General features: G+C 42.0%; 1 protein-coding gene across 1 annotated transcript; it reads left to right on the top strand.

Moving 5' to 3' along the window:
• Positions 1–36,673: 36,673 nt before the first annotated feature.
• LOC133384170 (uncharacterized) lies at positions 36,674–53,069 on the top strand. The gene is made up of 6 exons (XM_061626093.1): positions 36,674–36,844; positions 38,598–38,726; positions 45,180–45,263; positions 45,408–45,521; positions 52,725–52,841; positions 53,049–53,069. The coding sequence occupies exons 1-6, from the start codon at positions 36,674–36,676 to the stop codon at positions 53,067–53,069; spliced, it is 636 nt and encodes a 211-aa protein (XP_061482077.1).
• The last annotated feature ends 19,020 nt before the right edge of the window (positions 53,070–72,089 follow it).

The raw sequence follows: 72,089 nt of genomic DNA, 5'->3' as shown, positions 1-72,089 counted from the left end.
GGACAGAGTGTAAAGATGTACAGTTGGGCAGAGTTCTTGGCCCCTTCTTGGCCACCCCAGACGGGTAGGGCCTTAAATGGCAGTGGGCAAATTACGCCTGATTCACAACCAGTCTTATTTAAGGGGTCAGGCAATAACGGATTCATACCTGATAGTCTAGGAGCGGTGCTCTATGCTTCATTTAACATGGTGCGCGCAGGTGGCACAGCATTGACTATGGACTGCTATATTTCTCGCATGGAGTGCTTCAGATCCTTCTGGTAGGAGGCAGTCAGGAGACAAGTGGACTCAGAAACAGTGGGGCACTATCGGTAGGGCGGATTTTGGGGTGCATGTTAGCACCTGAGGTCACAGCTTATAGTATGGATATGTAACTGGGGGTTCCCTTGAAAACTGGGAATATGGAGGATCCTGCCCCAGTGTTCACCTTTCTGGGTATCAAGATTGGCTCTGTGCCAGTGTTCACCTTCTGGGTATCAAGATTGACTCTGCGGCCCAGGGCTGCAAGCTGCACAGGGACATGCTTTAACTGTTGCAGATTAGGATCCTGGAGTTTTCAGGGGCCATGAAAGGTTTCCTTTTGGTCCTCCAGGTGTTAGGGGTCTTTTACAGGGGTTAAGATGCCATGGCAGGGCTTGCACAGCCTTACTACAGGTTCAGGGTTATGGCTGCCTTATGCGCCGACCTGGCTGTGCGGCCCTCTTTCCTGCGGCTGCAGGCCTGGATTAGGGAAGGGTTAACTATAATGTCACCTTTCATTCTTTCCCGGTGTGTTTAATGTCGACATGGGTAGAAGGGCTCATTGGCCATGGACCAGATTTCGTAACCCCCTTATATTTAAGAACACTGGGGTTAGGGCCGTGGATTCCATGGCCCCCAGCACGCTCGCCAGCTACCAGAGAGCAGGTAGGGAATCACCTGCTGAAATTCCTAATGGACGGCAGGAGAAGGGGCCTGTCAGTCTGAGCACTTCAAGGTAAGCTGCAGGGACTTTCCTTCCTAGCTAGGCTGGTGGTTTTTCCCTATCCCCATTGCCCTTTCTCACTGGACATAATCTGGGTGTGGTGGGCCAGTGGGAATACAGTAAGCTCCTCCAGTTATGAAGCCAGACTATTCCAGGCAGTAGCCCTTACGCTGTTTTATTTTATTTTTTATTTTATTTTTTGGAGCTTTTGGGATAGGTGAGGAGGTGGCTGGTTCCAAACCAGACCTGTCTCAACATGCCGTCCAGCTATCAGATGTCTTCATGGAGGGGTGTTGTGCCTGTATACAGTTGAGAAGGTCTAAGACAGACCACAGATGTATGAGGCAGACTGTACATTGGCCATGGGATCTGGAGAAGGATATTTATTCATGCAGGCAAGTGAGGATCCCCTCACAAAATGCCAGCTTTGGGTGCTCACAAAGCGGGCTTTTGCAGGGGCTATGGCATGATCCCTCAGATTTGGAATCCACTCTTTTGGAATTGGTGCTGCTTCTACGGCAGCAGGTCTCGGGTTTTCCCAGGCATAAGTGCAGGCCGTTGGACGCTGGTCCTCTGGTGCTTATAAGGGTTATTATTTATCTATTCAGCCATGCAAGTGAGGATCCCCTCACAAAATATCAGTTTGAGCTCTCATAAAGTGAGCCTTACAGGGGCTAGGACATGACCCCTCAGAGTTTGGAATCCACTCCTTGGAATTGGAGCTGCTTCTACGGCAGCAGGTCTTGGGTTTTTCCCAGGCAAAGGCTCTGGTCCTCGGGCGCTTATAAGGGTTATATGCATTTATTGGCCCTTGCAAGTGAGGATCCCCTCACAAAATACCAGTTTGAGCTCTCGCACAGTGGGCCTTACAGGGGCTGGGGCATGACCCCTCAGAGTTTGAAATCCACTCTTTTGACATTGGACCTGCTTCTACGGCAGTAGGTCTTGGGTTTTTTCCCAGGCTTAAGTGCAGGCCGTGGGACGCTGGTCCTCTGGTGCTTATAAGGGTTATATTTATCTATTCACCCATGCAAGTGAGGATCCCCTCACAAAATACCAGTTTGAGCTCTCGCAAAGTGGACCTTACAGGCAGAGGTACAGGCAGCTGGACGCTGGTCCTCTGGCTTACAGAGCTATATTCACCCCTTTTAGAGGGCCTGAGAGTTCAAAGCCTAACAATTTATAATTATCTTGACAGGTTGCTGGATAGGGACGGAGCAGACGTGCATCCTAATATGTGGCCACAGTATGGTCTTCTGGGCAGCCTGGGGGCTGCAAAATTGAGCATGGGCTCACAGTTGGGCCTCAGTCGATGGGCTGCAATACAGTGGCTTGGCAGGAGAGGAATACGTTGAGATGGGCTCCTACCCACTTTGTTCCAGCAAGGTTCATGTGGACGGTTCCGCATGTGGTGGTCATTCCCCTGGGTGGGAATGACGTCGGTTACTTGAGGCAAGGGCCCTCAAATGGCAGGCATGTAAGGACATGCAGGTGATAAGGCAATGGTGGCCTTCATACGTCTGCTGTGGTCAGACATGCTTCCACGCCAGGGGCATTGATTGGGCAAGGAAGAAGGTCAACCAGCAGATTCGGTTGGCTCTTCTTGGGCACGGGGATTTAGCCATTTCGCGTCCCCATATTCAGCATTCAGAGGTTGAACTATACTGGGCCGATGGCGTTCACCTGTCGGACGCAGGTAACGTCTTCTTCCTGACAGACCTGCAGAAGTGCCTGCGAGACGTCCTTCTCGGCATTGGGGTAAAGGGGGACTAAATAGAGATGTGTCCCCCTTTTGTGGCGGGAAGGTGCGGGAAAGGAAATAAGTAAGGACAGCTAGGTGGCCCCCTTAGGCACCTTTGGAGGTGATTGGCGGTTCCGGAGGCCTGTCTGTCAGAGCTTTTCTGGCTTGAGGGCAGGATATGGGCTGCCTCTGGGGCCAACTTATCTCATCTACCCAAGGTTTATCCGGCCCCGGGTGGGGATGACGTGGGAAGGCCCCCTACTCACCTACAAGGTGTGGCTGGGGTAAGGGGTAAGCACATGGGCTTGCCCTTGCCTCAGCAGGGGCTGGTCACCCAAGAGCTGTATGGCAAGATACTTGCTTATAGATAGTTCCCGCACCTAGGTTTCCTTCTGCAGGTCACTTTAAATTGGGTTTTGTTTTCTGTAATTTAATAAAGTGGCCCTTGTTCAACCCAAGCTGATGTCTCTGTGTTTTATTTCGCCCCTCAACTGCAAATGAAGCCTCGCTTGCCGCGCAGCAGACAAGTGAGACATAGTTGCGGATGGGGGCGAAGCTGCTGCCTCCATCTTTCAATGGGGCAATGTCACGTGTCACGACTATTACGCACATGTGATGTGCAGCATGGAGGGGAGGAGCTTATGGGCCTATTTAAGCCCAGCCTCCCCTCCTACCTTCCTCTTTGCTTGTGTGATGCCCATCCCGCCCTCCCTCTTTTATGGTGTGCCTAGGGGTCGCTTCGGGGCTGAGTAGGAATTTTTATCCTGCCCACCCTCGTTGGCGGGCAGGTTTTTCTCCTGCTCCACACTATGGGAGTGGGAGGGGATCGGGTTAGGGGGCGTTGTGATCAATAGGTGGTTTTGGCTAATCTGGCCAATTTGACATATTGAAAGTTTAATGCCCTAGTGGGCAGATCATTATAGCACTGGTGCGGGAAGGTGCGGGAAATGAAATAGGTAAGGACAGCTAGGTGGCCCCCTTAGGCACCTTTGGAGGTGATTGGCGGTTCTGGAGGCCTGTCTGTCAGAGCTTTTCTGGCTCGAGGGCAGGATATGGGCTGCCTCTGGGGCCAACTTATCTCATCTACCCAAGGGTTATCCGGCCCTGGGTGGGGATGACGTGGGAAGGCCCCCCTACTTACCTACAAGGTGTGGCTGGGGTAAGGGGTAAGCACATGGGCTTGCCCTTGCCTCAGCAGGGGCTGGTCGCCCAAGAGCTGTATGGCAAGATACTTGCTTATAGATAGTTCCCGCACCTAGGTTTCCTTCTGCAGGTCACTTTAAATTGGGTTTTGTTTTCTGTAATTTAATAAAGTGGCCCTTGTTCAACCCAAGCTGATGTCTCTGTGTTTTATTTCGCCCCTCAACTGCAACTGAAAAGTATATCTATTTCGTTGTGGTATAGTAAAGTCTGGCAATTAGCCTTAATATAGAAATTGTCGCAGAAGTTAAAGATGGCGAAAGGACAGAAATGTAAAAACTCTTTTGTGGCAGAGTGGGGGAATTTTATTACATATACTAATGTAGCAGACAATAAAAACAAGGTTCCCCAGTTGTTCCAAAATGTATGGAATCTATAAAGGTGACCAAATAATAATAACTGACTAATCGCTATTTAAGTGCAGGAAATCTTATTTTATATATATGTTGTTTACCCCTTACTCTCAATGGATGTATGACTTAATTTTTTTTAAAAAATTAAAACAAAAAACCAAAAAGAATATGTTGCTTTTGAAAGGACCTTTGGTTTCACAAGCAGTGTGCCACAATAAGGCATGTGGAGAGGAGGCTGCTGTTTGAGAAACTTAAGCTCAAACCCTCTTTTGGCATGCAGGACTAGTTGTGCTGTTCTTTGGATCCTGGCCATTATGTTGAGCAGAGGAAGATGAAGAAGAGAGATGCTAATCAAAGGATTATAACCCCACTGCATAAACATTTCAAGCAGTTCACGAAAACATTCAGGAAGCATTCAGGGAACTTTCACTTCTCAGTCCTCAGGGGAATCAAAATATCACATAACATGGATTCTGTTCAGTGTTTTTCACTCCAACAGACATTTTCTTTGTAGGTGTTTAGCAAGTAACTTACCAGTGGGAAAGAAATAGCTCTTTGAAGAGGACTTTGCTTACACAGTTACTTATTCACTTTCATTTCAACTCATCTTCCCACAAAAATAACAAAGATGGGAATGTACTGAGGTAGGCTGCTTTTTATCCCAGCTGGTGTTGGCAAAACAGAGGTATTTTCACCTGATTTCAACAAAATTTTATCTGCCATTTCACTGTTCATGTGGGTGCTCTATACTTTTGAGAATATGATGGACACCTAACTGGAAAAAAAAATCCGAGGAGCTTTAGTAGTTCCTTAAGAACAAGATGCTTTTTTGGGGGAAAAGTCCATATTATACCGTTAACTGTTGGTTGTATGCCAGGATATCATTGGAATCTCCAAGCATTTATGAATATACTGTAGAGTCCAGATCAACCCCTCCCTGAACAAAAACAAATCGAAAAAAACCTTGTAAATCCTAGGCAAACCACATCAGTGATGCCCTCACCACATCAAGACTTCACAAACATCTTTTAAACAACATGTGAACCACATTAATTATGCATGTGTAATATTAGATCTCTGAAGCATGCATCCTATTTCTTTTGCAGTGTGCCAGCCACGTTCATGGCATCCATAAACCACCTGCAGACCACATCAGCTAAAATTAATCATGCAACCAACATAGCTGTGGATTCCCAGCTGTAAGATACATTTTTGCCAAACAGCAGTTTATCAGTTTAGTTACTTTATGGCTATAGGTAACAAAAGGTAGAATTCAAATTGCTCATGGAAGCTTGCAGTCGATAATAAGAAGGTATGTCTAGAACAAGAATGTTTTTTTCTAGTAGCATAGCGGAATAACACAAAACAGAATTTTATATATAGTCGCAACTATATATATAGTTATATATATCTGGCAAACTTTTAAACCTCATATGCAGATTCAAAATGTGAAAATTTGAGAGATTATTTTTCAACAATATATTCATGTAACTTTTATTTATGTTACAAAGTACCTTAAAATAGTTTGGAGCAAAATTCGTTATTTGATATGTTTGCAAACCTATCTTGCACCATACATACAAATCATCAACATATCTTCAACCTATACAGGAAGGATTCAAAACATTACAGAAGTCTCTTCTTGTGAACATCTGGTTAATTAAGAGCATAGAAGTTTGATGCAGGAATTTCAACACTTTTTATCTGCAGAAATTTATGTTTTGCCATCAGATTGTTAAACATGAGTAGATGCATACCAAAAGCACTATTAGACAAAGATGTTAAGGGTTGTAGATCAGTGGAAGAGCATCTACTTCACACACAGAAAGTGCCAGGTTCAACTCCCAACATCTCCATAAAGGCCTGAAATCCTGGAGGGACAATACTGAGCTAGATGGACCAATAGTCTGACTCAGTATAAGGCAGTTTCCAATGTTCCTACGTCATGCCACAAGAGAAAAAGATTTTCTCTAAGGAAGTAAAATTTAAAAACAAATATTGTTTGTGCACCTTCACTGCCAGAGCCTGATTAACCTCAGAAGGACCTTTCTTATCAAATCACTACAGCTTTGGAACTGTTTGGCAAGGCAGCTTCCCTCCCCACTAATTTTGCACTGTAATATTAAACCAGAAGAGGAACAAGAATGTACCGAAAGAAAGAAAGAGATAGAGATGGCATATATTATGATGGTACTCACCGGTACAGAGTACCAGCACCTCTTTTTGGTTTTCCATGGCAACCATTGGGTGATGGTACCCACAGCACTTTTATCAAGGTATGAGTACCAACACCTCATTTTTTTAACCTGTAAAATAGTAGAGGGATTTCAAGCAACAGTTGCTATTTCAGACTGTTCATCCTTCACTGATTCTGCAGGCCCCGGTTCTGCCTGTTTGGACTAATAGGAATTAGTCTGGGCTGACTGTGATTTGTGAGTATTAGATGTGTCCAACCAGCATGCTTAACATTCAGAAAATGGCCGTCTGGAAACACACATAAATCACTAGGGTCACAGATAGTATACACATTAAGTGCCTCGCTGAACTCGTTTGGATAATATCAGACCACTGGACAACTAGTCCTTCCCTAAAATATCTTCCCGTTAAGGAAGTTTGTTTTGCTGTGGCTCCTGTCTTGCTCATTAAATGTTTTGGAAGGAGGTCTGATTTAGTACATTTTCACTGATGTGGTTTGCATGTGTTTTTCTAGTAAATTTTTCCAACTGTTTTCATTCAGCACTGGGCCCAATTTGAGTTCCTTTCCCTTTTTACCACAGTGATACTTAAAATGACTAAAAGACTGTAGTTAACAATTCGGCTGGTGAATTCAATTGCTTTCCACCCCTCATAGCTATCTAATCAGCAGACTGAGTGGCAAAACTTATTTATTTGAAAATTGTGGTACCATGCCCTTTAATCTGACTTCCATAGTTACTTATAATAGAAAATTAAAATGGTAACGATATTTTTAAAAAACCATCAAAACCAATAACAAACCATTGCAACATAACTGATCAACACATTTAAAAAGCCTTTTTTAGCAATTTGTGTCAAAAAAATTATAAGCTTAGTGCTAGTCCAAAGTTCCAGAGCCAAAGTGCTACCACAGAGAAGACCTTATCTTCAGTCATAACCTGCCTCACCTCCAGTGGTGAAGGGAGCTGGAGACAGGCAAATCTTCATCTCCCTAACCCTTTTTCAGCTTTATGGGTCTTGTACGCTACCTGGCTGTCTTCCATGTGGCACACACTTCTCTATCTGTGTCTGTTTCTCACAGGCACTTCTTTTTCTCTGTCTTTTGGTGGCCAGTTCTCTTCCAATATTTTTTATGTGAGCTCCCTTCTCTCTCCCCCCCCCCGATGTTCCATCCATCTCTCGCTCTCTCCTTCCTGTTCTTCTTCCAGTGTAATCTATGCACTGTTTGCAGTGAAGCTTCACCACCCCAAGCCCAGGAACTAAGCAATAATTTAGATGGGAGGGGGCTTGATAAGAATATGGAAAATATTAAGCTCCATTTTTGCAGATGAGCCACAGATATAATCTTCAAATCTGGCACAATACATTGTTAAGGAATCAATATTCCTTCATGTATGATGTGTTTTACAATTTTTTTTTTGCATGAAGGAGACAAGCTTCTCTCGATGGCCTATAGTATATGAGAAATTAATGTAGCCAGTGACATTTCTGGCTGTCTCAATTCATTGGGCATTCATTTCTTGTTGCTTTTGCTCAGGCGGCTTGTAATACTGTACATGCATTTCATTAGGTCAGTCAGCCCATGAATGTAATCAATTATTAGTGACAAATTCTTTCCCTGCACCTGAATAACCACATAGCCTGAGTTTCCTCTCTTCTTTTTGCAGAATCAGAAAGAGCTAAACTTCTTCTGATGATAAAGTTGTTCACAACAGTAATAGGTCTGAGGCCTTTGATAAATGTCAGTGTGCAGTATGGAAGAATGTCTTAGAATCATGGAGCAACCCTCACTATCTAGCCCAAATATTAAAAGGTCTTTGTAGAAACAAACAAAATATACGTATAATTACGATGTTCCTTCTATATTGCCAAAACTAATGTTTGAAACTGGAGTCTCATGTTCTTATACTGTCTTGCTCTAATCACCAAATGCTAACATTTACCACGCTGATAAATAAAGATTATGGGTTTTATGGATTATGGAAATAAGAAATATGGGATTATGTGCCACCTCCTGTGCTAAAACAGTGTCATATGCAATGATCTTACATGGCTACTATGATTAGATGTATTGGTCCAACTGTTTCATACTGGACTGAAAGCTGAAGATAAGGTTTTTCCCCCATTAAGCTATCAGTTTGTCTGCTATTACTGGAAGAAAATGAATGCTGGAAATTCATGTGTTGTAGCTGTCTGAACTTGGAATAAGGAGCCTCCTCTTTTATATGTCAGTGCTTGCCCAGTGTACTCTGCCGTATTCTATGTAGTATCTACTGTGGGAACTATTATGTTGGCCCAAATATTTCACATGCTTTACTAAGTTCTCAGATTTCACATTTGGTAGAACAGCATGGATAAAATATTTCTTTCAGTTTTTTACTACAGTTTAAAAGTATACTTTCCTTGTCTTTAGAAAAATAATACCTGTGCCAGGGTCCCAGCATGTCTCTTCCTACCTACCCAAAAAGTCTGAGCCCAGTTCTTTCTGGAGGATTTTTGTTGTTGTTGTTGTTGTTCTATACTGGTTTTAAAGAAGACATTTCAGCAGATTTTGAGACTCAGAAAATATAGTGTAAAAGCATAGTTTATAAAAATTCTGAGTAACTACACCTGCATCTACATCAGTTTTATCCCCAATACTGCTATTTTAAAATATGCATATATGATTTGCAAATATTAACATTTGCCCATCTTGACTGTTGGAGGAGTACTAGCTTCTCACAGTAACAATGCTTTTCTTCACTTTGGAGGGTGCTCTATGCTTTAAATGACAGCCCCCTCCTCTTATAGCCTAATTTCTTGATAGAAACCCATCTTGTCATCATGCTTTGTACATGGACACCCCATAATTAATTTAAAAGAAAAAGAGAGTGAACAAGAGATGGCTAGTTCTAGGCCTGTCTATATAAGAACATATCACTTATCTTAAATCTTTGACGCACCCCTGCTGCCAGAAGTGTGTGGGCTGTTGAGGGGAAAGTATTCAATATATGGTCAAAAGCCCTGTTCTTTTTATAGTTATTTACCCTGTGTTCCACGGTAGAGTCTTTGCATTCATAACATCCAGTGTCACTGAACCTGACTCAGGTCATATCCCTGATGTTCTGCACCTGCATACCTCTGAAAACAATTTGAGGTTCACCCTGCTATATGTCTCCATTGCAAAATCCAGTGCGAGGGTTTTTTTTGCAATATATATACTGTATATATTTCTTTCAAACTCATAAATGTCTAAAGCGTGGGTAGCCAACATGGTGTCCAGATGTTGTTAAACTATAACTCCCATCAGCCCCAGTTAGCATGGCCAATGGTCTTGGATGGTGGAAGCTGCACTCAAGCAGCATCTAGAGGCCTCCACATTGTATTCTCCTAATCTAAAGGATGAATAGTAATGTTTATTAATAGGAAAATATTGAACAGCATTGGAGCTAGTGCCCTTGCAAGGATCTGATTAGAACATTTTTATTATGATGCATATGACCAGCTCACTGCTGCTAAGCTTTGCCATGAGAAACCAATTAAAGAGAACTTTGTTTTTTAATGTCAGTTACCGTTTTTAGTTGTTTCCCACCAATAAATTTATTAGCACCATAATAGCGGAAGCATTTTGTGGTAAGGGAAGACTAAACATGAGAAGAAAGTTATGTGAAAATGAGCCAAAAAATTCTTTAGGATAGTTACTCATAAACTATTCACTCTACCTCCACCCACCAAATGCAACTGTTTGCAAAATTAGTGATTGTTCTTTCAAAGTTCTATTGAGCTGTAGAAAATGACAAAGTTGTTGCATTTGTTTTGAAGTCAATCAGAAGGAAAATGGGCTACTTATTGCTGCCATGTGTCTAAATCTAAGCCAAGTTTCAGTTTAAGCAATTGCCAGTTAAAAATTAACAGACGTTCTGCAAAACAGAGACTGGCCTTAAAATGTATACTAGAGTCCTGCATTGCTTGGGTTTAAGGCCATCTTCCTTCTTCAGTTCCTATGCACTTTAAAAATGTATAGTAGGTTGCATTCGCCAAAAGATCAGGTAATGGTGTAACAATGCGAGTGAAATTGAGAGGGCTATATCTGAGGTTCATGCAATCAGATAGGATGGATTAAGGCAGGTTTGACTCTATAAAAGAGCAAAATGTATCAAGAATAAAGTAATTTGTGCACATGACTTTGTAATTTGTAATTATTTCAGAATTCTGATCTGCTATCTAACAACAGAGGGCTGAGCTGCATGAAGATAGCATTTGGTGGTCTCAGTTTTGTATATTAACATGCAATCTGAATTGTAGAGAATATCCTAGGAGTCTTTTCTCTTGGGAGACCTATATACCAATCCTGGAAAGTTAGTTGCTAGCCACACATCAGGCTCTGACTGCCTTCATATTCAATTTGGATTGAAGGAGGATGAAACCCCACGCATATGTGGATCACGAGAATATGTGGAGCTGCATGAGTGCTCATCTGATCCCAGAAATAAACATAGTGTAGACATATCATCGGGGCATAAACTTTGCAGAGAGAGGGGGGGGACCCTGCCTGCCTGCTCACTCCACTCACCAACTCTCCATCCCTGCCAACCCTCCACTCCCCCTCCAACCCCCCGCCACCCTCCAGGCAACCCCACCCCTGGAGGTGAGAAATCCGCTCTGCTGGCCAGATCTTCCTTTGTTAGTCTAATAGAGTGGCCAGGTGAGTTAATGGGCCTATCAAGTGCCCATTAACTGGCAAATGATCCAGGGAGATCCTATTGTTATTGAAACTCTTCAGGAGAGCCCCCTCCTTCCTGAGGCCAAGGAGAGGCTTGTGTTTTGGGGCAGAGTCTGATAAAAGGCTGGGAACTGGAGGCAGGAGAGAGGTGGGCTCTCTGCACCATGGCTTTAGGGTGCCTCCTGTAAGCCTGATGGAAAATGCAAGATCTGTTGGACTGCTGATGCCTTGAACCGCTCCATCTTAAGCTCAGGTTGGAACGTGTGTAAATAAATAAACCATATTTCATAAAGACACCACAGTTTCCGCTGACCTTTCCAAGGAAACCCAACCCCTGGGTGAGTACAAGGACCCCTGGGAATCTCTCACCACTTGGAGATTGGGGTGGCATGCAACAATACTCTGAAGTTCAGGTAAACCTTGCTACACACCAAGATTCTGTTCTTTCTAGTGCCATGTTAAATACTCTAAACACAGAATACATCATTCCTATTTACTTGCTGATCTTCAATTTACTGATCAGCATAACCATAACTTTGGGTATTTTCAAGTACTTCAAATGTGGGGGGGGGACAGGAGTATAGTCTGGTGTTGGAAAGGGCTCTATGATAGCATTGCTTGCTTTTAAGTTAAATAGATAAGATTATTGACTGAACTCACAACATTGAAATATTGATTTCTATCTGTGTTACAGGTTGTAATGATATGTTCATTTCACATTTCCTAATTGTTGGTACAGACAATAATTATTGCTGTTAATTGATGATTTGTTGGCTTTTTGTTTTATACTGGATTTTTATACTGCTTCCCTGACGTTTTAATGTTTGTTTCTATTTTGTGTTTTTACTATGTTTTTATATTGATTGTGTATTTTTATTGTTTTTATTATGTTTGTAAGCTGGCCTGAGCTCTATTTTTAACAGTGGAAGGGCAGGATATAAATCCTCTTAGTAAATAAATAAATAAATATTCCATAGTGTTGGAAAGTCTAAGCATTTAAGGCTGATAGTGTAAGTTTTTTAAAAAGGATCCCTCACATCCTCCTCCAGTTTTTGGTGGTAATTACTAGCCACAAAAACAAAACAATGCAACCATTAACATGCTTAACTTGCATAATGAGCAAATAATTTCATAATATGCAGATTAGCATGCCCACGTTTGTGGAACTGGAATATGGCAACCCTAAAATAAGGACTTGAGCTCCCTGGATCATCCTCTAATGATTCCAGACATCCTGACATGGTCAGCTCCTAAAGTTCTACTAGTTTACAGCCCATCAGTATTTCAAATCAGCAGCCTCCAAAGATGAATTCAGAAACTGGGCACGGCCCATGCCCCCCTTGCTATGTTAAGGTGGTTCCTCCAATAACTGCCAGAGACTTCACCACCAACAAATCCTTTTGTACATTACAAGGAAAATCATTTTGTGTACCCACACACACACACACTCAAACTTATAGCTTAATGTATCTCCATTTTGCTGACACAGCATCCAGCATTCTCTGAAGGCCTAGTCTAAGGACAAAAGCACTATTGAAGCTCTTCAGACTTCTTGCTTCACTGACCCTTCTCTCAATGGATAATCTCATCATTTTGAGTCTGGGTGTGCATTTCTGATTTAGCAGAGCAGTTTGCTCACTATTTCAATGCTCTCCTCTAGTAATGCCACCCAGTATTCAGGTGAAAAATATGCCAGGAGGAAAGACAATTGTTTGTGTGTGTCCCCCCAACTGCAAAAGAATTTTTGGAATAAATGCAGTATTTAGTAACATATTAGAATTCAAATATTCACATTTTGCTTTTGAAATTCGCCTTTCAGTAATATTTTAAAATAATAATAAACCTAAATCTTAAATTAAATTAAAGGCAATGTATCCAATTGCTGAATTCAGCACTTTCATACCTTGTTTACCCTAAAACATCTATAATTACTGAGGAAAAGACATTTAGATCTCCCTCTCACAGCTGACACCAAATTTAGGCTGCAGTCCAGCCCATCCCTAGCGTGTACACAACTTGTTCTCTTGTATACAAAAAATGTGCACTTCACATTTGCTTGGGTGAGTTACTTCTGAGTAGACATGTATATGATTGCACTGTTAAATGTATATTCTTCTGGTTCTCCACAAAAGACTGCCTTAGCGCAATCGAAGTTTGTTTATGCCACCCTGGGCTTCTGCTGGGAGGAAGGGCGGGATACAAATCAAATAATAAATAAATAAATAAATAAATAAATATTTTATTAGATTTTTAGTAGGACTGAAGACAACCTTCATCTGGAAGGTCATCTATCAGACAGCTACACAACGTAGTATTCTGGTATGGGGCACTATAATGTTAGGCTACAGTAGTGGTTGCCTTGATCTAGACATGAAAGTTTCTGTGTCTCCATTCTGAGCAGTAACTCACCACTTCAAGTGATTTCAGGGCAGCTATAGTTGCTGCTAGAATAGGGTTTTAGTAAAGATTATTACATGTCCTTGGGTATAGCTTAGTTTATATATTCAGCAGCATCAAGCAATAATGCCTTTCTTGAACTGTATAAATTCAGGCTGAACATAAGAGGTTGCTTGTTGACACGCTGCCTCAGGGCCCAAGGAGACCCCTTCCTGCATGTTGAAAAATAATATGCCAAGGAGAAAGCTAGGCTGAATCCTTCTCCCTGACATACTTGTTTTCTATGTGCAGTGAACTTTTTTTTCAATGGGAAAGTATTGAGAAGATGGGATTTCCCACCTGTTGTTTAAATTGGTACAGCCTTGGAAATGATTTACAGCTTGATTCTGCTGCTTATATGAACTGGGCGTAAGATCAGAACTCAGAGGATTCTTTCTCTTGGATTTGGACAACCAACAAATGTAAAAGTGTGTCCCTTCCCCACAGGTGTGTGTACTAAGGATGTAAAGATCTGTTAATTCTGGTTTTCAGTTTCTTATTTTTCCAATCTTAAATTTAGTTCTCCGTATTTCTGCAGCAATTTGCTATTTATTTTTTAAAAACTCCTCATGAAATTAAAAAACACATTTTTGTAGGCAGTTTTGATTAATGTACACATTATTGCAATCAATTTCTTGTCATAATGCATTTTTGTATGTTATTTTCACTCATATATTCATTTATGCATCCTTTTCTGTAACGTATATATTTTTGTAAACATTGATTGGTTGGCAAACTGCATCTTGTGTATCTCATATTGTTTTGGAAAGTACAAATTTGATAGATTTGGCTTGAAATGCGAACTAAATCAAATTTCTTGTCCATCCCTAGTGTGTACACAACTTGTTATCCTGTATTCGGAAAATATGCACCTTGTATTTGCTTGGATGACTTAGTTAATGTAGAATAACGAACACTAGATGGAGATAGGTGCTACTTATTCATTGTGCATATTTCTTACTGTGAATTGACGTTTTCTATTAACTAAATAACTTGTGCTAATACTTTGAATCAGCAGGAGAATGTTACCTTTAGAAAGATTGTATTCCCTCCACATCATCTCAGATTTGAACTGCACATGTGTGTATTAGTTATCTGGAAGCAGATAATCTGAGAGCTGTTCCTAATCAAAGTTAAATCTTCCCCTCCTCACCCGCACAATTTGGCAGCTAGCTTAGAGGTTTTGATGATTAAGCGGTATATAAATTCTGTTAAATAAAATAAAATAAATAGTAAGGAAGTAGATCTGTTAGGCTGGTCATTGTTCACTGTTTGTCCCATTTTTTCTGCTGATTCATAGGCAACTAATGGCAATTTGATAGAAAACAGTGCAACTAAAGTACTGGAATCATAAGACAATGATTTCAGTAAATATTGTTAGTAAAGTTAGGGTGCTTTTTTCCCTCTTCTCAGTAGTGCTTACAGAAGACTAAGGTCCCCCCTCCCCATTCAAGCACTGCTTTTTAGTCTAAGTGGCTTTTAGCACATTGCTGCAAAGGCCCAAGTACAACGGCTGTAGCTTTCTAAAATCCAATCTTAACGTCTTCACACACATGGCTAATGCTGAGAATTTTCCAGCCATGCACCAAGGAAGCTGTATGACTAGGTCCCAGTGCCTGCTAGGGATGGGTGAGAAATTTGATTCAGTTCGCATTTCAAGCAGACTCTAACAAATTTGCATTTTCTGATACAATGTGAGAACACAAACACAGCCATCCTTATCTGAATTGTGCAATGCAGTTCACTAACCAACCAATGTTTACCAAAATGCATAAGTTAAGGGAAAGCGTGCATAAGAATGAATATATGAGTAAAAATAACACACAAACATGCATAATATGATGAGAAATGGCTTGCAAAAATGTGTAAATTAGTCAAAACTGCCTACAAAAATGTGTCTATTAGGAGAAATTCACATTAAAATGCTGGAGAATTTTCATGAGGATTTTTTTTAAAAAATGCAAATTGCTGCAGAAATGTGGAGAGCTGAATTTGAAGACTGGAAAAATTAGAAACTGAGAAAACCCAATTTGACAGATCTTTCCATCCCTACTGCCTGCACACAAAAGTGATGCTTCCCCCGACTGCAACAGTATAGGACCAAATTTACAAACTATTCTATACTATTTTTTCTAAAAGAGTTTTAAGGAGTCAAAACATGCTCAAGCCATCTTGCTACACCTTAACTCCACAGGACAAACTGAGGTATATTTGAGTGTGCAGTGCAGAGAGCAACACTTAGTTGATAGGCCTCATCATCACCTTCTCCAAAAACAAGGGTGTGGGATGGGCGCACTTTCTCAGCATGATTTTGGGTTCTCCTGCTGCAGAAATGGTAGAGCATGATAGTTGTCCCTCAGTACTGGGGGTTTGGGGGTTTGAGCTGTTGAGCTTTCTGTGGGGAATTTTTTTCTCCTAAATGCTCTGCATATAAACAAGAAGGCCCCAATGAGGAGTAACATGAGTCATTGAAAGCTGGAACCAGAACTTCAGGAAAACTATTTTGTTTTCTTAAGAAGGGATGTTTTTAAAAAAAGAAAGTACAATTACACACTTGAGCTGTTTGGCAGGTTTGTGGAGAAGGCCTGGCTTACAAAATAGAAAAGCTATTCCTCTCTACAGCAGTGTGCATTGCCTTGAGGAACTGTTATAGAAACAGTTTCTAAACCAGTCCTGTTTGCTAGCCATAGAAACTTTTTTAACATAAACATGCTGTTATCTGCAAACTGGTTATTAACTGACTTCTGATCCCTAAAACGATAAAAAGTATCTCATTGATGAAGTAATGCTAGTGGGTAAACAACAGATTATGAAGCTGTCGTAAAGAAACAGAAAACATGAATCTTTTTAGCATATGGTCACTTCAATCCTATATGAAGATGGACACTGAAGTGTAGTGCTTGTTAACTTTTTTAAAAAATCAACAAACAATAAAGTAGTTTATGATAAAAATAATTTAATTCTTATTATTATAAGCAGCATATAGATATATGTATTTTGCAGTTGCCTGTACTAATTATCTAAATCAGAAGAGGATTAACTAGTTTTGGGTCCTCCTCTTCGTTCCCCTTTTTACTGGAATTCCTGTTGTATATGAATGGATGAATCTGACAATTTCAGTTTCTTTTTTCTTCCAATTTTAAGTCCAGTTAGCCACATTTTTCCATCTGCAATTTAAAAAAAAAATCTTCATGAATCTTCATCATACTAGTGGTCATTTCTCCTATTATACACATTTTTGCTAGCAAGTTCCACTAATATATTACATTTTTGTATGTTATTTTCATTAATGTATCCATTTTTATGCACACTTTCCCCTAATATTTGCATTTTATATACATTTTTGTTGGATAATTGCATTGCAAAATTCAGAGCAGTGCGTATTTCAAAAGATAGCTGTGTTTAGGTTCACATATTGTTTTGGGAAGTGCAAATAAGGTAGGTTTCAATTTCTCCTGCATTCCTATCTGCAAATATGATTTAAATTGGCAAAGGAAGAGCACATCCTCAGGGTCTCTTGTTAGGAATAACTATTGGTGTTAAGTGCAGTAGTTGACCTTTGTTTTTACTATATTTTTTTACATGCTTTTTACTGAATGGTTTGGGTTTTTTTTGTAAACCACTTTGATTTTTAAAAAAAATTAAATAGTGCTATTCAAATATGTTTATAATAAATAAATAATAAAATCCTGAGTAGGCACTCTTACTTAAGAAATGCTGAATCAGGCATAAGAAGTGCCTTGCTGGGTCAGACCAAATAACTCAGCATCCTTTGAAATAATCTCAGTAACGACCAAATGTGGTCAACTAGGAACTGGCCAATGGTCCAGATTCTAGCTTTTACCCTCATCTACACTATTTGAAGAGTTAGGCACTAGTTTAACCAGCTAAAATCAAAATGCATAATGTTGATTCACCTTGCATATATTTATTTATTACATTTACACCTCGCCTTTCCTTCATCATAGAACCCAAAGGGGCATAATGTGGTTCCTAGGCAATATCTCATCCAGGCACTGACTAGACCCAGACTTGCAAGTTGGTGATCTTATGTGCCTTCAGACCATAGCCTGGGACTAGAATGTAGAACAGGGCACACAAGTTTCCATGGCACAGGAAACCTATGCTAAATTTTGTATATATTCTGTCATGTTGATACTTCATACATATATTCACTAATAGGCAAAAAACCTTGCAGTTTAAGAACATACCTATAGCCAAGAGATATTCTATCAAACTTTAAAAAGCAGGGAAATTGCGCAGCTATAGTGAATGCACCAGGGTAGCAGGAGACCTGACCTCCTCTCTGAGATATTGGACTGCCCTACAAATTTGTCAAAATGCAAACACCATTTGGGTTGGTCTTTCACAGTCCAATCCACTTGCTGTGTAGCTTGGAAGAATTTGGTAACATGTGCCTGTGAGCATATGGTGAGTGGTGGCAACACCTGCCATCTCCAAAGATAGAGAATTATATTTTTGTATGTTTGTTGGTGTTCTTACTTTGCTTCTTTCCTGTCTTAATAATGTTTCTGCAGAGGATCTAAACTAGAAAATTTTATTTCCCTCATTATTCATCCTAGAAATCTGTGTCAAATTTATTTTTATTAATTTCAATGCCTTTTTATCGGTCAATGTCATATGATGGTGAAGATAGCCTTTTGTATTTCAAATTGTTGGTTATGTTCTATTTCTATTTTGGGTGCATTAACAGTTGAATCTGAAACTGCAGTTTGATGTAAAATCAGACTGATTACAATATGTTGCTACTTCAGCAATTTAGCTGTTGGAAAAAAGAGGATGCATGTTTTCAGCCTGCTATGTTTAAACCACTTTATTTAAGGCAAGGTGGGCACGGTCAATTAAAAACATAGAGCACACCTAGAATTTTGCTAGAATATATTTCACCTCCCACTGTTTTATCTTGTGCAAATTGAGACATTCCTGAGGTCCACTGGAGACAATTCTGCAGAAGTCAGTGCCATTATCTGTTGTAAACCACCCAGAGAGCTTCGGCTATGGGGTGGTATACAAATGTAATAAATAAATAAATAATCCCACAATTATGTTTGGAGTCTTTTTAGTGTAAATTTTGCAAAGTGTTGCTGTACTTCACATCTTCACAGAAACAGAAACAAAAGAAAATGATTTCCTATAGGAAACTTCACTAAAATTGCAAAGTAAATCAGACATATTTAAAGTGACCATCTGAACGATATCAACTGTCTTAATAATGTTGCTTCCTCCCTGCTAAAACAAGATCAGCACAGCACATGTCTTCTTTTTATTATTTGGGCTGGTTGCAGGTGTTGCCACCACTCACCATATGCTCAGAGGCACATGTTACCAAATTCTTCCAAGCTACACAGCAAGTGGATTGGACTGTGAAAGACCAACCCAAATTGTACTTGCATTCTGACAAATTTGTAGGGCAGTCCAATATCTCAGAGAGGAGGTCAGGTCTCCTGCTCCCCTGGTGCATTCACTATAGCTGTGCAATTTCCCTGCTTTTTAAAGTTTGATAGAAATATCTCTTGGCTATAGGTATGTTCTTAAACCACAAGTTTTTTTGCCTATTGTTGAATTTCCCTGCTTTTTAATCTGGGAGGTAAGAAATGGGATCCTGTGCAAATTTGCTAAGAGTGGATTGATCATTTGCCTGCTTATTGAGTTCAGTGGGATTTACTCCCCTGCAATCATGCTTAAGATATGTGAAACTGACCCCAGGGGATGGGAAGGGGAGGAGGAGAAGGAGGAGGAGGGAGGGGAGGAAATGCAGAGGGGAGGACTGGGATGGAAGCAGCAGGAGGGGAAGGGGAGGAGGACAGGTTTGATCATTTGCATGTTTATTGAATTCAGTGTGATTTACTCCCGTGCAATCATGTTTAGGATAGGTAAAAGTGACCAGGGAGGAGGAGAAAGAAAGAAGAGGGGAGGGGAGGAGGAAGGGAGAGGAGAGGGGAATGAGGGGAAAAGCAGGTCTGATCATTTGCATGCTTATTGAGTTCAATGGGATTTACTCCTATGCAATCATGGTTAGGATAGGAAAAACTGACCATGCGGGAGGAGGAGGGGGAGGGGGAAGGAGCGTATTGGAGGGGGAGGGGAGGGCAGGTTTGATCATTTGCATGCTTATAGAGTTCAATGACAGTTGGTTCTTACTGAGCATGCCCGATGTTATAGGCATAGAGTTCCTACATTTAAATTTAAAATTTCTTAAATTAATTAAAAATCAGCCAGGCATTTTTTTAACGTTTAAACTGCAGAAAATGAAGGTCAGAATATGGGGCAAGGTCAGTATTACAATTACAGGTACTCTGTGAACATGGCTGATATTTAATGAATTTCAACAGATTATGAGAACTCTCAGAGAAAAAAGTCCAAAAGTGCTCTGGAGTTTCTCTCTCTCTTTTTTACACTTTGAATTGTCTATTCTCTCTGACTGTTTTGTGTAACACCATGAAAATTGAGAGTGTTGTTAAGCAAGCATTTCTGAGTTCAGGACTATAAGTTTTGTAAGGTTTTGTTTTGAAAGGAGCTCATGGGAAGCATCAGAATGGCATGGGGGGTATTTTCAATTTAACATTGTGGAATGTGAAAAATCCCCACCGGCTATAGTATACAGCTACTCTCGTGGCTGTATAATTGAATGTGGGTTGAAGAAGGATACAAGCCGTAGTAAGGAATCCATATCAAACTATTTACAAGGCCACCTAGAACATATCCAGATTAACTGAAAACACCAACCCATCAGAAGTGGCTTGCTGAGTGGAGCAGAGCCACTGTGCTCCATTTTCGGCAGGTGGGTTGCTGTTGCCTAATGGGAAGGAGAGGGGCAAAGCAACAGGGAGGTTGGTACAATCTTAACTAAACACTTTCCAGGCTTTAGATGTTACTTTCCTTTTAGCAATTATAAGTGAGAAGTAGATTGGTAAATACAGGAACACCTAGAAATCCTCCCCCCAACTGCATATTGTTTGTTTGTTTGTTTGCTGTTGTTTTATAAGGCACCTGTAATTTTCTAGGTGCATTATGGAGATTAAAAAACAAGACAGTTGTGGCCCATTGGGTTCACAATCTAATATGAAAAATGAAAATGAACTGCCTTCAAGTCGATCCCAACTGGTGGTGACCCTATGAATAGGGTTTTCATGGTAAGCGGTATTCAGAGGGAGTTTACCATTGCCTCCCTCTGAGGCTAGTCCTCCCCAGCTGTCTAGGGCCTGCTCAGCTTGCCACAGCTGCACAAGCCAGCCCCTTTCTTGTCCGCAACTGCCAGCTGGAGGGCCATTGGGCTCCTTGGGACAATGCAGCTTGCCCACGGCTGCACAGGTGGCAGGGCACATAGCCCCTGAGCCACTCACTGTGGGGTATTTTTTAGCTGGCCCTTGACACCCAGGAGACACGAGTGGGGATTTGAACTCACAGACTCTGGACTCCCAGCAAGTAAAAGGAATTATGAGGGAAGAGGAAAACAAAACAAATTTACAGTTACAAAAAACTTACATAATTGATCTTGTAGTAACCAGCTGGAATGGCTGCTGAGGAGACCATTTTGGAAGAGAAGCCAAATGGCAGCTGATCTCATTCAGCCCAGTTGTGGGGACTTTGCTATCTTTCCTTAGCCTCTGTGAGGAGAGACTCGTTTCAATAATACTATTGTAACCAACTGGATGGCATACCAAACCCAGACAACTTATATTATTTCTAGGATGCTTGAGCTGTTAAAAAAAAGGAGTTGAAAGGAGGCTTTTTGTTTTTAATTTAGGTGTTCTTTCTCTCCCCCCACCCCTAGCCATTCGTCTGGGTGGCTGTCTCACATTTAAGCCAAAATCCTAAGTACAGTATGTACTGTACATGAAGCTTCGCCTTTCCTATTAGTTCAAATATTTTACAGTACTAGTTCATTTTAGGCAGAAACCACTTGCCAGTTTGGAAAGGAAAGTAGGGAAAACAAAATATCCTTTTAAGGTGGGTGGCACCTGTATGCTGCATCTTATTGGGGCTTCTTAAAAGGCAACAGCAGTTGAGGTTGGTGGCGTCAGCAGTGTCTTTGCTGAGCATGTCATACAAGAGAGGGTTTTTTTATGTCCAGCATGCAATTAGGGTTAGGTAAAGGAAGTTGAGCAATCATGCAATGGTCACTGTTATATAACTCACTTCTGTGCCCAGGGAACAGACGTGTAACTTAATATTACCACAGCAAATGCACTGCCAGAGCCAAGGGTCAATAGCTGTTTCCATTATAAACCCTGTCTTGCAGTTAATTTATAAACCAGACATTTATATTATGTCAGGCAAAAAGTTGGCAAATACTTTCTTTGTTCAGGGTTGAAGGAGGCATACTTAAAAAAAAATACCTTTAGAGTTTTTTTTTTTTTTTAAAACCCTCTTCAATTTCTTAAATTAAATTCCAAAAAGCAAGAAGAACTTTGGTGGTTCATGACGTTCTCTTCTTAAATAACGCTGGGATTGTATTGCATTTTCTCAGCTGATTTTGCCCTGGAGAACTGAATATATGAGAATCAAATATTCCACTGGGGGCCACACCCTGATTTTAACTCTACAGTACTAAACGGCTGCCCAGTATAGTTAGTCTTCCACATCCCCAAGCAATGGTGTGAGCATAGTTGTGCAGAAGTTGCAAATGGTGTGGTCTATCGGGATAGTTCCACTTCAGGCTGCAGGTTTGGAACTGCATATTGAAATGCTTCATGTAAAAATATTATCTGCCAATGAAAAGCGGGCACTCCTGCCCCATGCAGGTGTTCTGCTCATGTGTAACACCTACACACAAGCAGGAAGAGTACAGACAAGCATGATAAGCTCTGCCGCCCCCCTTCTTGTTGCCTTCCAACTCACAGAGGATGAAGGTCTTCAGTACAGAATCTCCAGTTCTGGTGGAAGTCCCCTTCACTATTTTAAACTCCAATTATGCAAGCTAAATCATGCAGGGAGACTCCTTAAGTACAGGAGGCTCCCTGCTTCATACCTTTGCCCTTCAGGAGTTGGTGGGTAATGGAAGGTGGAGCTAGTCATGATCATCTCCACTGTCCCTGTTTGTGTGTTTGTGAGCAGAATGCCTGCATTGGGTTCTAGATATGCTATTTTTCTACTAGAGGGAAGATTTGGATAATCAAGGGACATTCAACATGTGATCCATCCACTGTCTGAAGTGATAGTGGCTGCTTTCACAGATGGGGCTAATTGCTTTAGTTTAATGGATTAAAAAAGTAGCGCTTCTGTCCCGATTTCTAAAATCCCTTTTACATTGCAGTACCTGTTGTGTTAAGGAACAGCAGTTTTTTCAGCCGATATACCGGCATGTCACACATCTATCTTTCACACAGCTTGTTTTCGTCCCTCACCCATTATACACTTGTGTACTGTACCCCACTGTGTAGGAGATCTAAGATCTCATCCCATTGCCATGCAAGCCGTCTCCCTTTAGGATCTGACTTTAAAAGTTATTTTCATTGTATCGACACAGGGGTGTGTGTAGGAAATGCTGCTGCTATCTGCGCCGATGCCGGAATACTGGTACAATTTTGTCAGGCAAAAAAACCCCCATGCAACTAAAGGGTAGGAATGCACTGCATGCTGGAATGCCTGTCATAGGAGTGGCTGCAGCTAGTGAAAAACTCCAGTGACCTTCCGGGTTCCCAGACTTGCTAACAGATTATTTCTGGTATCATTTATCACGGAAATTTGGCTAAACTTGCACTACATTCCACTAGAATTCTGGAGCTATCTTGTGCATCGTGTGAAAGATCAAATATAATGCACAAATTACCAGTTAAGAAATCATCAGAATAATGGAATAAAGTGCAGTGTGAAAGCAGCGACTGTCTAGGGAAGGCTGCACATTGTACTATTTCTGCATATTTAAATGGGCAGAGATCTGCATCCATTGCTGAAAATGACAGTCAATTTTCATTTTAAGTATTTATCCACAAACATAAGAACCTTGGAAGCTGCCTTATACTGAGTTAAACCATTGGTCCACCCAGCTTAGTATTGTCTATACTGACGGGCAGCAGCTCTCCAGGGTTTCAGACAGGAGACACTTGCAGCCCTAGCTGGAGGTGCCTGGGATCGAACCTTGAACCTTTTGCATGTAAATCAGATGCTCTACCACTGAGCTATGGCCCTTTTCAAAATTTCACACATTAATGTGTGGATATCATAATGAAGGAATTGCTACTCAGGTGTCTGTATTCTTCCTGATGCACATAATGGAAAGCAAAGTACCAAAATACATGGTCACATCTCTAATCTTATGACACCAAATTGTACAGACCTCCTTTGTTTATTTTATTTATGTAACAAAATGCATATACATAATGGGTTCCAGGCTATGGTCTGAAGGCACGTGAGGCCACCACCTTGCTGAAGCTAAGCAGGTCTGGGTCTGGTCAGTGCCTGGATGGGAGACCGCCTGGGAACCACATGTATGCCGCCTTGGGTTCCATGGTGAAAGAAAGGCGGGGTATAAATTTAACAAATAAATAAATAAATATACCACCAGATTGTAAGAAAACCTCTACAATTTACAAGAAAACCTTGTGTGATAATATGGGATATTATAGGTATACCATTCTGGAAACACACTCACATATACAATATAAAGTGTTAACATGTACATTCTTTCTCCTTGATTCATGTTTCTCCTTAATCCAGTCATGATGGTATCTTTGTTTCTGTTACTCAGTTGTTTGTCTGAGTAAACTCAGTTTACTACATCCGTGCATCATATATTATTCTGTGACCTTAGAACATGGAAAGAGAGAAATACTTAATAAAGTTGACTCTCAGATACTTGGGTGGTAACTGGCACAGAGTAAAAGCAATTTTGTCAAATACTGTAATCTTTTGGCCTGATGAAGAGCAGCTCATTTGTTTTTTGTTCTTGTTCCAACGGAATATAACATTATTGAAGATGACTTCATAGGTCAAATTTTACTAAGAAACCAAATTTGAATTTATTGTCAAAATCTTTAAACTTGACAGACAGGCAATGTTTCTTAGCAGTGCTTCATTCCAATTTATCAAAATTTTCTTCCTGATTTAATCCTATTCTGATGTTGACTAACCTGGTGGTTTGAAGACCAGTGCTGCGTCAGTAACAGCATGTACTGGTCTCAGCTGTTCTTTCTCACAAAGAGGCCTTGCTGAAAGTGTTGGTTAACTCTATTATTGAAACCTTGTGGTTTCAAAGCATTCATATGACTTGACAGCTTGGGACCAAATCAGGTCTTAGAGGTGGTTTTGTCTTATTTTGGGATCTGTACACAATGTGTGTCATTTGGAATGCTGGAATTATGAATGTTCATGTCATTCAGACATGTTCTTGGCAGCATGGCCATTAAAGGAAAATATTAATTTTCATAGACTGGCTTCTTCATCCTGCAGGTTTTAAGCAAAGCAGGAAATATCACTGGAGCATACAGTTTCACTAGAATCCAGATAGCATTGCATTTTTGTATAATGTCAAGTGCATTGCTAAGAACATACCGTATGTTTACCCCACAACATTCTGTTTGCAGTTGAAGACACCTGTAAATAAGGGAAGAAAAGTAAATTCAGCTGAACCATCCCATTGCCCAAACATGACCCAAACTCTTTTGAGCATGAATCAAGCTCTTAATTGTCATCAGATCCTATAGTTCCTTTTAATGATCATGGAAATGTCAAAATACAATATATGCTCCAGTGATATTTCCTGCTTTGCTAAATGCCAGGATAGAAGAAACATTTCATAAAAACAAATGTTTTAAAACAGTTCCAGACTGGTTTTGGCAAATTCAAGTTGACTGACTTAAAAAAAAAAAAACACCCTGAAACCAACTGAGGCATTTTAGGTTTCCATAGAATAACATTTGCTTATCAGGAGGTTAAGATGAATAATAGTACTGCTGTGATTGCTGAGCAGCAAGCTTACAATGCAGTTTAACATACATTTTAACAGTGGTTATATTTTTGAATTTTCCTAGTTTGGTAATCCTATGATCAGGTTTAGGATTTCATAATTTCTCTTTGTGAAACAGAAATTAAACCAATTCTGGTGTAAGTTAAAATACTTTTGATTCCCTTAATGGTATACAGACTTTGGATGGAGTTCGCCCATTGTCATAATGAAAACTGGATCCTAAAATTGCCAATTCACCAATCTACTACATATGTAGGGATTTGTTTGTGCATTTTAGTAAAGGGGTAGATGTGCACATGCACACACACACGCACACACCTATTCCCACAGATTGAGTCCTAATCCATTATGCTTATAAAATACATTAAGAATGAATTTGGTTGAGCAGGCTTCACACTTGCTCTTTGCAGCGCATAGCCGGGAAATGAAGAGGCAAGACAAGGTGAGGTGTGGGTAAATCAAGGGCAGAGCTTGGAAGATTACTTTTAAAAAGTAATAAATTACAGTTACAATTACTTGGCCCAAAAAAGTAGTAATTACCGTTACAATTACAATTGCTCTGAAAGTAACTGATTACTTTTTCTCAAAAGCAATCACTACAATTACATTTCAGTTACTTTAAAAAAAAAACTCCTACAAGGTGCTGGCCTTGGCTGCTGCACATCTAAGAAGCCTAAAACAATATTAAAAATAAACACACACACACAGGGGGTAGTAGAATAAAAAAAAATATCCATAAGATTAACATAATGGCATAACAGAATCTCACATCCCCCCAAGCAATGAAGATACCCCAACTCTTGAAATCAAATTTTACACTTGAAATGCTTTTATAATATGTTTCTGTTATGTCTCAAAAGAACAAGATGCTCAAAGAGCATGTCAGACAAGGAATGTCTTTTTACAGTCATTACGTTGCCACCAGTACTGAACAGGCGTTCTACTGCGGCGCTTGAAGGCATGCCTGTGTTGTGCTGCAAAAAACACCGCAGCACATGTGGAAAGCCATGGAGTGATGACACTTCCCTGCTGGGAGACCTCAGGTACCTCACCAGTTCCTCCTCAGCAGTGTCCACTGCTGACTTCTTGCCCTGGGGCAGAAAGTTAAAGAAGTCATCTTCTAAGTCATCTCCTTCCTGGTCTTTATCTGAAGACTGATCACTGTCCTCATTAAGTACACCCATCTTTATTTCAGCTTTCAACAAGGCTTCCATTGTGTATCTAAGAAAGAGAGACGATATGTTAACACATATATGTTAGGAAACCATCATCTGCTCTTCATTTCCTGATGCTTGTCATGTCCCCTGGTTCAGGGTCCAGCCTGAGCCTGTGGATGATGACATGGAAGGTAGGAAGGTGACCAAGTCACCACACTCATGGGGCAGCACAGCAGACCCTTAAGGATTACCTGCAGCAACCCAAGGTTGTGATGAGGAGCCCCAGGAAGAAAAGGCCCAGCCCCTGCCTACCACCTTAAGCCCTCTGATGCCTCCCTTGAGACAACATTTCCCTTGGAGTAATCCACCCAAAGGGCTTTCCTAATGTTCTTACTTGTTGGTATGGGTGGTGGCCTGACACGATTCCAGCCCATCTAGTTTGAAGCGAGGGTGTACGCAGGCTGCCAGAAGAAGCAGATCCCTGCCAGATCCCCACCTCTCAAAGGTTGTCTGCTGCTGCTTCAGCATTTTGGGAGGAGGGGTGTCATGCATTGGTTCAGGAAGGCCACGTCTCCTTGCCTTTATTGCTTCTTCAATTGCTCTCAGCTTCTCAGGGTGTGCCCTCTGAGGAAGAAGAACAAAGCATGACTCCAAGAAAAAATGGAAGAGGAACTTCACAATTTAAACATAAATAGACAATGGACACTCTTTGAGGACCAGCATGACAAAGGCTTACCTCAAAATGTTTCTTCACATTGGATGAGGGGGAAACAGCTGATCTCAGATTTTTGATCCTTGGAAGGCAGTAATTGCATCGTACAACAACATTTTTCCCACTCTGGCTCACAAATGTACAAGCTTTCTCAAAGCCAAACCATGGTACTTGCTGTTCTGCAGATGTGGCTGTGGGCAACTGGCACTGCTTCATGCCCTCCTCCTCCTCGTGCACAGGGCCTCCTTTCTGAACCTCACTTTCTAGTTTTGCCTCCTCAGGATCAACAAGCTGTGACTCAAGTGGCCGCACTAACTGACTGCTGCTCTCAGCAGCAAAACCTGCAACAGGCGTCTCTGTAATAAACAAGAGATAATGCTCCTATATGGGTGAACTTCAGCTGTGATGTGCCCCCATCTCTTCCCCATGCTGCAAGATCCCCCAGTCAGAGTGGAAGTAAGCAGGTCGATAGCACAATTAAAAGAGATCCTATTTGCTCACTGAATAACCCTGCCTGGGCCAGTCTAACCTACTATCTCACAGGTTTGTTGTGAGAACAAAATGAGACTAGGGTTCAAATCCCCACATAGCCATGAAGCTCACTGAGTGACCTTGGGCCAGTCACTGCCTCTCAGCCTCATGAAAACCCTATTCATAGGGTCACCATAAGTTGGAATCAACTTGAAGGCAGTACATATATTTTTTATTTTGAATATGATGATTATGATAATAAATATGCAGCATTTCAAATTAATTCTGTATGAGAAGCATTCCATGCCAAGCTTGGAAAACCAAGGATGAGGTATAAAATGTAGACAAAAATACTTTGGACAAAATGCCGTTTATATTTTATATATATGAGCCTGGGTAGGGAACATTTAATCTAGCCTACTTGCTTTCAGTAAGAAGGGTTAAGTGCCTTCAGGCTAGGGCAGTCACCAGAAGGCCACAGCAGAGACAAAGGAGCCTAGTGTTGTGGAGATGTTAGATGGGAGCTTTGGGGAGTAAAGATGGAGGCTCCTGAAGGCTGCAATTCTAAACACACTTACTAAGGGATTAAGCCCCATAGAACTCAACAGGACTGACTTCTAAGTAGATATAGTTTGGACTGTGCTGTTGGCAAACCTTGACTAGGGTTCTTCTGCAAAGACATCCATATCCAAGCAGGGTTGGCAACCCCCTGCCTGGAATACCCTGCCCTTATCTTTTAATGTGGCTGCTCCAAATGTTTTTACAGATTTGACCCTTTACTTCAGAAAGAGGTCTGAAAAATGAGTAAGAGTAAGAAGTATCTTTTAAAATTGTTCTTTTCAATTCACTCTTGAATGAACATCATACCTAGGGCAGATCCACACCATTCCTTTAAAGCACATTCAACACCCATTTGAAGCACATGAATCCCACCACAGAATCATGGGAACTGCAGTTTGTTAAGAGTGGTGAGAACTATAACTGTGAGGGGGAAATGACACTTCCCAGAATTCTTTAGGGGAAGTCATGCGCTTTAAATGCGAGTTGGATGTGCTTTACACATATTGTGTGAATCCGCTTAATAAATTTTGCCTGCGTGTAAATTGTTCTAATTAATTTTTCAAAATGAAAATAAGCTATAAAGTGTAGTGGGTGACCATGGGCTACTCACCATTTCTCAGCCTATCTGCCCCTCAGGATGAAAACAATGGAGAACCATGACTATCGCAAGGCATACTTAAAATGTAAAGGAAGTGTTGTACAACCATAGTATGCAATTGGATACTTATAGGGACACAGCATGACAAAACTGGGTGGAAGTAAAAGTTCTACACTTAGGAAAAAGTTATAAGATGGGGGATACTTGGCTCAGCAGTACGACATGCAAGAAGGATCTTGGAATTGTTGTTGATCACAAGCTGAATATGAGCCAACAGTGTGATGTGGCTGCAAAAAAGGCAAATGCTATATCAGGCTGCATTAACAGAAGTATAGTTTCCAAATCATGTGAAGTATTAGTTCCCCTCTATTCAGCACTGGTTAGGCCTCATCTTGAGTGCTGTGTCCAGTTCTGGTCTCTGCACTTCAAGAAGGATGCAGACAAACTGGAACAGGTTCAAAAGAGGGCAACAAGGATGATCAGGGGACTGGAAACAACGCCCTATGAGGAGAGACTGAAGGAACTGGGCATATTTAACCTGGAGAAGAGAAGACTGAGGGGAGGTATGATAGCACTCTTCAAGTATTTGAAAGGTTGCCACACAGAGGAGGGCCGGGATCTCTTCTCAATGATCCCAGAGTGCAGGACACAGAATAATGGGCTCAAGTTGCAAGAAGCCAGATTTCGACTGGACATCAGGAAAAGCTTCCTAACTGTTAGAGCCATACAACAATGGAACTAATTACTAGAGAGGTAGTGGGATCTCCGACACTGGAGGCATTCAAGAGGCAGCTGGACAGCCATCTGTCGGGAATGCTTTGATTTGGATTCCTGCATTGAGCAGGGGGTTGGATTTGATGGCCTTATAGGCCCCTTCCAACTCTACTATTCTATGATTCTATGAAAATATTTATATAAGCATGACTATTAAATATGTTTATTTATATAACCTGTAAAGATATTTATAGTGCAATCCTATGTTGTTTACTCAGAAGCAAGTCCCAATGTATTCAATGGGGCTTACTCAACCAGGGAAAACTGCAGCCTCAAGTGATAAGGAACTTGTTCTTTTAACAAGTCCTTTAAGTTGAGAGCTTATCCCAGTCTGCGTCTGTGTTGAAATTGCTTTTTAATATGTTTTTAATTTTTTTCTTAAAAAAATGTTTTTAAAGCTTTTAAAAATGTTTTTAAAGATGTTTTATTTTAATATATTTTAAAGTCTGTTTTTATGATTTTTAAAGTGTTTTTAGTGCTTTTGTTTGCTGCCCTGGGCTCCTACTGGGAGGAAGGGTGGGATATAAATAAAATAATAAAAATAAATAAATAAACTTCATTCATTTTTTTAAAAAAATGAGTATTAGTTTCCTACATAATAAAAACTGTGATAAACCCTGCCTAATTTCTTTAAAAATAGGGTTGGAGGGAGAGAGATTTACAACACAAACACAAGTCTGCACTTTACTCACAATCATGAAAGGGCGGGGTTGCAGCCAGAGCTTTGAAAAGTTACTTTAAACTACAACTCCCATCAGCCCCAGCCAGCATGGCCACTGGATTGGGCTGATGGGAGTTGTAGCTAGAGCATGATCTGTTTAAAAAAAAGTTGTGCGGGGGGGTTTTTACATTTTGGTGTATATCTCGGGAGTTAGACCACCTAGAAACTTTTTTTAAAAAAATTGAAGTGGAGAGTCCAGAGAGTAAGGGGTGGTAGCCAGAGAGCCGGAGCCCCCCCCCAAAACCAGAGACTCCAGCCGAAAACACACACACACAAATCATCATCACTCACCTCCACAGCTCTTTGCCATTCTGCCTTCCTTGCCCTGGCTTTTTCCTCCGGCATCCATTTTTTCCTCTCAGAGTCAGATGCTAGCAGGCTCCCCCTGCCTATTCATCTCTTCTATTGTGCCTCCTAACACAGATCATGAGGGAAGAGACAGTCTGCGCAGAGGTCCAATCAGTGTGAGGCACATGTCTTGTGTTAACCAATCACAGCCAGGAGCTGACTTCCCCTTGTTCCCGCCCCCAAGTAACGTCCAACCTAACGTGGAAACGTTAAAGTTGAAGCTGAAAAGTAGGGAAATTACTATTCGTTCCGTTACTTGCCAAATGTAATGGAATTACCCACTCGTTATTTAAAATTGTAACGAATTAAAAGTAACTCGTTAAAAATAATGAGTTACTTCCAAGCTCTGATCAAGGGCCACGTTTATTGAATGAAGCCAATTACATGCTTGATTGCATGGTAGAATGATCTGCAGAGCCATTGTGGAACTTATCTCACCCCATTGGGCGAGGGCACCCTGCCATGGGAAAAGGGGGGTGAGCCAAGCCCAATCCCTTCTTCCGGGCCCCATCCCCGCAGGGTGGTTAGGGAGGCCTTCCTTATCCACCCCTCCTCAGGGCCGCACAACCTTTGAGTGGGTGGTACAGGTTAGCCTCAAAGGTGAGCCTTGTCCTGCCAACCGGCCGCACAACCTGGAAGGCAGACCTCAGAACCCACCAATCACCTTAAAGGGTGCCTAAGGGTGGTCACCAAACCCTACCTTATTAACTTCCACCACAATCCGCCACAGAAGAGGACAAGTCTCTGCTTAGTCCCTCTTCCCCCACCTGCGCCAAATTATGACATGCAGGGCACTCTGCAGATCAGAAAGAAACATATCGTTACCTAGGTCAGACATATGTACACCGTCTGGCTGGTAAAGATCAGCCTGCTCACACCTTACCTCCGGATTATGTATTACCTCACCCTGCTGATAAGCAAGGGTGAGCCGGACTTCCCTATTTACTTTACAGCAAGCCTTATTCAGGCCTCTGGGATCAGTCCCACCCCTCCAAATTCTCCTCGGGAGAATGTCGGACCAAACAATCATGGTCCTAGGTCACCTGCTGTGTATGGCCTCGAAGTCCAGGCAAGCCTGAATGACAAGGGCTTACCCCTTCAGCATTCCCAGGTCATTGCCGCCCAAATGTATAACTACAACCTGTGGAGGGTGCTGCACCAACGAAGCATCAAACAGCATTGGCAGGAGGCATTCCCACAGCATGTCACATCTACCCAGCCACTGGACCGATGCGCAATGGCTGAGCCCCAACTGGGTTCCGTGCAAGGTCTGCGACGTCCTCCTCTTGGCCCAGAACACCATGCTGTGGCCACAAATGAGTACCTTGGCTCTCTCCAGCATCCTCCAGCCTGTTGAAACAGAAACATACATCCCTTAATACCTCCCTTAACACACCATCAATGTGGGCCCTTAGTCAGCCTAATATAAGCACGAAATGCACCTGATTTCCAGCGACCAATGCCTGGATCGCTGCACTTCCAAATCCCAAAACAGCTGCTGTGGAAGCCGCACCTATTCTAAAAGAGTGTGTGCCAAACAGCCTTGGGTCCAAGCCGAGACACAACAGGGCCCATCTGGTGACAGACCAGAACTGGTATTTCGTTAAAGGCTGACCATTCTGATGACAAAACAAGAAGCCTCCAGCATTACCCCTAGCTTGCAAAAACAAGCACAAAGTCTGAACTGGACACAGTCCGGGTATTGGTGAAGGTGCCAACCTGATTACAGTTCCTCTCCCCTTCTGGTCAGTCTTTGACCTGCGCAACTGCACCTGCACACCTCCAGCTTCCATGATGACATCACCAACTTCCAGCGCTCGGCCAGACTTGTCATGCCTCGAAGAAGCAAGCAACTCACCCATGCGAAAAGCCCAAAAAAACGCTAACACAACAACTGAGTGAAATAAAGCTGCCTCATAACTGGAAATACATAAGGTCAGCCAAAGCCTGTGTAAACCCAAAATAATATCCGGTGTAAGTGGCATACGAGTGTCTGATCCAGGAGGATGGGCTCTAGACCACCCCTCCAACATTTTCCCAATCCTAAAGTCTCTGGAAGAATAAATAACACCTTTCACTTTAGACAGGAATCCAATTCCCGCTAGCTTACCCCTAATGGTCTTCACTGAAAGGCCCCGACGATGAAGGGCCACACAAAATTCCATCAACCGGTCCACAGGAATGGGCCAGGAGGTAACATAACCCCTATTACAACAAAAACTATCGAACTCCCTACCTGCTCTTAAATAGGAGTTCCGTGTGCTGGTGGCAAGGGACTGCCTTATGGCTTCCTCAGCTTCACGCCGCCAACTTCCCACAATGCCACCAGCATCGGCTGTGGTTGAAGCCTGGCTAAAGGGGCCAACTCCCGAAAATGTGTCATCTGATGTTGAGACAGGGCGTCAGCCACTCCATTATCCAGGCCAGGAACATGGCGAGCAAGAAAAAGAATATTAAATACAAGGCACTGAGTGAGGAAGGCACGTACCAAAACCATTACTCTAGCACTCCTAGAAGTAAGAGAATTGATAACTCACACTGTGGCCTGGTTATCACACCAGAAATGCACCACAGAGTTAGCCAACTCAGCAGCCCATAGGTGTACTGCAACCACTATTGGAAAAAACTCCACGAAAGTCAAATCTCTAGTGATGCCCATGTTCTTGGCCACTCCTCAGCACACCATCTATCCCTAAAAATGACACCAAAACCTAGAGCTCCAGAGGCATCAGAGTGTACTTGCAACTCTGCCTCTAATAATAGATCCCTACGCCAAAAAGATACCCCATTAAATTGTTCCAAGAAATGAGACCAAACTAACAAATCTTTCCTCATTTCTCTAGTAACCCTGACCCGATGATGAGGCTTGGTCAGGCCTCTCATCACGTCACAGATCCTACGCAAAAATGCTCTGCCAGGTGCTATGACTCTGCATGCAAAGTTCAAATGTCCCACCAATTCCTGAAGTTCCTTAAGTGTGACCTTCATTGCTGCCCGCATGCAATCAACCCTGGACTTCAAATCTCGTAGCTTGACTGCAGGTAAATGACAAGTCTGCGCCATTGAGTCAAGCTCTATCCCCAAAAACGTGAGCACCAAAGATGGGCCCTCCGTTTTTTCCTTTGCTAAAGGCACACCTAAGTCCTCTGCTAACTGGCCAAACATCCTCATCAACTGGCTACACTGCTGCAAACCAGCAGGACCAACAAACAAAAAATCATCCAAATAATGCACTATTGCATCGCAACCTGTGCGCCTATTGAAGGCCCATTCCAGGAACGTACTAAAGCATTCAAAAGCTGAACACGAAATAGAACATCCCATAGGCAAGACTCGATCTACATAAAACAAACCTTGAGAAGAGAATTCCAACAGATCAAAGTCCAACTGGCAAGAGTTGAAATGCTGACTTAATATCACACTTTCCCATGAGAGCGCCTGGGCCACAACGTCGAACCATTATAACTACGCTGTCAAAGGAAGTGTAATGCACGGAACACAAATGTTCAGGAATAGCATCATTCACCGACTGCCCTTTCGGGTATGACAAGTGATGAATGAGTCTGAACTGTCCAGGATCTTTTTTGGGAACTATACCCAAAGGGGAAATCCTTAGAGTGGGAATGGGAGAGCAATCAAAAGGGCCTAAAACTCAGCCCTCAACCACTTCCTTATTAATTTTTTCCTGCACCACTGATTCCATGCCCAACACGGATCTAAGATTACCTGACATATAAGGCTTATGCTCCCCAACAACCAGAATTCTAAAACCATAACTAAAACCATCCCCTAAATAGATTGCATCAGCTCTTCTAGGATACTCCCTAAGCAGACACATAAGCTGTGGAATTTTAATTGGGGAGGGGCCCCTTTCCAGGAGGTTGTCCACTAGCTCCTGGCTTCTTTCCCCTTTGAAACCCTTTAAATCCTTTGTTCTTAAAACAATTGGTGAAGGGATGAGGGCCAGAGCAGATGGAACACTCGTGCCTGAATTTACACGGATGCCTATTACACCAGCCCTTGGCGCTAAACTCCCAACAAAGCAAGTGGGATTGAACCCCTTGCTCCGTGAACCCACGGGTAGAAGCCACACTAGCAGACTTACCTAAGAAAAGGCCACTATCTGCCCTATCACCCTGCACGGGACAAGCTGCAGTCATAAACTGCAGGTTCCTTTCTATCCCATGGCAGGTAACGATCCACTGCTGCCCACATCCTAAAAGATTCATCATAAGCCAGCCACGCTGACCCAATGAATTCTGTGTGCTCCCTGAAAATTATATCGAGATACTTAACCAAGGCTGCAGCCGCCATGGGCTGGCGTTGGATCACTATCCCCATATAAATCAGGAACCCTGCTAACCAGTTGCCCCAAGTCCTATCTCTTCTTTTTAAATTTCTCATTTTCACGCTCCTCCAACCATTCTTTCTCCTTAAGCTCAGGTTCTCTATATAATAAGGAGAACACATCCATGTATTCCCCTCTCCATATACGCTCCTTTGTTGCTGCCAACAAGTGAGCACCCAAGGGAGAAGACATCTCCCCAAAAGGCAAAGCACCAGCCTGAACATGAGCTAAAGGATCAGTAGACCCGTGAGGCTGTCCCACCATAGAACCGCCCACTGAAGTCCAGACTTGCCTGCAAGCCTCACTGACAGGTTGCTGTATTGGTTGACACAACTCCTGTCCATGCCCAGCAGACGCAGTACCTTGCTGAGTACCTGCATGAAATGTACCTTGATATGCACCTATAGAAGAATAAGGAAACCACCCTTGCTGTGTACCTACATGAGATGTACCTTGATATGCACCTGAAGAAGAAGACCACCCTTGCTGTGCTCCCTTATAACCAATACTTGCAGCCGCAGACTCACCATACACTGAAGGAACCGTTGACTTCTGCACCACTGGACCTACTGGAACCTCAGAAACCTCAGTCTTCAGCTCAGGAATCAAGGCAGGAAGAGCAAAATGACCCGAAGAGCCTTCCAGAGCTGCCAAATGGCCTAAAACAGAATCCCAATCATTAGATTGCTTCTTCTTAGGCTCCTTAGCCGTTTTAATTCTAGCCCCACCGACTTCCCGAGGCCGCCTATTTCTCCTCTCCAAAGAGTCAAGGCAGACAAGCATTCAAAGTGCTGCCCCCCCGAAGGAGCAATATGAGGTCCCAAAATGGCCGCTACACAAAATGTCAAAATGGCCACCCACATGAAGGAGCACAATGTGCTCCAAAATGGCCACCACACCAAATGTGTTCAAACTGGCTGCCTAACGAAGGAGCAAAATGTGCTCCAAAATGGCCGCCATCCCCCAAGACAAGCAAAAGCCTGTGTAACAGGGCCAAATGCCACTTTAAGGCAAGCCTCACTGGCCAGAACCTATTTAACAGGGGCCAACTGCCACCCTGGCAATGAAAAACCTGTTTAATAGGGGCCAAATGAAAATGCCACCCTTAACAAGGAAAAGCCTTTCTATTTTTATTTAGGAAAAGCCTGTTTGATGGGCCAAATGACACCCCTAGCCCCTGCAAGAATGTAGCCAGGCCCCAACTGCCTTCTGCCACCCCAGGGCCAGGCCCAACCCCAGTCTCCAAACAACAGCCAAGCCAACTGATCCTGCGCTGCAGCCTCCGCTCAGTCTCAGTCTCCCTCGCTGCCTCCACTCAATTGCGCTGGTGCGTCGCTGCGCTTCCCAGCCGATCCTCAGCTGCTCCCTAGAGAGCAGCCTGTGCTGCTGCTGCTGCTGCTCTGCGAACGCAGCCCATGCAGGAGCACTGCCACTGCCTCACAGCTGATGGCAACACGCCTATATGCTCTTCAAGCAGAGCCTCAAAGCCCTGCGCTTCCCATCCGATCTGTTGACTGCTACTGCGCTGCCACACCTCTCAGCTGATCACGATAATCGTGCCTCTCAGCCGATTGTGCACGCAGCCTCACTTTGCCCTGCCCACACAACAGAAGAACAGGCCTCCAAACAACAGGTAAGAAAAGACCTGTCCCCTCGCAGTCACGTAAGGCCAAAAAGAGGCCAAGGGGAGACGGAGCAGGTCTTAAATAGTCACCCTGTTCCACCCCTTACTCAACAGGCGTGCGTGACCACGTTGTGCCAAAATGGGGTTTGAAGCCATGCCAGGTCTTCCCCGGCATGGCTGCAAAGGCTCATCCTCGCCAGAGCCTTTTGGCCTGACGATGATGGGAATTGTTTGTAGATAACCGACTGGCTTCAAACATTCTGAAAAGTATAGACAGCTGGAAGGAGAAGTACCTTACACTTTCTGTTTCCTGTTCTTTTCCATACAACCCAAAATGTTCACATTTTACTGTTCAAGGACACCAAGTACTTTATGTCCCCCCCAAATTCCAGAATACCCAAGTCCTCCTGTAGAAAGGCATCTTTAGAAAAGCTGTAGAAAAAAACTTTTTTTTCATCTTCTGCAAGCCATTCATTTTTCCTTATTCCTCATATATTCCCAGTCATATACCGACCCGCTATCCACACAGATGACGAGCGGGGCATAGTTACTGATGGGGGCGATGAAGAGGGCAATGTCGTGCGTTGCAGCAGTTATACACGCACGATGTACAGCGTGGAGGGGCGGAGCTATGGGGCTTATTTAAGTGCCGCCCGCCCCTCCTAGCCTCCTCTTCAGCACTCGACACCCAACCCGCCCTCCCTCTTTTATGGTGTCTTCATGGGTCGCTTCAGGGCTGAGTAGGAATTTTTATCCTAGTTGGCTGGCAGGTTTTTTGCCTGCTCCACACTGTGAGAGTGGGAGGGAATCGGGTTAGGGGGCATTGTGATTAATAGGTGGTTTTGGCTAATTTGACTAATTCAACATATTTAAACTGTTAATGCCCTACAGAGGGCAGTTTATTATGGCACAGATGCGGGAAGGTGCGGGAAGGGAAGTAGGTAAGGACAGCTAGGTGGCCCCCTTAGGCACCTTTGGAGGTGATTGGCGGCTCCAGAGCCCTGTCTGTCAGGGCTTTACGGCTCGAGGGCAGGATATGGGCTGCTTCTGGGGCCAACTTACCTCATCCACCCGAGGGTTGTACGGCCCCAGGGGGTGGTGATGTGAGAAGGCCCCCCTACTCACCTAATGGGTGTGGCCGGGGCAAGGGGTAAGCAGATGGGCTTGCCCTTGCCCCAGCAGGGGCTGATCGCCCGAGAGCTGTATGGCAAGATGCTTGCTTATAGACAGTTCCCGCACCTAGGTTTTCCCTCTGCAGGTCACTTTAAAATGGGTTTTGTTATAATTTAATAAAGTGGCCCTTGTTCAACCCAAGCTGATGTGTCTGTGTCTTATTTCGCCCCTGAGCTGCAATACTGTTTTATATTGTTTTAAATTTTTTTATTGTGTTTTAAATTGTTTTTTAAAAAGATGTATTTTAAATTGTATTTGTTTTTAGTTACTGTAAACTGCCCAGAGAGCTTTGGCTATGGGACGGTATACAAGTATAATAAATAAATAAAGTAAATAAAAATACTAAATTGAAAGTGATGTCCAACATGGTTCCTTAAAACAAGAGACATTCTTGACTATAAGAGGGCAGAACTTTGATCCATGTAAGTTAAAGTGAGATATTATTAGCGGCTTTGTTTTTTTCAACAGGTTGGCTGGAAAGCAAAAAAGTGTGTTTTGTGAGCAATCAACATGTTTTTCTCTTCACCACTTCCAGTAGTGGTTTTATAGGGAAAACGTATATTTTAAATTTCTGCATTTTTTAAAACAGACGGCATCAGACAGCTCTTCCTTACAAAAGATGAGAATATCAGAAGATAGCAGTAGACAGAATCCTTCAAATGCACAGAATCCTTCAAATCCTTCTCACCATTCTGAGAATTTTGACAAGAACTGTCAGGTAAAGCAGACTTTCAGTACAGTTTGGACTGTGTTATCAAGAAATTATTTACATTGGATTAGACTGAAGGTAAGTTAATAGGTCCCACAAGTCATGACTAACTTTCCGCATTCGGTTGGTGACTATTTAATATCTGACAATCTGAAAGCTTATCCCACCACATTTTCAACTTCGTGTGTGGATTTGTGTGTGAGTGTGTGTGTAAAACTACTCAAATTTTCTTTTTGCACTTTTTTCTTTTAAAGTACTTGCAATTTTATGAGGTGATCCAAAGACTGTCTTTTATATTTCTTTCTTTTTAAAAACAATTTCTAGTCTTTGGTAGTGGCCACAAAGAGCAAGCCTTACTATTCCTGCACTGAGCAGGGGGTTAGACTCAATGGCCTTATTGGCCCCTCCCTCCTATTCTTTGGTGTCTGTTTAAAATGCCCTGGAAACATTATGACAGTAAAAAAATATGGCTGGCCCCATGTACTGAAGGGAGTAGCCATATTTTTTCCATGCAATGCCCCAGGGACACTACAGAAGGACAGGGGTGGGGTGACCATTTTGATCCATTTATTAGAGGAAAGAAGCATTTGGCAACATAAGAAAGACAAAATTGCATCCACTTTTTTCTTTTTTGGAAGCATGATTTTTATATTAATAGATTGGACTGATGGCCACCATTTTGTTCCAAGAGAGCATTTTGGGAAGAAATGGCACACACCACACACAAAAACCTGCCAGTCTTTTGGTTTGTTTTTGTTTTTGTGACAGCTGCCTTCCCGCTCAATGCCTCTCAGAAAGGTGGTTGCCAACCTGATGATACACTAAGATCTCCAGGATGTTTTGCTCACCCCCCTGAAGATCAAACTCAAGCTACTATTTTTAAGAGTCAATGGTAGCATGAAGGTGCCATTGTCAAAGGTTGTATGATTATGGCACTCCTCTTTTTTATTCAATTACCTTCTTTGTTTAAATTATGATGCAGGCCAAGTTTCCAGAAATTATAGTGAGATAAGTGTGCACAGTCCATGCACTGGTGCTTTTTCACACAGCATCCAACACTTCTGGAAAAAAAACACTCATCCCCCTCTAGTCATAGAAATGAAAAGTCCTTGTACTTTTTTCTCTGCTGCTAATCATTGTTGATGGCAAAACAGTTAGTTGGAATAATGTAGAACGCTGGTTGTGAAGCTTCCTTGCTGAGTTCTTCTCTTAATTAGAGGCATCTTGTCCTTTCCCCAGTGCTCATCTGTTAACTCTTCAAAAACATCAAGTTGGGAGGAATAAAGTGAGGTGTTACTTAACCTTAAGCAAAACAAGAGCTGGGATTTAAATTAAATGGCCCACCTGCTCATAAATCAGAGGCATGGAACTCTAATGTAAAATGTAATGTAGAAATGTAAAAATGAGCTAACTAAAAATAATGAAATCTGACTGGATAAGTGAAAGTTTTTTTTAAAAAAATCTGGAGTTACTCTGGGGTACTGCAAAATAATCCAGTAAAAATCTATTAGCAGATTAGTGAATCTCAGTGCATTCCTTTTTTATTCCCTGGTTGATTCCTGTTTTCAATTTCCTCCTCATTGCTTTTATATCACACTCTACTGAAACATACTATGATTAAATGCAGATACTAAAGAAGGATATCTCTGTTTAATTTGTCCTTTAATAAGCACTGAATTATAGTTAATACTTTGTTCATATCTATGCTATACATTTAAACTATCTTGAAATGTATATCCTACTGTGCATTGTCAAGTAAACTTCAGATTGGTTACAAGAAATACATGAAAAAACCCAGAAAATATTAAGACTGCTCTCTTGTAGCAACTCAAACTGAGAAGAGCATTTCCATCCTCCACTGAAGACAGGCCAATGCTTATAGGTGACTATAAACCCAAAAGCCTGGCAGAGAAGGAAAGATTTTAATTGGTGCTGGAAAACAGCTAAAATTGGTACTAGGCTCCCATCAGGGGGAATAACCATCACAAAGAAGGTCAAGTCCCAGCCCCACAAGCTTCACTCAGCAATGATATGATTAAACAGGGCCTTCCTGATAGACTTTAAACCATGGGTAGGATAAAACTGAGATAACTCAATTTTCTTTGCAGAAATGTTCCTTCAGATAACTGAGTCCTAAGTAGGGGTGGAAGGTTCTGTCAATTTAGGTCAATTCAGTTTCTCATTTTTCCAGTCTTAGATTCAGTTTTCCACATTTCTGCAGCAAGTTGCAATTTTTGTTTTAAAAAATCCTCATGAAAATTCTTCAGAATTTTGGTGTGAATTTCTCCTAATAAACACATTTTTGTAAGCAGTTTCTCCTAATATAATGCATTTTTGTATGTCATTTCCGCATTAGCTTGCAATGTTTTTTTAAAAATCTTCATCATTTTAGTGGATATTTCTCCAAATATACACATTTTTGCAAGGCAGTTTCTCCTAATATAATGCATTTTTGTTTGTTTTCACTAATATATGCATTTATATGACACTTTTCCCTAATATATGCATTTTTGTAAACATTGTTTGGAGAACTGCATTGCAAAACTTGAATGAGAATTTTGAAGGATAGCTTATTCTCAAATTTTACCAGAAAGTGCAGATTTGATAGATTTGGCTTTAAATGCAAACTGAATAGAATTTCTCCTCCATCCGTAGTTCTAAGTCATAGAGGGCTTTGTATGTTGAAACTGAAATCTTAATATGAGTTGATAGCATATAGGCATCCAGTGCAGACCTTTAAGGACTAGTGTTATATGGCCCTGAGCACTCAGACCAATCAACACCCTGGTGGCTGCATTTCACACTAGATGCAATCTCTGAACTGTCTTCAAGGGAAGTCCACATAGACCACATTAGAGTAGTCCAATTGGGAGGGTACTAGAGAATGGATCTCTGTGGCCATTCTATCCCTGTCCAGAAATGGCTGTAGTAGAAAAACCATCTAGAACTAGAAACAGGCTCTCTGTGCCACTGAAGCCACATGGGCCTCCCACAACAAAGCAGGATCAAGAAGTAGCCCTAAACTGCTCACCTGGCCCTTAAGAGTACAGTACAGTACAGATTGCTTTTTCAATTTCCAGATATAAGAAGTGCTGACCCACAGCACTTAAAATGAAGACCCACAGCCTCCATCTTATTGGGATTCTGCTTTACTTTATTGGCCCTAATTTAGTCCATTACCATCTCCAAGCACTGATACAGCACACTTGATTTGGATGGAATGAAGAGAGGGAGTTGGGTGTCTTCCACATATTGGTGACACCTCATCCCATACTCTCCATTGACTGCTCCCAATGGCTTCATATAGATGTTGAAAAGCATAGGGAACAAAATATTTATTTTATTTTACTCCATTTATGCATTGCTTCCCATAAAATACCTCAAAGTGATTTCACAGTGAGAGACACTACATACTATGGGGCTGAACAGAAGTCTTCCACAGCTGCTCACTGGAATCAGCTATGTCTCTGCTCCATAGAACTGCTCCAGGAAGATACCATGATAGATGGTATCAAAAGCAACAGAGAGATCAAGGAGATTTAACAGGGTTGCACTTCCCCAGTCCCTCTTCCAACACAAGTCATTGTCTAGCGCAGCCAAGAAGGCTTCAGTGCTGGAACTGAGCCTGAAGCCAGATTGAAATGGGTCTATGACTATGATGGCTCCCCACAAAGACCCAATGGTAATTCTGGTTTTCTGAGATGATGACACATTCTTATTTATTAGGAACTCTTAGCTCATTAATAGAAGAACTGCAGGTTTCAGAGTTCCAGTTTGCTAGTTATGAATAAGCAGGTTTAAAACTGGTTTAAATTTGTAGTGTGAAAATGTCCTTAAGAGATGTTTCCATATGAATAGGTTTGTGTGTGACTGGCATTTTGAATCAGATGTGAGTTACCCACTATTAGTGGGGAGGGGATCCTTGTTCAGATCACTGCTACTCCACAGATTCAACACAGAAGACATAGCAATGATCACGTCAAAGCAATGGCAGAAGTTTTAAACTCCAGCTCTGACCAGTTTACCAGCTATGGCACCTCTTGAACAGAGATGGCTTAGCCACAGTACTCCATGCTCTGGTAACTTCCAGACTGGATTATTGCAATGTGCTCTATGTGGGGCTGCTCTTGAAAATGACTCAGAAACTTGAATTGGTCCAAAATACAGCAGATGCTGACTAGGGTTCCATTTAGATCTCACACAACCCCTATTTTAAAACAGCTGCATTGGTTGCCAGCTTATTTCTGGGCCCAATGCATAGCATTCATATTCATATTTAAAGCCCTAAATGAGCTAACCTCCAAATATCTGAGAAACCACCTCCTTCTCTACAGACCCTCTCGGGTATTGAGATCAGCAGATGGGGCCCTTTTGGCAGTTCTGACCATCAGAGGTTTGGGGGCAGGAAGGCCTGGGAGAGGGTATTCTCTGTGGCAACCCCTTAGTTGTGGAATCTCCTCCCCACAGAGATGTGTGTGGCACCTTCACTATACAGTTTTTTTATTTAGTTAGTTAGTTAGTTTAATTTATATACCGCCCTAAGCCCGAAGGCTCTCTGGGCGGTGTACAAAAAGATAAAAACAAGCACAATATATAAATACAATAAATACAATAAATAATAAAAAATAAAAAAAACAATAACGAACAGTTGGCAGAACTTTGTCAACACACCTCTTTACCCTGCTCTTTACCCTGGCCTTTGACACCTGAGACGTGTGTTTTCAGGACCCACCCTATTCCTGTGTCTGTAATTTATTTTAACTGTTTTAAAAACTGAATTTTAAATTGTTGAAAATTGCCCTGGGGCCTGCTGGTGAAGGGCAGGTGGTGGTGGTGATGATGATGATGATGATAATCCCCCCACAGTGGGCATTAACTCTTCAATGACGTATTTCCTATTGTGTCTTCTGTTTAACTCCAGACACTCTTGGATGAGACCGATTATCTGGATCCATTTCAGTCGGGTTTCAGGCCTGGTTTTGGCACGGAAACAGCCTTGGTTGCCCTGTATGATGACCTTTGTCGGGAGAGAGACAGGGGGAGTGTGACTCTATTGATTCTCCTTGATCTCTCAGCAGCTTTCGATACCATCGACCATGGTATCCTTCTGGGGAGACTAGCTGAGTTGGGAGTGGGAGGTACTGCATTGCGGTGGTTCCACTCCTACTTGGCAGGTCGCCTCCAGAAGGTGGTGCTTGGGGAACATTGCTTGGCACCCTGGACTATCCAGTATGGGGTTCCGCAGGGGTCAGTTCTGTCCCCCATGCTGTTCAACATCTACATGAAACTGTTGGGTGCGGTCATCCGGAGCGTTGGAGTGCGTTGCCATCAGTATGCTGATGACACGCAGCTCTATTTCTCCTTTTCATCTTCTTCAGGTGAGGCTGTCAATATGCTGAACCGGTACCTGGCTGCGACAATGGACTGGATGAGGGCTAATAAACTGAGGCTCAATCCAGACAAGACTGAGATGCTGCTAGTGGGTGGTTCTTCTGACTGGATGGTGGATGTCCAACCTGTTCTGGATGGGGTTGCACTCCCCCTGAAGGAGCAGGTTCGTAGCTTGGGGGTTCTCCTAGAATCATCTCTGTCACTTGAGGCCCAGGTAGCCTCGGTGGCACGGAGTGCCTTTTACCAACTTCGGTTGGTGGCCCAACTACGTCCGCATCTGGACAGGGATAACCTGGCTTCAGTTGTCCATGCTCTGGTAACCTTCAAATTAGATTACTGCAACGCACTCTACGTGGGGCTGCCTTTGAAGACGGTTCGGAAACTGCAGCTTGTGCAAAATGCAGAGGCCAGATTGGTAACAGGGACCAGATGGTCCAAACATATAAAACCGATTCTGGCCCGCTTGCATTGGCTACCTGTATGTTTCCGAGCTCAATTCAAGGTGCTGGTTTTGACCTATAAAGTCTTACACAGCTTGGGACCACAATACCTGATGGAACGCCTCTCCCGATACGAATCCACCCGTACACTATGATCAAGATCAAAGGCCCTCCTCCGGGTGCCTACTCCAAGGGAAGCTCAGAGGGTGGCAACAAGGGAGAGGGCCTTCTCAGTGGTGGCCCCCAAATTATGGAATGATCTGTCTGACGAGGTGTGCCTGGTGCCAACACTGTTATCTTTTCGGCGCCAGGTCGACTTTCCTCTTCTCCCAGGCATTTTAGCATGCGTTTTAAATTGTTTTTATATTGTTTAAAATTTTAAAATTGTGTTTTAAATTGTTCTTAAAATATGTGTTTTATATTGTATATTTGTTTTAATGTTTTTGATTGCTGCAAAGCGCCCAGAGAGCTTCGGCTATGGGGCGGTATGCAAGTGCAATAAATAAATAAATAAATAAATAAATAACTGCCACTGTTGCTGATTCCAGTGACATCTGAAAACACCCTTACTTAAATATGAACAGTTGACATTCTAAAAAATGTCAGATGTCTTGTCATTCTTTTTCTCTAGTCTTTACTTCCTGTGATGGAACCTCCTGGGAACCAAGAAGTAAAAAATTCTGATGTAATTTCAGAGACCCCTGCTGGCAAGAAGGTGAGAGGGTGTAAGGGAATCAGCAGCCTATGGAAGGCTTAGAAGGAGAGGAAGTGTGATTGGAAGACAGCTGAGTTGGGAGGGATTACACCCTTCCCTTAGGAAGGGTTGTGGTAACCTAATGTCATGTCTAACCTTCTCCAGGGAGAGAAGCCACAGCAGCAGTTAATAAATGGCATGCCACTTCTGGAACAGCCAAGTTTTCTCCCAAACTTAAGAGTGGATGAAGAGAAAGAGAGACATCCTGATGTCCCTAAGGTAACAAGCGCAAAGGAAGGATATAATCTGTGCTAAGGCTCTTATTCTTTTAGAGAATGTTCACACATTACCCTCCTAATAAGGAAGCAGGTATGTTTGAATCTTCCTCCATTCACTGACCCTGCACAAGAATAGACCAGAAGCCTCTACTTAAATGAAGCGCAGCACCTTCATTTTAGACGGATTGCTTTTTAGACTCTTATGAGGCAAACCAGCATAAACAAGCATATGATGCCACTATTGCTCTTTGGCTTGCAGTAGAGAAAGCCAAAGTAGATCTTTAGGGTAAGGCAGTAGCCTCCTATGGCATATCTGCAGCTATTATAATGTCAAGGGAAAACAGAATCATCAGATACATCTTCATTCCTACTGTTACATTTATTCTATACCACAGAACAGAACTATAAATAGAAGCAAAACATAAAGGTCTTTTGTTGCTGACACAACAGATATTTAATAATAATAAAAGTAATGTCATATTTCCTCAACATTATTTAAATGTACTTGCAAACAAGCATTACAAAAAATTGTCTGAAGTGCTGCCACAAAGCTAAGGATAGAGTTAGACCAATAAGCTAGTATAGCACTTTTTTACACAATCATTGTTGTATGTTCAGTGAACAAGCATGGAGGGGTGGGGGAATGGGATTAGAGCAGCACACTCTTCCCACACATGTTCAGCAGAACAGCCTCTGCACATGTACAAATTTTACACATGGCCAGGTACCGTGCTTTTTAAAGGATCCCTGACTTTGCATGCTGTACCACCCTTTCCACTGCTTATCCCAAAATATTCAAACCCTAACCTCCTAAAACCCATCAGGCCCCACCCCTGACGTGCCAAAAGCTTATCAGGTTGAGTCATTCCCACTTAAAACCTACTCCTGGCTCCGCCTACTGACCAAGTATTTTATAACTACAGGTTAACATCCCTAATTGCACCTCTTTGACCTTTACCTTCTCAGTCTTCAGTAGAAGGACACTTTAAGAGACAGGTATTCTTACGGGAAATGTATTTCATACTATATCAACTTAAAATGCATTTTTCAACCATATGAAATGTTCTAAATTTGACTTCTGCTCTTGTGACTGACATTACTTGCATGAAATGCTTGCCTTTTGTAAAAAATAATTAATTTTGTTCACATATCAGATGAGAGGGAACAGGCAGAACTTACAATGCTAAAGTATGAAAGATATATATCTGATTCCCATTTGGCACAATTAGTTATTTTGATGTGGAACTTTTAAGATGCATTTGGGAGTTTAGTGACAATCATTTTTATGGCAGCCTTTGCTCCCTCACATGTCATTTTCCATTTTCCAGGTTTTATAAATGAAAAGAAACTATAGATTGAACAGAAGGGAAATCAGTTGTAAGTTTAATATATATACAGTATATGTACACAAGTGCTGAACCATGAAAATTCCAGTGTCTTTTTGTGAAAAGAGGGGACAGGAAAAGAGATTGGGGGTAATTTGGCTCGGAGGGTGCATGTTCTTCAAGGCTGATTACTGCCCTTCCCTGTAAATCTTGGAACTGTGAAAGGGTGGCTTATTGTTTTACTAGTGGGAAAACTGTGCTTGGAGGCAATTACTTCCCCTTCCTGCAGTCCTTTAAACTGCAAGGAGGTAGGCCTTTCATGGTGGGAGGAGTAGAAAGTGTGACTTCTGAGCCTAATTATCCTCCCCCTTCAACCCCCCCCTTTTTATTATTTTATTTTTCACATTTATATTCCACCTTTCCCCCAAGAAGCTTAAGGTGGTATACATGGTTCTCCACTCACCATTTTCTCTTCACACCAACACTGGGAGGTAGATTAGGCTAAGAGAAAGTGACTGGGCCAAGGTCATCCAGCAAGCTTCATGGGCAAGTGGAAATTTGAACCGTGGTCTCCCAGTCCAACACTCCAACCAGTACACCACACTGGCCTCGGCTGAAGGAAAGCTTTCCGGTCCAACACTCCAACCACTACACCACACTGGCCTAGGCTGAAGGAAAGTTTCCGGTCACAATTCAAAGTGCTGTTTTTGACCTATAAAGCCCTATACGGCCCAGGTCCAGGCTATCTGTCAGACCGTATCTCCCTATACGAGCCTGCCCGGGCCCTGAGATCTTCAGGAGAGGCCCTTCTCTCAGTCCCAACACCCTCGCAAGTGTGATTGGTGGGGACGCGAGATAGGTCCTTCTCGGTGGCTTCTCCTAGGTTCTGGAACTCCCTTCCTAGGGAGGCACGAATGGCCCCCTCCTTGCCGTCCTTCCATCGGCAAGTAAAGACTTTTTTATTCCGACAGGCTTTTGGGATAGAAGGTGTTTAGGATTGGGCTTTACAAGGCTTGTTTTATTGTTTTATATTATTATCTGTATTATTTTAAATTGTTTTTAGATTTTAAGTGCCTTTTACAGTTTTAAGGTTGTGCATAGTTTAATTGTATATTAATTGTATGTTTTTCTATGTTTTTAACTACATGTAGTTTTATTTGTAAGCCGCCCTGAGTTCCAGTTTGGAAAAAGGGCGGGGTAAAAATAAAGTTTCAAAATTTCAAGCAGTCTGTCTTTGGCCTAACTTCCAGGCCCAGCCAGCTAAGGACTTGCTGAGACAGCACGATTGGCTCTTTGTCAATGTTCCCTAGAGACATGAGATCACTACACATGGGTAGCCCTTTTGAGTGCTGGTTCAGGGAGAGACAGGGAGTCATTTTAATTCCGAATATCTTTGCGCAAGTATAGGGAGTGAACACTTGGGTGAAAAATCTTAGACAGAAACATTAGGTCAAGATTCGACCAGCCCCTTCCATGTCCTCCATCCTGTTTTGGTTCCAACCAGCGGAGGCTGGTCTATTAGGGAAAATGGGACACTGCCCCACCTACTTCAGTCTACCAGCATTCAGCATCCACCTGCCTGCCTGCTTACCTGCAACCAGTCCAGGGGGTGGTGCTGCCTGTCAGCTTTCTCCTCCTTAGTCTCAGCGTTACCCTTGGAGAACTCAATGGGGAGGAGGATATGGACAAAACTAGAGTTAGTTGGCTCTCCCTGCCATTGGTTCTGGCTCTGCCTGTCATTAGCTCTGGCTTTACCTACTGTTGGGCTCCTTGCCTTCCACCCTACCGGTCCCACTGGGCACCAGCCACCAGTAGTTCCAAGTGCGCCCATATGCTCAATACCCATGTTAGTAATACAGGGAGTGATGGCTGTTTTAAAATTAAAACCCTTAAAATAGAGTTGTTGCTATTTTCAGATGCAAAGATTGTTTTAACTATACATTTGCTTTCCTATGACCCTTTTTCTTTTTAAAAAGTGATTTAAGAAAACACACTTTTTTACTGAAAATAAGGCTTCTTGGAAATGAAGCACTTAAAACTAATATGAAAAGCATATTAAAAATAGCTACAAACCTTTCAGATAAAAAGCTCCAGTAATTTTTTTGCAAAAATTGAAAGTTGGCATATTTGTGGTATGAGGGGAAAATAATGTAGCTTGAAATTTCCATTTTTGGCAAAAACAACTTGCAAACTATTTATTTGTAGTGATCGTTTGTTCTTTGAATGGATCCAGATCTAGTCACAGTTTTTCTCTGAGCTGATTATATGCAGGTCTCAGAACAATTTGCATACTGGGGTGCAAAATAGTATACACAAATGCATTTCCTGTGACCCTCAGAGTTAAACTAGATTAGAATGTTATACCTCTCTCCTAAATCACAAGTAAGAACAAATAGAATCCTTTTGGATCTGCTTGATTTAGAGAGAGGTACTGCTCTCTTTCTCCAATGATATTTGATTTATGTTTGGAAACCTTGGCATGTGCAGTTAGACCAGCGATTTCCAACGTGGGCTATAGCGTTGGTGTGACTACAAACTTTAGGGGCATTTGGGTTCATTAGGGGGACATTGACATTTGGCGGTCTGATGCGACAGTTGAAGCATTTAAGTTTAATTTTATTTAATACACAAATCATTAATTTTTAAACTGTTTGTCCCCAGTTAGAATGTATTTAATAGTCTCAATTCATGGAAATAACACTATAAATAGTGTGTGCTCTTTAGTAAATAAATTCTGAATAGCGGCCAGTGTCATATCAAGGAATGGGGATATTAGTCACGCCTAGGCACTAGGTAATGTTCCAATGCTGTCTTCAAGGATGTTGGAACCAATCACGAGAGAATGTTTGATAAGCTGAGTGTATTGGTGGAGGGCGCATTCTTCCAACAGATGAGTACCGTGTGCAAACGGGTGACACAGACAGTCAGTTATTCGCTGGTTTTCTTCAGGAATGGGACACACTAGCTACCCGTTGTTTCTGTGACGTTTAAATGAACTTGTTTAACGAAACAATGCCGGTAAACTGAATGAGTTTGTTGTTAAGTAACATGATATGACACAGTGTATTCTCTTGGTTCATACTGTGTGGACTTAATTAGTTTTTGCTTATGTATTTATATTAATAAATCATACTAAGAATTCAATGTGTAATCTAAGTGCAATAACAAGGCATGACAAAAATGATCAGTAATAATAATTAAAAATACCTTTTATGCATTACTCATATTTTAAGGGAAGAATAGGAAGCATTGGCATATACTTAATCTGATGGGGGCGTTGGGTACAAAAAGATTTTGCAAAGGGGCGTTGGGTCGAAAAAGGTTGGGTAATGCTGAGTTAGACAGATCAGGGAGATTTATGGTTTTGTGCATGAGCAAGTAGAATTTAAACTAGCTTTGTATGCAGATGATTTACTACTGTTTATTAGTAGACCTGAAATATCCATATCAGAATTAATCAGATTAATTGATAAAATTAGTAGAATTTCAGGTTATATGATAAATTGATCAGAATCTGAATTAATGCCAGTGGGCAAGTAGCTAATTTTTGCTGGTGCCCGAAGGTTATAACACATCTAGGGATTTTGCTTCCTACAGATACTTCTCAAATGATTAAAATAAATTTATATAGGTTAATAACAGAAATCTCTATTGTTTTGGAAAGATGAGCACTACTCAACTATAATATTTAGGGTAAGGTTAACACACTTAAGATGAATATTCTGCCACAAATAATATATGTGCTGTACAGTATCTGTCTCTATATTTCCCAAGCATATTTTCAAAAGATTAATGTGCTATTTATCTGTTTAGTTTACCTGGGGTAATTGTCCAGCCCGTTTATTTATTTATTTATTTATTTATTTATTTACTGCCCCGTAGCCGAAGCTCTCTGGGTGGTTTACAGTAACTAAAAACATTTTCAAAAATATACAAATTTAAAAACACATCTTTTAAAAACAATTTAAAACACAATTTAAAAATTTAAAACAATTTAAAACTTAAAAGAGTGCAGTTGCCCATATTGAAAGGAGAATTTAATTTTCCAGAGATTAGTTTGTACCACAAGGCATATCTGTTAGCACATATGAATGGATGGCAAGTCTCTTTCTATGAATATTTCAACATGTGCACTCTAGATATGACTTACTTAACACCCCTTTTTGGATAGACAGGGCTGGGGTCCAGGTATGTAAAAAAGAAAGGATCTATGCCACTGTAGATTTCAGCAACTAGAGAGACATGGTGTATACTGGCTCATCAGCTACAATTTGATCCATATGCTCATGCTAAACTTTATAGGGTAACCCAGATTTGAAATATAGAGGCAATACTTTTTGTAGAAGAAATAGGTAGACTGTGGGATTTACACATTAGATTAGCTGAAAGTAACAGATGGACAATTTTTACAGTTTTCTATATTGTGGTCTAGATATAGTTTACCCAATGAGTGATGAATGGTAATATTTTCAATTATAGCACATGTTGGTGACTGTTTATGGTTTGTCTGCTTCTGCATCCCCTAAATCGTTGGAAGGAATAATCTGATTTTTACAGAAAACTTAATCAACTGTAGGTTATAAATATCTGTTAGAAGCTTATAAAGTAGAAGTTAAGGAAATTAGGGAAGAATGGGAGTTGAAATGAACTGCACAATCCAAACAATGGGAAATTGTTTTAGAATCTATGTGTAATGTTTCTTTAGATTTAAAATGGAGATTGATTCAGAAAAAAACTGATATTTCAAGTATACTGGATTCCACAATGTCTGTATAACATGTTGTCTAACTCAGATGTTGGAGGTGTAATGCTAGAAACGTCTTATTGAAGCATATGTTGTGCGCTTGTCCAGTGATATTTCCTTTTTGGTCTGAAGTTAATGACCATATCAATCTTATATTAGCAAAATCCTTGGTATTTGTGGATGTTCGTGTACTTTTAAATTATATTTTTATGTTATGGGAATTAATGGCAGGCCAACAAAAAGATTTTATAGGCCATTGTGGCTACTTAAGAGATCTGGAAGGATAAATACTCACCATCTATTATGTAGTGGTCTCAAGACCTTAATGCCCTTGCTATATTTGAATATACTTTCTATAACTATCAACTTTGTTTGGATATATATTCACACATTTGAATGGCATTTATCCATCTGCCTGTGTAAATTTACATGAATGTAATTGATGCATATTATATTGTTAATGTGAACTGACAGGCTTTTTCCGCTTTTTCTTTGAGTTTTTCCTACCTTTTTCTGGTCTTTTTCCTTTCTTTTTTTCCTTTCTTTAATACATTTGCAATAAAAAATCAAATTAAAAAAAGGAGCACATGCCAGAAGATAGAAACAGGTCAAAACCATCAGGAAGAGATGGACAGGGCATGGTCAACCTAACCAGTTATTTCTCTAGAATGTGTAAAACATAGAAACAAAATAACTACAGGGAAATTGTCAGAAAGGCTGACAATTAGAACATCATCAGATAGATATTTGCACGACAAAGCATTATTGGTTCCCTCTGAACTCTTGAGTTTAGCTCAACCTCATATAAAATCTAATAAAGGAACAGAGCTCTGTTGCTCTCAACCTCTTTGGGACAACAGCCAAACATCAAACTTTTCAGAGGAACTGTGACGCTCAGTAAAATATGGCATGGAGATTATGAAGATATAAACATTTTGAAACATGAAAATATGATTTCATGTTGGACTATAACCTTTGTTGTTGTTATGTGCCTCCAAGTCAATTACAACTTATGGTGACCCTATGAATCAGTGGCCGCCAATAGCATATTTATTTATTATTTGATTTATATCCCATCCTTCCTCCCAGCAGGAACCCAGGGCATATAACCTACTATTCCTTTTATTTAATGCAGGAGTCATTTGTCAGACAAACAGACTGTCTGCGGGCAAAGAAAAGAAGAAGAAAGCTCTCCAGAAAAGGCAAACGCATTCCCCCTTGTCAACCAAATAATTTAACTGAGATAAATCAGGTATGTGATTCATCCCATCCCCCATCATGTTGTGTTTCATTTCTTGAATAATCATGTTCTTAAACCAGCCACTATCTCCTGAAAAATTGACATCATAGGAGAATTAGGTAATGCTTACAAGCTAAATATGGACATTCACCCAGCACCTCTTGATGAGCAGAATCAACCTTATAAACAGTTAAGCCTCTCATTTACCATTGCCTTTAGAAAGTTCTAAAGCTTTCTTGAAGTGAAAAGTTTTCTTTCCATGATCTCACTTTCCAGTGCTAATGAGGTAATCTTTGCCATCCGTCATCATTTTCATGTGAATTTTACATATCCTCGATCATCTAGAATAGAAAAAAATTCTGTAAACATGAAATTGCAAGATGATGCTACCTGAGATTAAAACACAGCTGAGTATACAGAATTTTGGGATGCAAGAACACCTCAGTCCCCAGTATCCAAACACATGTTTTCTTATTGTAGTGGATATTATCCAGTTGTGCCCATTTGATAGAAAAGATGGACTTCTGTTCATGCAACAGGACTGCAGGGGAGAGGATAGGAAAGGGAAGCCCTTCCCTTTCTCCCCCCTGCAGCCCTCCACATGCCCTTAAAATCTGGTTTTGTTCAGGGACATCCTGGAGCAGATTTTGGGAGGTGTTGGGGGCTCCAGGGTAGTTAAAACAAGAGAAATCTGTTTGTGCAATCTTGGATATCACCCAGTAAATAAAAAAATTGCTTGTGGTGTTTCTCCAAATAGTAGCAGCTGCAGACAGGGCTGCAGAGAATGGGTTTGGGCCCTGGTGAAAAAAATGTTTGGGGGCCCACAGCAAGGGCGGAGTGGCTAAAAATCTTTATACTTTAATATTTTATATCATTATTATTTTCTTTGAAATCCACTGATTTTACAATGGATGTCAAAAACAATAGACAAATAATGATACTACTGAGAAAGACAAAAACATAAGCAACATAGTCGGGGCCCAGGGGCCCTTCTGGACTACTGGGCCCTGGTAATTTGTACCAGCTTCCCCCCCCCCAGTCAGCCCTGGCTGCCGAAGTAGCAGCAGTATCTTTCCTATTTACATAGTCTTTTTCCTAAGTGTTTCACTCAATGCCCCTGTAAGTATCTCTGACAATTGGAAAATGACTTCTGGTTACTTGACTACTCCGGAACCATATGTTTTTCAGAAGTCTCCAAAAGGCCAGCAGGGAGAGAGCAGAGTGGGCTTCTTGGAGTAGGGTATTCCAAAGCCTGAGGGCCACAGCTGAAAAGGCTCTCTCCCATGTGCCTCCCAGTGTAACATTGTTCATTCCAGGCACAGAGTGATTCTCCTATTCTAGGAGTGATTCATAATTAAAAGGACTAAATTAAAATGAATGTTCAGATTCAATCTGTAAATAGCGTCATGATTAACAAAGGCAATATTACATCATTTTGAAACGGGAATATTACTAAATCTAGAGCTATGATTTAATATTTTCCCAGATGCAGAATAGCCTTTCTGTTGTTGTTTGAAATGTGTTGCACCCTTTTCATTAAATGCATATCTATAGCACCTGTGCTGTAAATAGGCCCCCAGAATGCTGAGTATTCTGCACTCTCCTCTCTGCTCTAGAAGTATGTCAGTTTTTAATGCATCACATGGCATTTTGCATTGTAGTGAAATTTTTATTCTCTGAATAGTGCAGGAATGTTATACCACAAAGTGCTGTGGCCTCTTGTTAACATTAGTTCCAGCAGCTGATGTTGGCAGAACCCCATGAATTGTGGCATTGTACTGCCCCTGGGAGCCTTATGCAGTATGCAAGTCCTGCCATGAGTGGAATGTCAGGATTTGGCCTGTCATTTTCAAATTTTCCCATGATGGGATTCTCCCTGTATAAAATCTGTCCTCATCTACCTTCCCTTGTTTTTTGTTTCCCAAAGATACATACAGCTATATGATACAAACTCAGCATTCAGGGGCTGCCAGCAACAGCATTTTCTCCCTTTCATTCAATCAATGTGTGTATGCTGTGAAAGAATAACACACACACACACACACCTTTTATATGTATTTGGCCAATCACAGGTGAAACAAAATCCATTCATTGAATACATAATAAATGACTTTGCAAAGGAATGATAATCAGTAGAGGAGAATGCAATTGTTAGCAATGGTCATTTTCTCGAAAGACTTTGTGATCCATGCAGCTTTGCAGACTCCATTGGTACAGAAACAATAATAATCAAAGTTGGTGCCATTCCACTTATTTCCAGATATGTCTGTAGCATCATTGTGGTTTAAAAGGGCAGCTCCTTGTTGTTGTTTTTAATGTCTTCTGCTCATTCGTTGGGCTTATTTCCAATAGCAACAGAAAGAATGTGAGAGGGTGTCATAATAATCCTCCATTAAATCTGTAGTATTTAAATTTTAATGCTATAATTCAACAGCTGACAAAAGCCCATTGAGCAGGACTAAGGAGAGGAAAAGGGCCAGTCCCATTTTCTCAGGGGTGATGCTATAGCAACACAGAATGAATTTGGGGTCAGGGAACAAGCTGTCTCCATGCTTTGTTTGCACTTCCTGGCTAAAAGTAGAATACGACGGTATAAATTTTGCCAAAATAAATGGTTATTTGGAGTTGTACAAAAATAGTTCATTTTGTGTAGCCTCTTCTCTGGAAAATAGGTGGAAACAAACAAAATGAGCAGGAGCTACAGAATAGACAGCTTGACCAAGTGTTTCAGGAAGTGTCACCACAGAGATTGTTTCAGTCTCCCTGCTTTCCTTCTGTTTTTTTTTTAACTTCCCACCATAAGCGGTGCACCGCAAGTTACACCTTTGACTGTATAAATGTTTTAGAAGAATTAGGGAAAGCAAAAATGGGACAATGATCCTCTCATTCTGTTAGAGTACAATTATTTAAGATCCACAAACACTCTAATATGATTTTTGTATTCATTGCTCCCATGAAACATAGCATACTGAGTGAGATTTTAGCTGGAAAAAAATTAGGATATTTGAAATGTGATTCTCTTTTAAAGGTCCACCAACAAAGGAAATTATGCAAGCTGTCTTGTTGCTTGCTATGGCTTCCTAGCAACACTTTTATTTATTTATTTGAAATATTTCTATCCCGCCCTTCTACCCTATAATAGGGCACTCAGGGCAGCTTACAAAAATAAAATCAGACATGTACATAATAAACTTTAAATAACTTTTTAAAAAATTCATAAACTGTACTTTAAAAATTGATGTCAAACAAAGTCCGCTATCATCTAGTCCTTTATACCACCAGTACAGAGCCTCTATGTATCCGCGGTACTTAGGCCCCAGGATGTGCCCAGACCCATTTTAGGGAAGTGGAAATAGCATCCTGCTGCTATATTGAAATTCAGTCTGCATGCTTAAGGTGTAGGACTACGACCTGGGAGACCAGGGTTCAAATCCCCACATAGCCATGAAGCTCACTGGGTCACCTTGGGTCAGTCACTGCCTCTCAACCGCATGAAAACCCTATTCATAAGGTTGCTATAAGTCGGAACCAACTTGCAGGCAATACATTTACATTTTTTATTTATTTTACGTAACTATTAAAGATGTAGGAACCCTGTACTCTTCTGATGTCAGAAGAACACAAAACCCATGTTTCTAGTGTTGTATAATTTACATCCACTAAACTGTTCAATTTCCTTAACTGTTGGATAGTACAACTCTGATATTCTTGTGTTGACAGCTAGTCCTGCTCTGTCCATTTCTACTCTGTCCATTTCTAGTAAACTCACATCTGAATCCCCATTGGCAACATTTCTTAAGACTTTCCAGCATGAGCCAGCTGCACATGAAATGCTATGTAGAAATACAGGTCTCCTGTATTCTAGGTCTATCCATGATGATATCACAAGCTCCATATTAATGACATTTCAGAACTGCATTTGTACAGTGCCCTTTTCCTGGCCTGCTTTTTCTATAGGGAAGAAATGAGCATTTGAAGTTGCGCTCCAGAGTTAGATGGCTCAGCTCACTTCACTTTCTAACCTCTTTGTTCAAAACATTCCTGCTTGAACTAAAAAGGAAGCAGTTAGTGTGCAAATGCCATTGAGTCATTACTGTTAGAATGCACCCATGAGGAACATGAAGAGTTACTACAGGGGAATACCCTCTGTGCCCTAATAATGATGTATCATCCTCTTGACTTGATTATTAGGGTGTAATCCTAAACACACTTGCCTGTCTTACTTCCAAGTAAATATGCATGGGATTATATTGAACATATTCATCCTGGCAAAATGAGGAACATGGCGATTTATTGTTCATCAATTTCTGGAGTAAACCTTCCAAAATGAGAACAATGTTTCATTGCGTTCTTGTATATGTTGCCAACCAAAAGAGAATGAGAGTCTTCCCTGGCATTTAATTCTAAAGCACTGCAGCTTTTAAATATTGTGCTTATCTTTATTGTGATGCAGCTGTCACTGCATTCTTTTATTTCCAGTTGTAAAGAATGGAGAGGGAAGGACTGTGGCGGCATTTCCCCCTTCACATTATTATACTGATAAGATGGATATGTTTTAGTTCCTTTGTGAGATCAAAGTTGAATCAAATTCAACTGTGCTGAAATCAAATTCTGCTCTGAAAAAGATTTTGCATCCAGTAATGACCATAACATTTTTGTTAAAAAAAAAAATGGGGGCATGCCCTTATTTGGCCTGACATTCCACAACTACACTTGAATGACACTGTCTGGAACTCACTCAATGGACCAGATGGTGAACCTTCAATTCCTGGCAATTGATAGTTTATCCACAAGTGATGGTCACATAACCTTAGTCTGAATTGAAGTATTGTTGAAGAGCAACAGACATTGTTGTTTGGAAGTTTGTTTTGCTTTTGTGAGTAGAAAAAAGGGAGCAGTAGAATCAAGTTAGAGAAAGACAGGTTTGGGGCCAAATTAGATGTAACATCAAATATTATATATCCCCCCCTTTTTAAAAAACAAACGTCTGTGAGTTATAGCAGGGTAAAACAGTTTGAGAGGAACAAGCAATGGGAAGGATGGACTGTTTCTGCCTAACCATTTTCTCTTCATATACTTTTTCTGCAAGAGAAAAAGCAGGTTGTGTGCACGTGTATGTGGTGGAGGGATTTTGATTGGGGGAAAATTGGTTAGAGAGGAAAGGTTCAACAGCCTTCCTCTACTACTAGCACCATTCTTCTATTTAAACTTCCATTCCCCTAAAGCTGTTTTGGTTTATAAACAAAAAAAAAAGGAAGATACGACTATGTGCCATATCTACTTTGCATCTAGATAGAACATATTTCCTGATAACGGAGGACCAATCTTGATGTTTACTTGTTTATTTAGGCTATTTTTATACCACTTAATATATATTCACTAATTGTAGTTTAAGAACGTACCTATAGCCAACAGATATTTCTATCAAACTTTAAAAAACAGGGGAAATGGGCAGCTATAGTGAATGCACTAGGGGAGCAGAAGACCTGACCTCCTCTCTGAGATATTGTACTGCCCTACAAATTTGTAAAAATGCCAACACCGTTTGGGTTGCTCTTTCACAGTTCAATCCACTTCCTGCGTAGCTTGGAAGAATTTGGTAACATGTACCTATAAACACACTCTGAGGAGGAGAGGAGGAGATTGGGTAGGTCAGCAGGCACTGGGCAGAGGGTAGCCCCTTTCCTTACCAAAATGAAAACAAATGTGAACACTATCATTGTTTTTCACTGTTTCCCCCACCTTTTTATTCTACAGGAGGCACATGCAGTCTCCCACCCAAATTTAAACCAAAGCTGTCCCTGGTGACATCCACATCAGACTTTGATTTCACTTTAGACAGTCATGGCTTCTCCCAAAGAATCCTGGGAAATGTAGTTAGTAACGGGTGCTGAGAGCTGCTAGGAGACGCCCTGTTCCCTCACAGAGCTTCAATCAGAGCAGCTGACTGTTAAACCATGCTGGTCACTGGAGCTCTGTCAGGGGAATAGGAGTTTCCTCTCAGCATCCTTCACAAACTACACTTCCCAGGATTCTTTGGGGGAAGCCATATGTGTCTAAAATGAAATAAAGGTCTGGCGTGGGTGTGGCCCCTAATTACCCCAGCCCAGCAGCTGTGAGTCTGGCTTTTAGAACACTGACAGTTGATTCTTACTGAGCATGCCCAACATTATAACAGACTTTAATGTTAAATTTCTTAAATTAATTAAAACTCAAGCAGGCATTTTTTTTTTACTTTTAAACTGCAGAAAATGAAGGTCAGAGTATGGGGCAAGGTCAGTCATAGGATTACAGGTATTCTGTGAACATGGCTGAATTTTAATTAATTTCAACAAAGTATGAGAACATTGACAGAAAAAAATGCAACAGGGGTCTGGTTTTCCCCCTCTCTTTTTACACTTTGAACTCTCTATTCTCTCTGACTGTTTTTTGTATTGCCATGAAAATTGAGAGGGTTATTAAGCAAGCATTTCTGAATTCAGGACTATAAGTTTTATAAGGTTTTGTTTTGAAATGAACGTATGAGAAGCATCAGAATGGCATGGGGTATTTTCAATTTAACATTGCAGAATGCAAAAAATCCATGCTGGCTATAGTATACAGCCACTCTTGTGGCTGTATAATTCTCACGTTGTGAGCTAGAAAAATTGCAAAATTTACTTTGCAAAATTTATATGTGTATATATTCATCTTTTTGGCATATAATCAGAGTTCTTTGCGGCATATTTTGTTTTGAAACCCATCTTTTGACACACTGTCCTGAATTTTGTTGTCATGATCCAAGCTTCATAAGGCAAATAATAGTGACGCTTAACCCTGATAAGAACAGCTGGGCAACAGAACCGGTTGTCCTTGAAATTTCAGTCTTTCTGGAGCTAAAGATAAGATAAGCTGTGATAAATGCAAGGGCCATAGCTTAGTTATGGAGCACCTGCTTTGCATGCAGAAGTTTTCCATAGGAAGTGGGCCATCACTGTGGGAAATAGTTCCACCTATCGTGCGAAGGCAAGAATGTTTTTGAAGTCAAGACTAGGGACGTCATGCCCCTCCCACTCTCCAGTTCATTCTTGCCTTCGTACGAACAAGATTGGAATTTCACGTAGCATTTAGCTAAGTCTCGTATTTGTTTCTCTTTTTCTCTTCAAAACCTTTTTGCTGTTTTTTGTGTCTAGCCTACTGAGGATCCCCTCAGAGACCGCGGCTGCGGCTCTCTTCCCCCTTTCCTCAGGGCTATTTAATTCCTTTTATTCCCTTGATTGGGGTGCTGTGAGACCGCGGCTGCGGCTCTCTTTATTTTTGCAGTTTCAAGCCCCCTCCCCCCCCGTAGCCAGGGGGCTCCCTCAGTGACCGCGGCTGCGGTTCTTCTTCTTCTTTTTTTTTTTTTAGATCGCTTTTGATCGCTTGTGAGGGAAGGGGAATCCCTCTCCCTCCCCCCCCGATCGTTGCCGCGGCTGCGGCTGATCCGATCTCTGCGGGAGCTTGCAGCTGCGGCTCCCGCCGTTACTACCTTACCGCAGATCGCCCTCGCTACGTGGCTTAAATCCCACTGCGAAGGGCTTTACAGACCGCGACGGCAGCTCTCTCTGCGGCGGCTGCCGTGTGTTCCTCTACCTGCTCTTCCAGAGTTTCTTTTCCAACCGCTACTGCGGCTTTCGGCGAGTCCGTGCTGGCCAGCCCTTCCCCCAGTTCGCTTGCGACGGCCGCCATTGCTCCTTCTCCCTCAGCCCCGTTTTGATCGTTTTTTCCCGCCCGTTTTTTTTTTCCGGGCGCCATTTTTTGAAATTCAAAATTCCCGCCTTTTTTTGTTACCATCTATTTAGCTTCGGATACCTCCCCTGCAGGCTACCTATCTGTATGTTTGTGTGTATGTGCTGCTGACAAACTTACACAAGGCTGATTTACACACATTTTTACTGTGGCTGTAATCATAGTGGCTGAATTGTATTATTAAGGCTGGAGCTCCAATCCTAGTGGGCTGGATTGTATTATCAAGGCTGGATCTTTAATCCTAGTGGCTGGATTACATTATCAAGGCTGGAGTTTTAATCCTAGTGGCTGGATTACATTATCAAGGCTGGAGCTTTAATCCTAGTGGCTGGATTACATTATCAAGGCTGGAGCTTTAATCCTAGTGGCTGGATTACATTATCAAGGCTGGAGCTTTAATATCAGTGGCTGACTTGTATTAAATCTGATTTACATTACATATCCTGCCCCCTATGGGGCCGTGAACAAGCCAAAAATCCAGCCCACAGCACTAATTTATTTATTTATTTATTTATTTATTAAATTTATATACCGCCCGACTAGCGATAGCTCTCTGGGCGGTGAACATAAAATAGTATAAAAATACAATGAATAACAAAATAATATTAAAATACAATCAACAATACAATAAACATTTTTAAAATTAGATCAATGTAACTTAAAATGCTTCAGAGAATAGGAAGGTTTTGACCTGGCGCCGGAAGGAAAGCAGAGTCGGCGCCAGGCGTACTTCCTCAGGGAGACTGTTCCATAGTTCGGGGGCCACCACTGAGAAGGCCCTAGATCTTGTCATCACCCTCCGGGCCTCCCTGTGAGTTGGAACCCGGAGGAGGGCCTTCGTAGCAGAACGTAGTGCACGGGCCGGTTCATATCGGAAGAGGCGTTCCGCAAGGTATCGTGGTCCCACACCGTATAAGGCTTTATAGGTTAATACCAACACTTTGAATCTAGCCCGGAAACATATTGGCAACCAGTGCAAGCTGGCCAGAACAGGTGTTATATGCTCGGACCGCTTGGTCCTTGTCAGCAATCTGGCCGCCGCATTTTGCACTAGTTGTAGCTTCCGAACTGTCTTCAAAGGTAGCCCTACGTAAAGCGCATTACAGTAATCCAAACGTGAGGTTACCAGAGCATGTACCACTGATGTAATCTGAGTGTGCCAACTCTAAAACAGCCTATATTATATTAACGTGGATACCTCTGTGCATTCTGCCCCCTCTGTGGCAGTGCATTCGCCATCTGCCAGTGTATCCTACCCCCTCCGTGAAAGTACGCTGTGCCAGTTCGGGTCTTTACATTCTGCCCCCTCCGTGGCAGTGTACTGCACCCAGGTTCATATAAGATGGCAGAACAGCCAGGCATGTCACCATCAACACACATGGTGCCAGATCAGCCAGACATGCCACAATCAGCCAAGCCACAACATACTAACACGTCTAAGACCAGACATGCCAAAGCACTGGCTAAGACAAAACATCTTTCCAGCCATAGTAAACCAAAGCATCCTCGTTATGTTTCTGTGCCAACAACCACCACAGCACAGACACACATAAGTGATATTTTCCATTCTCCTGCTACTGCCTCTGACGAGGAAGAGTTTGTTGGCTTTCCCCCTCACGGTTCGCCTAACGAACCTACCTCTGGCTTACCGCCTCAGACATCTGTTCCAACAGCCCACCAGGCACATACATCTCACACATCTGGTCTGCAGCTGTCTCCTGATTTCCTCTCCCAACTCCAAGCCATGCTGGCTTATTTCACACAAATGCAGTCACTACCACAGGTTCCTGCCATACCCCCACTCAACATGGACCAACGCGCGTTCCATGCTGCTCATCCTTCCTGCTCGCCAGATCCCTTCGATGTAGCCAGAGGCAGATGTACGGACGAAGCCTCGTATGCGGAGGAGTTAACTTTCACTGACCATGTTGAAGGAGACGACTGGAGCGACTATTCAGATCATGAGGAGGATACATCGTATCGCTTGTTCAATACCTCAGATTACCAACCGCTCGCCCGTAGGGTACTTCATACCCTTAGTCTCCAGACTGCGCCCTCAACTTCGTCCGCTCCAACTCTCAAAGGGGCCAAGGTCCTCAAATCCCCTGCACCTACTGAACACTACATCCCGGTGCCGGACCCAATTGCCAAATTAGCTTCCGATGAATGGGCCCACCCACTCAAAGCTCGACGCTTCAAGAACATGGCTGACAGACTTTACGCCCTAGCCCCAGACTTCGCCACCAAGTTAGAGGTCCCTGGCATAGATGAACCGATCGCTCGCCTCGTTTCACGATCTATCTTGCCCAGGGAAGGGGAATCCCACCTAAAAGATACTACTGAACGTCGAATAGACTTCGCCCTCCGCAAGAACCACGAGGCCACTGCCCTAGCCATGCGTGCCTCCGCCTCAGCCTCCATCTTCTCCAGAGCATCTATGATGTGGCTGGATGACCTTCTAGAGGATGATAACCCTGATCCTGTCGCCTTCAAAAGAGCACTATTGAAATTACGTAAGACAGCAGCTTTTGTGGCCGATGCCACTTTGGATGCCACCCAATTAGGGGCACGAGCCATGACGACTCAAATAGTCGCTCATCGTACCCTCTGGCTTCGCCACTGGCAAGCTGATTCAGCGGCCAGATTGAACCTGTCCAAGGCCCCTTACTCCGGATCTCTACTCTTCGGCGAGGAAGCTCTAAAGGCAGTTCTGGTTGATCCAAAAGACGCCCATAAACCGGTTCTAGCCACAGTCAAGAACATCGACCACAGGCCCTTTAGGCGATTTCCCTCCTTTCGGTCTAACCAGCCTTTTCGAGGAACGCGGCCAGGAGGACGAGGCCGCGATTTCAGACCCTATGATTCCAACGCATTCAGGGGTTCCTGGAACCGACGCTTCCAGGGCAGAGGTCAGTACCAAGGGCGCAGGGGCAACTCATCGTCCTCATATAGGGGAGGTCCTCGCCTACACAAGTAGTATTAACGCCATCCCCATAGGTGGCAGATTACTTAATTTTGGAGATCGATGGCTGCGCCTCACTAAGGTCTCCTGGATCAGGGACCTCTTCACTTATGGCTATACCATAGAGTTCTGGGCAACCCCATCAGACAGATTCCACCCGTCTCCTTGCCCAAGGGCACCAGCCAGGCACAACATCATGCAGACAGCTATACATCACCTCTTGCACATAGCGGCAATAGAGCCAGTTCCCACAACTGAGAGATCGGAAGGGGTGTACTCCCTCCTATTTGCTGTGCCAAAACGAGATTTATCTTGGAGGGCGGTATTGGATCTCAAGTTTGTCAACCGTTTTGTAACATACCGCAAGTTTAAAATGGAATCTCTCCATTCCATTACCGAGAGTCTGCATGAAGGAGACTTCCTGGCTTCTATCGACCTTAAGGAAGCGTATCTCCATGTACCCATTTGCATAGCCCACAGAAAGTTTCTTCGGTTTGCTTTTGGCCACCAACATTTTCAATATAGAGCGATGCCTTCTGGCCTCTCCTCTGCTCCAAGAGTATTTTCCAAGGTGCTACTCATCCTAGTGGCTTACCTTCGGACCCAAGGGGTTCATATCTACCCATATTTGGATGATCTGCTCATACGGGCCAAATCTGAAGAGCTGGCTCATCATCATTTAATGATCACCCTCAATGTTTTGCAGACCTACGGCTGGCTTGTCAACTTCGACAAAAGCCATCTCCAACCAACCCAACGCCTACTACATCTTGGGGCAATGTTGGACACCCTGCAGGCAATGGTCTTCCTGGCTCCAGATCACATCACTGCCATCACAAGCATCGCAAGGTCCCTGATGCAACAAACATCCGCAGACGTCATGCTTCTCGCCAGAGCGCTCGGGATGTTTATCTCCACAATCCACATTGTGCCCTGGGCTCGAGCCCACACTCGGCCCCTTCAGTGGACTCTGTTGCCTTTTCAAAAAGACATTGCCAGCTCCAACCATCGCAAAGTTCGTTTGAGCCCCGCTCTGCGCCTCTCCTTCCGCTGGTGGACCAAGGTTCAACACCTCTCCAAGGGCGCGTCGTTCAGAGAACCCCGCAGAACCGTCGTGACCACAGACGCCAGCCTCATAGGTTGGGGAGCCCGCTGCAACTCCCAGTACGTTCAAGGGGTTTGGCCCAACGCAGAGCAATCTCGAAGCATCAACTGGCTGGAACTAAAGGCTGTCCACTTGGCTCTATGTCATTTTCAATCTCTGTTCCCTTTGCAGCATGTGCTCATTCGAACAGACAACACGTGTGTAAAATCACATTTGAACAGACAGGGGGGCACCAGGTCTCGTCCTCTGCAGGACTTAGCCTCCCTCATCTTTGTCTGGGCAGAACAACATCTACAATCCCTGAAAGCAGAGCACATCAGAGGGATTTGGAATGTGACAGCAGACTGGCTCAGCAGACAACAGGTCTTCCCAGGAGAATGGAAACTTCATCCAGCCATTTTCCATCGTCTCCAGTGTCGGTTCGGCGCCCTCTCAGTCGACCTGTTTGCTTCCAGTCACAATTGCCAGCTTCCAAGGTACTTTGCTCGATACCTGGACTCAACAGCAGAAGCAGTGGATGCTCTGACAACACCGTGGCCAGACGGTCTATTGTACGCCTTTCCTCCCATACCATTGTTAGCCAAAACCTTGAGGAAGGCGCGAACCGAAAGGGCACAGCTGGTTCTGATAGCACCATTTTGGCCACGCCGACCGTGGTTCTCAGATCTACTGGCAATGTCAATGATGGATCCTTGGACACTTCCAGTAACGCCAGACCTCCTATCCCAGGGCCCAGTACTGCACCAGGACCCTACTTGGCTCAATCTAACAGCGTGGCGTTTGAACGGAGACACTTGAGGTCAGCTGGACTGTCTGACGCTGTGATTGATATTATTTTGGCCTCGAGAAGACCATCTACCATTCGCATTTATCAACATACCTGGGTGGCTTTCTCCAAGTGGTGTCAGTCCCACCACCACGATCCATCCCAGGCCAATGTGCACCAGGTGCTCCAATTTCTCCATACTGGCTTTATGATGGGACTTCGACCCAACACTCTACGTCGACAGGCGTCTACTCTGTCATCCATTCTCTCAGTGTCCTCTCCTGGAGATCATATCTCCTCACATCCGTTCATCAAACGTTTTTTGAGGGGAGTCGCCCTACGCTCTCCGGCTGTTGTCCATCGGTTCCCCTCATGGAGTTTGCCGAAAGTTCTGCAGGCTTTGCAACGCCCTCCGTTTGAACCCATCAGGACTGTGCCCCTACGTATACTGTCCTTCAAGGTCCTGTTTCTGATCGCAATCACATCTGCCAGACGCGTTTCGGAGTTGGGCGCATTGTCTTCTGCTAGACACCTCTGCGTCTTCCATAAGGACTCTGTTGTGCTGAAGACTGACCCTTCCTTTCGTCCCAAGGTCGATTCAGTTTTTCATTGCAACCAGGACATTGTTTTGCCTTCCTTTTGCCCGAATCCTACCCATCCTCTCGAGAAGGCTTGGCATTCGTTGGATGTCCGGAGGGCTCTCAAGACCTACCTGTCTAGGACCCAAGAGATTCGACGAACGGAGTCTCTGTTTGTATCCTTTCATCCAGGGTCTATGGGGCATAAAGTATCCAATCCTACCTTATCCCGTTGGTTAAGGGCATGCATTACCTTAGCATATGAGTCCCTGAAGCTGCCAGTTCCTGCTAGTATAACAGCTCATTCTACTAGGTCAGCTGCCACTTCGGCTGCTTTTGCTACTAATGCTCCTGTTGCCGATATTTGTAGGGCCGCAGTCTGGTCTTCCCCACACTCGTTTATAAGACATTATAAAATTGATCGTTATGCCTCTGCTGATGCTTCTTTTGGCAGACGAGTGTTGCAACAGGTTCTTAATGAGGATTAACATGTGGGTGGTCCCTCCCTATATGGGTTGCTTTGGTACATCCCACAGTGATGGCCCACTTCCTATGGAAAATGTACCATTGGTCTCACCTGAAAGGTGATTTTCATAGGAAGGGGCCATCACGACCCTCCCAGTTGGAGGATGACTAGCGATTTTATCAATGGGTTACATGTTATTGTTTCCATATTATATTTAAATGTAAGAGTGAAGTCAAGACTTTTAGTTCTGTTATGTTATGAAGTTATGTTAGAGTCATGTTGTTATGCATGTGACTATTATGTTATTTTCCTGGCAGGCCTGTTGGCCTTGTTCTTGTATTTTTAGATATCTCTTTTAGACTCGCTACGAATGAACTGGAGATTGGGAGGGGCATGACGTCCCTAGTCTTGACTTCAAAAACATTCTTGCCTTCGCACGATAGGTGGAACTATTTCCCACAGTGATGGCCCCTTCCTATGAAAATCACCTTTCAGGTGAGACCAATGGTACATTCCCTGGTTCAATCACCAGTAAGTACAGATAGGACTGGGAATTTCTTCTGCCTGAAACTCTGGAGAGCCACTGCCAGTCAATGTAGATAATACTGAGCTAGACTGACCATAGATCTGGCTTGGTATAAGGCAGCTTCCTATGCTCATATGTCAATCAACTGAATTCAACTGAACTCAGTTTAGTTCCAGTATTTTTTTAAAATGGTTGTGTCATCGTCTCATTCACTTACAAAACATTCTTTCTCATTTTTCTTAGAAGACAACAGAAATACTTGTGCGTCTTCCCTCCTCCTTTCCCTTATCACATATTTCGTAGCAACAGCTTTCTGCACTTCAGGCACTAGATCCCAGTTCAAGTCATAGATCTCAGAGACCAGTAGGCAGAGAAATACCCTCCCAATTAGTGATAGTGACGGCAGATGGCTACTTGATGGGCAATTACCTGGCTCATTAACTTATGAATAAAAAGAATCAGGAAACAAATGGAGATAACATCAACAGTGCTGTAAATGATATGGGAGACAAAATCAATTACATAATTTTTTGTAACTACAGTGGATTGGAATGAAAGAAACCTAATTTAATGAAATGCGAACTGCTACCAACTAGCACAAAATACCATAGTGAATAACATCGCTACCCTGATGTAGATTTGGGTGCAGCCATCCCTGGCCTGGCCCTGCTGGGTCATCTGACATGTGATATCATTGGCTCATGAACTGAAAGTCATTGGGCCCATCCGTACAACTGTATAATCTGCAATGTTATAGCTTTGTGTCCTCATTAATTCATCGTTGTCCATTTGATGTTGCAAGCTGGTATGGATTTTCGTGTTCACAAACCTGCATTAGAAATACTACCAAAAAACCAATATGCTTTCCTAAACCGATAATCAATTGCATTAACGTCCATGTGCTTGGACGCAATGCTGCAGACTTTCCTAAAATAGGTAGTCCATGGGTGTTCCTCCATCATATGCCAAGCTCCTTGTCTCCTTTCCACCAAATAGCACACCCACAAACTTGCACATGTGTGGGAATTTAAAAAAGATATAAGTTTCTGTGCTCTTCCAACAAAATGCGCAAAAAGGAAACAACCGTTATGGACCAGTCACTAAAAAGGGATGGACTTAGGGGAGTGGTGAATGCTAAAGCAATTTAGATAATAACAACAAAAAAGCCCACATGTATGGGTGTTTGATAACTGGGTTTTCACAATAATCTGACCACAAATAGGACATGTATGGACCTTGAGGCCACCTACTCAATATGGAAGATGCTGATTTTATGGTTAGGTATGGATGGGACCATTGTTTTCTATTTATAGTATATCACAATTGATAAAAATGCCCTTACAGTGCAATCCTATAGATGTCTAGTAGGGTTGCCGGGTCAGAAGCATCCCAAACCCTGAAATTTCAGGGGTGGGCCATAGTGATGTCATGGGGCAGACCCTAGTGATGTCATTAAGAATGATACATTAACCATCAACCACAGTTGCTTGGCGTATACAATTCAAACAAAAACATTTATCTGACTGGAAATTAATTGTTACTTCTATGGATGTAAGGGAGTGAGGTTAAAGGTAAATTAAATGCAAATAGAAAAAGAAATGACAGTGATGATTTCCTAAATGCAATACCATACCAACTACAAGATTCCTATAAGTAAGGAGGAAAACTCAGCATCCCACAACCAGTCGGGATTCCTAACCAAAAAGCAAAACTGAAAAAAATCCTGGCAGCCACTCAGGCAAGGTCACAGAAATCCCCATGCAAAACAACCTGACCCAGGAGCTACAGTGAGTGCAGAATGCTGTGACATGATTGCTGACATGAGTGAGACCCTATCAACGTATAATACCTCTGCTCTGAAATCCGCACTGGTTTCTGATATGCTACCAGGCCAAGTTCAAGGTGTGCTTTCCATGTTAGGGGTTCCACATAGTACTTGTTCTGCTCTTGTAAGAAATCAGTCCTTTAGTGTGGCAGCACCTACGCTTTGGAACTCCCTGCCTAGTGACATTAGGCAGATGCCTTCATTGTACTCTTTTCAGCACCTGCTAAAAACATTTTTGTTTAGCCTTCCTAGGCATGTAGAAGCTATTGTGTTTTTTATCTTTTTTTAACTCATTGGTTTTATTATTTGGAATGTTTTTAAATACCTGTCTTTAACTGTTTTTGCTAATAATTTTATTGTTTTAATTCCTTCTATAAACCGCTTTGAGAATTTTTTTACAATAAAGCAGTATATAAATGTTGTAAATAAAATACATAAATAAATTTTTGAGTCACTGTGGCCCTTGGGTCTCTTTCCACTTTAAGGAACAAAGGAATCTGCCTTTTGCAGACTCAGGCCATGTGGTACCATCTAGCTGAGTACTGATGACATGGACTAGCATTGGGTCTCCAGGATTCCAGGCAATAGTCTTTTCCAGAAATTGAATTTTGGACTTTTGCATGCAAAGCATATGCCCTACCACTGAGCTACAACCCTTTCCCTGTTTAAAAAGGTATATTTTAAAATTGTTCTTTTCAATTCACTAATGAATGTACATCATACCTAGGGCAGATCCACACCATTCAATTAAAGCACATTCAACACACATTTGAAGCACATGAATCACACCACAGAATCTGTAGTTTGTTAAGAGTGCTGGGAACTATAACTGTGACAGGGAAACTACACTTCCCAGGATCCTTTAGGGGAAGTCATGTGTTTTAAATGTGAGTTGGATGTGCTTTAAAAGTATTGTGTGGATTTACTTAATATACTTTGCCTGCATGTAAATTGTTTTAATTAATTTTTTTTAAATGGAAATGAGCTATAGTGGGTGACTGTAGTGGGTGACCATGGGCTACTCACCATCTCTCAGCCTCAGGATGAAAACAACAGAGGGGAACCATGACCACTCCAAGCAAGAAGGACAAGTGTAAAATGTAGCAGAAATACTGTATAGCCACAGTGTGAAAGCAGATACTTATCGGGACATAGTATAAAGAAATATTTATATCATGACTGTCAAAGATCTATAATATTCACTAATAGGCAAAAAACCTTGCGGTTTAAGAACATACCTATAGCCCACAGATATTTCTACCCCTTTAAAAAGCAGGGAAATTGGGCAACTATAGTGAATGCACCAGGGGAGCAGGAGACCTGAACTCCTCTCTGATATATTGTACTGCCCTACACACTTGTAAAAATGCAAACACAATTTGGGTTGGTCTTTTACAGTCCAATCCACTTCCTGTGTTGCTTGGAAGAATTTGGTAACATGTGCCCCTGAGCATATGGTGAGTGGTGGCAACACCTGCCATCTCCAAAGATGGAGAATTACATTTTTGTATATGTTCTTCTTACTTTGTTTCTTTTCTGTTTTACTACAGCTTCTACAGAGAATCTAACCTAGAAAATTAAATTTCCTTCATTATTCATTCTAGAAATCTGTGTCAAATTTATTTTTATTAATTTCAAAGCCTTTTTATTGGTCAGTGTCATATGATGGTGAAGACAGCCTTTTGTGTTTCAAACTGGAGGTTATGTTCTAGTTCTCTTTTGGGCACATTAACAGTTGAATCTGAAACTGCAGTTTGATGTAAAATCAGACTGATAACAAGAGGTTGCTACTTCAGCAATGACTCTAGCTGTTGGAAAAAACAAACTTGGCCTGCCCAAGATGCATGTTTTCAGCCTGCTATGCTTAAACTACTCCACTTAAGGAAAGGGGGCATGGTCAATTAAAAACATACAGCACACCTAGAATTTTGCTAGAATATATTTCACCTCCCACTGTTTTATCTTGCGCAAACTGAGACACTCCTCATGTCCATTGGAAACTATTCTGCAGAACAGTCAGTGCCATTATTCCACAATTGTTTTTGGAGTTATTTTAGTGTTGCAAAGTGTTGCTGTACTTCACATATTTACAGAAACAGAAAGAGAATGATTTGCTATAGGAAGCTTCACTAAAATTGCAAAGTAAATTAAACATAAAGTGACTATCTGAACATATCAACTGTTTTAATATTGTTGGTTGTTAAGGGTTGTTAAGCAAGTGTTTCTGAGTTCAGGACTATATGTTTTGTAAGGCTTTGTTTTGAAATGAGCTTATGAAAAGCATCAGAATGGCATGGGGGGTATTTTCAATTTAACATTGCGGAATGTGAAAAATCCATGCTGACTATAGTATACAGCCACTCTCGTGGCTGTATAAGTTGCATAGCCTGTAACGATATTTATAGTACAATCCAAAGTATTCAATGGGGCTTACTCAAACAGGGCACAGTACTGCAACCTCAAGTGATAAGGAACTTCACTCACCCATCCCAAAATTCAGAATCATCCCTCTTTAGGCTGTTTTGCAATTGTTTATATTTGTTTTTATGGTTATTGGATTTTAAAGGTATTTATTTCTTATTGTGGGGTGCCTTGGTTTCCAGTCGGCAACCCTACCTCACAGGGTTGTTGGAAAGCCTCCATATATACACACACACTGGAAATGTAAAAATACATACACCACATATAACAGTTTATTGTCAAAGCCAGTTGGTCGTCGTAGAACATTTAAAAAAATTAAAAAATCAGTATTAGTTTCCTACATAATAAAAGCAGTGATACCTAATAAGCCCTGCCTAATTACTTTTAAAAAATAGGATTGGAGGGGGAGAGAAAGATTTGCAATACAAATACAATTCTTTGCTATGTTCACTCAAAAGTCCCATTAATTTACAGCACAATCCTAACCATGTCTACTCAAAAGTAAGTGCTATTGAATTCAATGGGGTTTATTTCAGGTATGTGGGATTCTCATTGCATCTTTACTCCCAGAAAAGCGAATATTGGATTAAAGCTTCATATTGGGAAGGTTTTCAAAACACTATCCTCTTCAAGAGCCCAGGAAAATTTAAACTTGTTTGACTCCTGCACACAAGAGAGAAAAAGACTGAAAGCTATATACTTACTCAATTTTCAAATACGCAGGAAAAAACAATAGTTTTCTGGCCTTGCAATGGGGCTAGCTACTGCCTTGTTAGTCACAACCTTGACTTCATTTATTGGCTACAAACCTGAAAGGGCGGGGTAGAGCAGCCAGCTACAAGCT

This window comes from Rhineura floridana, chromosome 4 (genome assembly GCF_030035675.1).
Source record: "Rhineura floridana isolate rRhiFlo1 chromosome 4, rRhiFlo1.hap2, whole genome shotgun sequence".
NCBI classification, from domain to species: domain Eukaryota; kingdom Metazoa; phylum Chordata; class Lepidosauria; order Squamata; family Rhineuridae; genus Rhineura; species Rhineura floridana.
The sequence above is the reverse complement of the archived record's forward strand: the minus strand, read 5'-3'. Positions and strand labels throughout refer to the sequence as shown.

What these genes read in the sequence shown, in the direction of transcription:
- LOC133384170 (XM_061626093.1), top strand. Translation starts at nt 36,674, where the DNA reads ATGCTCTTCAAGCAGAGCCTCAAAGCCCTGCGCTTCCCATCCGATCTG. An exon ending in AACAGGCCTCCAAACAACAG is followed by an intron (nt 36,845 to 38,597) that starts GTAAGAAAAGAC and finishes TTTTTAAAACAG; the next exon opens with ACGGCATCAGACAGCTCTTC. An exon ending in GACATCCTGATGTCCCTAAG is followed by an intron (nt 45,522 to 52,724) that starts GTAACAAGCGCA and finishes TATTTAATGCAG; the next exon opens with GAGTCATTTGTCAGACAAAC.